We start from the raw sequence: 51,495 nt of genomic DNA, 5'->3' as shown, positions 1-51,495 counted from the left end.
TCAAAACTTATTAGATGGTTTAATAGCTTAAACTGAAATGGGATTAGTGTCAACACATTCCGAGGAGCTTAGTAGCACCCGTGGCTCGTGTAAAACCCTCAAAACTTTCCTCGATGTGCATTCGATAAGAAAAATCTAAAGCAAATGAGATCATTTACTGAAACAGAAGCCACACCGTGATTGTGAATACTACATGTTTCCTTTACCCTGAGCTCAGTTTCTCAAATGACCTCTCGGCTCTGCGTTCATAGCGTGGCGATCATATGGCTCTGATTCCAGACTTCTGAGGTCATGTTCTGGATGTGAAGGTCAGGAGCGTGACTGACAGCTTTCTACTTTGAGCTGTTAAAGAAGATAGGCAAACTTTCAACACACACGCACTTGTAACTCCATTAATTTATTTTGAGTGGCATCGACGTTAGTTCCTAATCGAGCAGCGGCACTGTTGTACCAAACGTGATGTCTCATGTTTCTGAGCCCTAACGTGCATGAAAACGTGCTTTGATCCAAGTGAGAAGATGCCTGCCATGGCACATGCTGAATGAAGGATAAGTTTGGCACACAAGTCTTACTGTAGTAGCTGTCAAACAGCCTGCCAAGTAGAAATCAGTGCATTTGTTATTAGTAAATTTTGTCTCAGGATAGAATATGATCTTGGGCTATTACCAATTGAACAGTCTGTGAGATGTTCCAACAGAATGATGGCATGTTTTTATTATAGGGACAGTTCCCATGGAGAAACTTGAGGTTAAGTGCCTCGTCAAGGACACAGTGGTGATAGCTTTTGGCTCACTACTTGCAGCGAATGAACCACAGAAGTCTTTAAAACACATAGAAAGTTATCCGATAGCAGAGAGGAAGTCTTTAAAACACATAGAAAGTTATCCGATAGCATTCCCATTCATCTCAGTTGCAGTCGCTCTGCTTCTGTAGCACATAACCCCCTTGAAGTATGCAGCCTAGAGGATGCCATCTATATGTATAACATATAATATTTGCTTGATGGTCGCATTAATAATAAAAGGAGTTTCAGAAACGTGACTGAACACTTGCCAAAAGCAAAAAAATAATCATTTATGCAAACTTAAGGTTGGTTTGAGAAAGCCTAACCTGAAGCAGTTGTAAAACATTTAAGTTTAAAAATTTTAATTAGATTGCTCCTAGCATTATGTATCACATTGACAACATCATTTAACAAGCTGTTAGCATGTTGCTAGCATGTTTTAGCACGATTTGCATGACACTAGCATGTTTCTAGTATGATTAGCTAGATTAGCATGTTGCTAACAGCTTTCTAGTGTGATTAGCATGTAGTTAGCATGTTCCTTGCATGTTTTCGGCATTGTTGTTGTTAACATGTGGCTAGTAGAAAATAGTCTTGTTATTAAAAAAAATTAAAATCTGACCAAACCCAAACTTTTGAAAAAAGTAAAAATAAGAGATAAAAGATTATATCATTTGCAATGCATAATAAGAGTTTGACTTTCAAATTTTCTATTAATATTTATGGGTTATGGTATTCACCTAAAGTTTGTCTGCTTAGTATGCCTTTTTGCGTGATGTTGAAATTGCACTGCCTGATTGCTTCAACAGAAGCATATATGTATACTCCAAGCTCATGGTACATCTGTCTGTAAAGGTTTATACAATCAATTTCTCTATGAAGAAAATGAATGGCATTTTTATTTCCAGAAACCAGCCCAGGAATGTTTCAGTTACAGACCCTACCCCACCGCATTACTGGCTATCTGTTAAACTGTGTATAAGGAGTGCATACATTATGCATGGATTCACAGTTTCCAAGATAAGTGCGCGTGCCGAGGAATTGTCGACTCTGTGCACTCCAGCTCTTCGCAGACAGTGTGCAGAGTTCGTTATAATATCAAAATCATCCTGACTATGCCGATCGTGATGTTAGCCACAGGATAAATGCGGTGTAACTGCTTTCCAGCCCTACTCCCACATTTCTTCTCTTTCCCACAGCACTGCTTACTCTTGCTTAGCGTGCTCAGATCGGCCGCAGCTGTTCGCGTGGGTCTCCACCCTCTCCAGCAGAGCTCCATTACATAACGTTACAGAGTGATTGATGAGCTCTCAGATTTCTCTCTCTCTCTCTCTCTCTCTCTCTCTCTCTCTCTCTCTCTCTCCCTCCCTGTCCAGTCTTCTGCATAAACTTTCCCATCTCCCGTCACTCTCTTACCTCAATCTATTCTTCTTCAGAATAGGACAACGAGAAGGCAAAGCAAATCCTGCAGAAATAGAAATGATAAGACCGTCTGTTGGCGGGGCACAAGTGCAAATCTGAGTCATCCAGTTTTATGAGCTTAATCTCATTCATGTCATAACACGCACCGAGCTGATGAAATGACATGTATTGCACTTGCAGCACTCTTAGCAAACAGAAAGGTCTCCCGAGGAGACTTTTTTTCCAAGCAATTTTATATTTCTTGCATTGCTGCTCCCTCACTACTGGGTTTTCTGCAATATCCCAGAGTGTTACTCAATTCTGATATGTGGCCAGACCATTAAACATCTGTTATCAGCTTTTTTCCACTCTTATCAGATCAAATGTTTGGACATTACTGTGCAGCAGAAAAAAAATATACGAACAGACTTTGCAAGCGAAGGGAGAAAGGGGGAAAACTTCTGTAATGGGTTTCATGGGGATAGTGAGCCGTTCTTTCTTTGACGTCACGTCATTAAACAGAAGACTCACAGAACAAGCTTTAGTGCTTTTTAGGGACTGTTACGGCACACAAAGGTGTGGAGAGACATGCTCACTCTTAATCAAACTTTCAGAAGATTGTCATAATTTACCCTGAGAGGTGACAGCTGCTAATTAATATTCAGTAGTGTGTGCGTAGGCGGCATTACTATTGCTTTAGCTCATATATAGAGGTAAGGATTTGAATCTTAAATCAAAGCACATTTCATCTGAGCACATAACTCATCCTGCACTGTATTATATGCACATGAGGACTAGTTCAATTACCCGGATAGTAATTATATACATATTCATGATCAGAAAACTTCTCACCCAACAGATCGTAAAATGGGCAACAAAAAAATCTCATTATCTGAGCATGAAGGGTCCAGAATATCCTATTATATAAGGTTTCTTACACTGCCACAGAGTAGATATGACATAAAGTGAAAAATAATACACAGTACTTGGTAGTAACTGATTAAACATGGATTATATAATAACATAACAAAGACAAAGTACTTTTTATTATCTTATTATCTTACTAATATCTACAATTTTAAAATAGTCAAACTAGACTTACTATTTATTAAATAAATGACTACATATTCAAACATTTAACAGCTAATGTGCAAGAAAGCAACATTTTTTATTGATTTAATTGATGTAAATTGATAATGAAAAATAATAATTGTACTTTTTTATTATAGATAAAAACTACATTTTTAGTTATGTCATTTTTAGTGAATAAAGAAAATCAGTATTGAGTAATACTGAGCACTAAAATAATCAGTTGTGAGATATAAAGTCAGTCTGTAAGTTACTGGTATCAATATTTTAATCAATATTTATTTACTCATTTATTTTACTTAAAGGCATAGTCTTTGTTTTGGAAGTATTGGGTAGTGTTTTTATGGATTTAAAAAGAAATTCTGTTACACTAGATGATCTCCACAATTACTTTCAGATATAGTGATGATGGCACACGAGGAAAAGCTTACTCCAAGCCTCGCTCTAAAACTTCCTGCTTGAGGTTATAGAACACCACCGCAAAACCTGGATAAAAAAGAGGAAAGTCATCTGGAACATCTTTGAGTTGCAAAACAGCTCAGAGGACTCTGGATGTGAGACTCATCCTGCACTTCATTTATAGACGAATCTTTGAAGTCACTTTGTTTTAAATATCTAAAAATGGCTGGCTGTTCAATATTTAGTTTCTGTTGGTCTGTCAAGAACAAGCATTACAATATCATCTGTATTTTTGTTGAGCGAAAGCAGATAAAATCATAAGAACCTCTTCCATCTGCAAATGGTTCTTGGCTATCATGTCATTTTTTCTAGATCAGCATGCAGCAGCAAACAGAATTAGAATTAAAAAAAAAAGGTTTTCAAACACTCCCTCATCTTTCATTGTCGATAAACAGGTCACGCCATTTTGTCCATCCCAGTGGGGCCACCCAAATAAACACATTTTAATTGGTGCTGCTCATTTGGTGCAGAAATGACAGACTCCACATACAAACTTGACATTTTTCCTAATTTGCCAAAAATGTCATGTAGTGTTAATGAGGTTCGCCAGAGAAAGATGTGCTGATTCCAGTTCGCTAGAAATACTTTTTCATTATTGTAATGTTGGCATCAGCACAGCTTTCGACAGCTCAGACCAGCTTTGTCATCTAGTCGAAGAATACCTGTTTCTATATTAGTACAGTATTGATATAATTTAATTCATCTGTTGCTTTCATGATCTTTATCTGCTGCATTAGTGGCAGTTGTAACAGTTACAGTCCCTTTGAATGTCTTCAAGAGTCACCATGGTAGCAGGAAAACCTGTTCTTCATTTGATAAACAAACAGGCTCAGACTAGCCAAAAAACATCCGACCATATCATCCAATCAATGGTGAAAAATTAAAGATTAAAAGCAAACAATGTACATAACACAACAGAAAATGTGTTACTTACTTTTTCAATGTATATTTGCTAAAAGCTAATGGTAGTCAAAAACAAGTAGCAAGTAGCAAAAACAATTGTAATAAATCAATTGTAATTCAATTTATTATATATATATATATATATATATATATATATATATATATATATATATATATATATATATATGTATATAAAATGTAAAAGTGTAAAAAGTGTATATAGTAAATATGTAAAACATTAAATATTAAATGTGTATATATAAATACATAGACATTACATACAGTATATATTTCTATTCATATAATTTATATGATATATAAATATGTTAATATAAAAATATGACATATTTTCTTAAATATATACATACCATAGGTGTGTACATAATAAATATACACTGTACGCACACATGTACTGTGTAAACAAAACCTGTTATTTTAGATGCAATTATTTGTTATTAATTGTTTGACATCACAAACAATTTTAAAATAAAATCTGATCTTACCACTTTATATACATATAATGCAACATCAGTAACACAAAAGGGACCTGAAGAACTCATTACAGACAAAAATCATTCTCGATAGGAAAAAAATTCTTTGCTGAACTCGATAACCTGCAAAAAGCCATTGATGAACCTTTATTTTTAAGAATGTACAGCCAATTGCGTGCACAGTCATTCATAGAAGAAACAGGCAAATGGCAGAGCGCCTCTATCTTCTGGTTGTGATTTACAGTCATTATGACATTAAAGCAGGCTGGAGGGTTGGCCACAGCCTTTCTTGGAACAGGAACATCAGCCTCCTCACACTCTTAAAATGGAGGGGAAACACAGAGAGGAATATTCAGCACACGGAAGGGTAACATTACCCATGATATGCAAGATGATGTTGGCCTCTAGAACAGTATTTCTGTCTCCATCCAACAGCTATTACATAAGTTACGCTGAATGCTGTTGTACCTTCTTCCTGAACATTACTGTACTGTTCTGCAAATGCTCTTGGGATCAAATCAATTGACTCTTAGTCCTTGACCTTCATCCATTATGGCTGTATTTGTTCAGAATCCGTAGGATCAACAGCCAGCAATCAGACTCATTTGAATCAGTCCCAGTATCGCTCCAAACCATCAGTGTTGGACAACAAAATTACATACAATCTGGTGTAGTTTCAATCCAAAAGCAGCTAATGCTGGCTCTCCTCATACATACACATCTGGGCTCCATCACGCTTCTCTTCTAGCCATGTGGGAGTGTTTAATTTCTCTCTCTTTCTCTGAAAGCAAAAGTAGTGAGAAGGTCTTACTAGATCAACTGGTTCCAACCATACAGTAAGATGATCTCGCTGTGACCGATGCAGACACAGACTATGGACAATGTGGCTAATTTGCCTGAATCTTTTCCCCCAAATGTTCAGGTTAGGGTGAACCTTCATGCTTACTGCTTTTTATGATCTATGTTGAATGGAATTTACGAAAGAAAAAAAATCTACTAAACTGGACAGTTTTTAATAAAGTGGAATCTACAACTTAAGCTATTTAATTTTACAATTTAAAGTAAAATAATTAAATAAATAGGGTAATTGTGTAGGTAAGGTAAATGTATATTAGAAGATAAAGTCACACTGTGAGATAAAAAGTCCCGTTGCGAGCCCTGAGATATAACATCTCATTATAAAAAATGAAGTTACCTTTTATTTATATTATTTATTTATTTATGTCCGAGTTATAAAGTCGCATTGTGAATATATAGTTACATTGTGTGATATAAAGTAACATTGTGAGGTATGAAGTTATATTACGAGAAACACATTTAAATTATGAGATCAAAAGTCCCAGTATGAGATATAAATTAACGTTGTAAAATCACATTATAAGATATAATGAGATATGAAGTTACATTTTAAGTCCCATTATGAGATATAAAGTTTTATTGTAAGATTTAGTTACATTATGAGATATAAAGTTACGCTGTAAGATATAAAATCACATTATGTGACATAAAGTTACACTGTAAGATACAGTATAGCCACATTATCATATATAGTTACATGTGAGATATAAAGTTTTTGTATATATACTGTAAAGTCACAACTATAAGAAACAAAGTTGTAAGTTGCAAGCTAAAGCCACATTGTGAGATATAATTATAAAATAATAAAATAATAATTATATCTTTGTAAAATACAAAGTCACATTATGGGATATAGAGTTACTTTGTAAGATATAAAGTGACCTTATGAGATATAAAACTACTGTATGACATATAATTTCACATTGTGAAATATAGTTGTATTGTGTGATATAAAATTACACTGTGTCTCATTATAAAATATAAAGTTACAATTTGGCTCACAACTCAACTTACTGTATATCAATGGTTAGATTGTGCTGATACCACATGCAAAAATAGAATTCCCTGAAATATATGAGACAAAGCTGTCAAATATGTTGTCTAATAATTTTACAAAGCATAAATTTAAAGGCATCCTGTAAAAGTTGACAGACTTTTTGCAGTTATTTTGTCAAAACCTTGTTGCTCGATGCAAAGGTCATATACACAATCACTGATACTTTGTTTTGCCCATCACCCAACGGTTGTCTCAGTGGGTGCTGGGAACAACACGGCCCTCCGTTAGCTGAATGTGATCGCTGTGCTTGAAAATGAAACGTCACTGACGTTTCACATGAATCAGGCTACACAGCTGGCGCTTTTGGTTCTGTGACTTGAGTCTCTGATAGCATTTCCCAAGAGCCAAACCTGCAGAGTGAGCAGGAAAAAAGAGCCTTTAACCGGAGGACTGATCTCTTCTGTGAAAAAGTCAAGCTCACTGGAGTGATATCAGAGCAGAAAGCACACCCACGTCCCACTCCAACCTAAACAAACCTATGAAATAATGAGGTACACAAGCCAAAAAAACGCTGACGCTCAGTGAAAAAGGGAAGAGAGAAAAGATGCAGGAGACAGATAAAAAGCAAAACTCAAGAGGGCAATTTGCCAAACCTCTCGAAGCCAAAAGTTTAACGCTTCTGGAAGCTTAATAATGTCACCTTTCAGAAAACTGTGAACAACAACTGTTCTCAATCAGCGGGGCAGTGAGGCAGAATTTGAATTAACTTTAATTGAAATAGCTCTCGCATTTGGGTTGACCCGCAAAAGACCAGTAAATGGTGTGGCAGAGGAGGAAAACACTGTACTTTGCAACAGTTCAAAAACAAGATGAGCCGATGCCAAGAGTAATGAAGCGAACGTGTTAGAGTCCAGAGTGCTTCTGAGATTTAAGCAGCAAAGGTGTGTTTGAAGAGGTGCTTCAGAAACAAGACTCCTGCAGTGCGCTGATACCTATTCATTAAAAAAAAAAAAAAAACGATGTTCAGATACATTTAGAATGAAAATACATTTAATGAGTGATCGTTACAGAAACACTGCATAAAGAACTGATTGTCGAAATGTTGAAACTAGTTTAAACGTATGCTGCAAATGACTTTATAGTTATTATTTTAAAAGACTTTAAAAATGAATTTTACTACAGATTCTAGGTTGCATGCGAAATTATTGCAATATAAAAGTATATTTAAAAACTTAGGTGGGATTAATCATATAACTTTTATAATTTAATATCTTACTTGTCTTACGTCATATCATTTTTTAGCAAATAATTGAAGCCTTGTTGAACATTTAAAAAATGGTAGTGGCCTTACACAGTAGTGTAAGTGTGTGTAGTTTTATTGCCTTGGTAGTTTGAACAAAAAAAGAAGAAAGAAAAGAAATCTGCCAGTGCAGTGAGACATAATATGACACTAATATGTAATATGTGATCTATAAAAAAAAACAAGACTGTATATATTTTGTTGCTTTAGTGCTTTAGATATTTAAACTGGTCAAATAGAGTAAAATACAATTTTTGAAGTGTACACCAAAATATATTTTCATTTAAAAAAAGAGCAAATCTTGTGAAGACGTTTATTCTTCACTGAGCTCAAATGCTATTTAGTGAGCTTTTGTAAAGTTTTATGTGATAATATTGTTTGTGCTTGATTGAACAGGTCCACATTCCATACCATTGTCTTATCTCCGTTCTTAGAAAACACTTACCAGGAAGTGCTTACCCGTATTTGAATTACTGCCAGAGTGTGGCTTCATTCTTGGGGGCTTAATGGGGAAATAAACTTCAGCTTTTACTACTGTATGTGATTCAGGTATAGTAATCATATTATGTTATATAACACTGTATCATAGTGGCGTGATAAAAGATTGAATCATCTGGGAAGTCATTTAATACATCCATTAAAAGCTGGAAACCATGTAATGTGGGTCTTTAGGACCAGGCATCGATCATGTATTCGTTTACCATCTTTTTGAAATTTGATATGGATTCTTGCTGATAGATGAAAAAGGTCTTAAGAGTGATATTTCAATGGTATGTAGAGTAAATCACCTGGTCTATAATATGAGTGACTCTGAAGATTTGTTTCTCCTCTGAGATCCTCTTTTTGGGTTTCTTGATCTCCACACTGAAGCCTGATGAGATTTCACTGCCTGCAGTCCCATCATCTGAAACACAATCGGTCATAGCAGATATTACTGACAGCATTTACTTGAAAATAGGATCTTTTCAGCCCACTAAAATATTTTCTACATCCCTACTTACTCTAACCGAAATGCCAACGCAAGCGAAGCGCAAACGCAGTGAAGGAGAAAATTCTATGCAAAATGTTGGACATTCATGTTTTTCGTGTTTTCACGTTTTTATTAGCTGTTTGAATAGCAATGAAAAGGAATGCTATATAATAATTTTATTAGCATACATGATCTTGTTCTTGCATTAAAAAAAATGGTTTATATTTAATACATTAATACATACAATTTATAGCTGTATCGTGGAGTTTGTTCACCCACTGTCTATGGTTTCTGCCTTGGTGTGTTGTACATGTACATGATTTTAAGGCATGGTAGCACCAAGGTTTTTCAACCAGTACAAACAATGCCATGTTTTTGGACATGCACATACACTATGATAATACCATGCTGTGCAGAACATGTAAACAGCAATACCATGTTTTCAAACATATAAAGCTATTTTTTAGGTCATAGTAACACCATATGCTTTATGACATTATCTATGATAATACAATGTTTTCAATATGTACTAATATCATGATATTTAGGACGTAGGATCACCATTCTTTAGGTCATGCTGCAAAAATTATTTTTGGACATGTGCTACATTAATACCATGTGTTTAGGGTATGTTCCTACCTTGAGTTGTTGAATTTGTTGGACAAGTTCTACATTAATGTTTGTAGGACTTGGTATACCAGTCTGTTTTTTGATATATGCACAATAGGTACAGTAATGCGTTGTTGTTGTTTTATAGTGGCTACAGACCATGTGTTCAGGGCATAGTATTTTGTTTGAACATACTGTGGTAATACACTTTTTTCAGCTGTGTACTATAGTTATACCATGCTGTGCAGATAATGTGTTTTCAACATGGTATCAACACAGTTTTTTGAACATTTAATATTGGAACGTCATGTGGTGCAGAATACTTTATTATCAGAATCATTCACGCTAAATACATAGCATGTCTTTAAACTGTAGTATGGTAGTATCAAGTTATATTCAGCTGACATAATTTTATCATCTTTGTGTATTCCAAAGTATCATAATATTACACTCTCATATCGTCATGGTACTAACCTAGCACTTGTTTGGGAAGTCTTTGGACATGCTAAAACTATTCCTGAAGTGCTTTAGAGCTTGTGTAAATGCAATGGTATGCGAATATAAGTAAAAGACTTTCACTTAAGAAGAAACCTCTAAACCCACACCAGCTAAAATTATTCTTCTCCCCACACCACAAAGTTTCCCCAGCCGCTTCTGTTGTTCTCCTCGGTCAGTCTCTCACCATCTCAGGTGTCATTAGCTGCTTGCTCTATTGTACTTTTCTTTCACTGTAAGTCTGTTTACAAAACTTCCAAAGCCACAATTGTTAGGAGACCCATTGTCAAGATTCCATTGTAAATTATATGTTGAGGTACAAAAAATCTTCTCCTGAAACCCAAGCGTGTGTGTGTGTGTGTGTGTGTGTGTGTGTGTTTGTTTCACCCTCAGACATTCTTATGGAAGTCTCTGGCAGAATATAGACCTCGCTTTGCCAGCTCTTGTTCTTTTAGCTTTTTTTTCACAGCAGATGATTCTCTCTGTTCACAATCTGTCTCTCCGTCCCTGCAATGGTCATTAGGATCAGTATTACAAAATACAGTATGAGGATTCAAAAGCGATGGGTGGAAATCAGTTTAAGCGCAGTGTTGCGTGACTGCAGAGAAAAGCAAACACATGCGTATATGGACCAATAGAGGCACATGGTGGGTATCTGGCCTGGATCGCTCTTTGTTGACTGGCCTGACATATGATGTTCAGTATTAATGTTTTTTGATCAATTAATTGTAAACAGCTCGACTGAATTTGTGGAATTTCTTGCGACAGCGAACAGCAGCGCATTTGCGGAGTAATGAAACGCATCTCTCAGAAGTTAAATCGTGTGCGTGTGTGCGTGTCTGCTAGTTGATCAAAGATGACTGGACACCATCTTATTCTGCTTTACCCAAAAAAAAAAAAAACACTTTATAAATGATGTTGTGGCAACGATGCAGACAGAATAATGCGTCCTTTGTCTTAATGACGCATGAAAATACACGTTCATCTCTCATTTGCAGGATGATGAATAGAGTGTGTCCTGTTAAATTCTGTCATTCAGCCCAGTACGCACTACAGAGGTTAGAACTATTCACAATTACGAGCACGAACACAGAGGCAAAAATGTATAGCCCTTACGAAAACCACAAACGCTTCGGCTGCTGGAATTAATCTTTCATGACCAGATTTCATTTGGAACCGTGGAATATAATCATGGCATACGTTCAGATTTCTCTCCTTTATATAATGAATACACACAGAATAATAATGACAAACCACTGGTGCATTACATTCCATGCTCCTTTGCTATATGTGAAGTGTCACCCACAAAGATTTGTACAATTTAGACATATTGTATGACACATAATCTGTCGAGAGGGCTGATATATTAGTAGACATAGAACATTTATGAAAACGAGACGCGAGTCTTTCATCATTAAAAACCAACATAATGTAATTAACCTTTCAATGGAAGAGGGTTCTTTTAAAACTGTTTAGGAGAATGCTTCTAATTAGAACCTTTATTATTTCAAACATAGACAAGTGTTTTTAAAGTGTTTCTCGCATTTTTGCATGTGTGCTTAGACACTAAAATGTATAATTTTCCTTGAGTTCATTCACCTGCGGGAGACCCTTGCAAATGATTATCATCCATACAGTCATTAGAATGCCTTTTGTAATCTGTAGGTTGTCGGACATGTGAAAGTGCTGACATGATATTGTCAATACGCTGATATTGTATGATTCAGTGTTTAAGCATACAAAAATGTACACTAAAAGTTTGGAGTACTATCTGATAGATTTCAGCAAGGACACACCAAACGGATCAGTAAAGACAGCTATAAAAGATATTTATTTTATTTGAATGCTATTCTCCTGAACTATAATCAAAAATTGTGAAAAACCAATGTTAAGCAGCACAACCTAATAATAAGTGTTGCTTGAGCAAGAAATCAGCATATTAACTGCTCCTCATATAACAATATTAAAAACAGTTATTTCCTAATACATTTTTTCATTTATTTTATTTCACAGTGTTATTATATTTTTATTAAAGAAATGCAGATGGAATGAGTGCCTTTTTCAAAATAATATATATTTCAAAAATGTATGCGAAACGTTATGTAAGAAATATTTGAAGGTATTGATGTCCAAACCATGATTGCATTAACATATGACCACCTAACCGCCTACCCGCCTACATATCAACACTATTCTGTAACTTGGGTCTCCACAAGAAGGTCTGTAATACCTATACAAAGCTATCTATTAGATTTCCATTCCATTTATTATTTCCCTGCAAATGTGGGACCTAAATACCGCCGTCTTTGCTCACAGGCACAGATGCAGGTTTGTTTTTGCCAGCAGCACCACAAGAACGTGTGTTTGTGCGGCTTATTTTGATCCCTACTTCAATCTTGGAAGAGCACGTATCAGATCCACGCTGAGAGCTTATAATAGCGTGTGGTAGGAGTTCAATTTAGTTTCATTTACACCAACTCCAATAAGTCAAATTGAAACGCTTGCCTGCCATTTCCCCCGTGCTGTATATTCAACCACATACAGTGAATATAAGTGGGCAGGGGGTCTCGCATGATTGTGGGGGCTCAGGAAACAGCACCTCTGCCTTGGGGCATGCTGTGCTAAGCAAACACGTAATGAAGTTATGCAGCCTTAATGTTTTTTAGGACTGCAAGCTTTCAAACCACAGCTCTGTTACTGCGCCTGGCGGCTCAGATCCAGATGGATACAGTAAAAACAGAGAACTCATGCACCGCAAATCAGAATTTAAAACCCTATCAAGATAAATGACCATGTTTACAAGGTAAGATAATCCCAGGGTACAGAAAGAGTCCTCTTTTTCTCTTTATTAACCAGGTCCAGAGATGTTTAATTTAGCTCTATGGACAAAACAATGCCATTCACTTTCATTGAGAATGCCGTGAAACTTATCAAGAGCCCTTCACCAAAGTTAAGAAACTCAAATGAGTTGCTTTTCAACTAATAAGCTGTTTTTCATACAAGCAAGAGTGTTGCTTTACAAAACATATGCAGGCGTTGGAAAGCTTGATTCAATGAATCAGTTAAATAAACCAAAGAAGAAAAACAAGAAGTCACAAATTTGAGTCCCTGGATTTAAATGCAGCTGTTCATTGATTTGTTATTTATGTAGTTCCGTGAATTAGGATGTATTCAATTCATTTCATTTACTTCCTATATTTTTTTTTTCCTCCCAAAATTAGATATTTCAGATCACAATTTAGTTCATTCATTTAAAAACCCTCATTGCTTTAGTGCTAAGGAAATGCGCTTTTAATTTAAATCAAAGCATTTAGCTCATATAGCTAGATAAAATATAGAAAGATATTTAAGTATCTTCAGTGTAATTAGTACATTTTTGTTAGTGGTATGAACAATGTCTTACTAATAGCTATAGTTCACCCAAAAATAGAAGTTCATCTTATGAAACCTTTAATTAATATATATATATATATATATATATATATATATATATATATATATATATATATATATATATATATATATATATATATATATATATATGACTTTGGAACATATTTGTAATAGCTAACAATAAATTGTATGGAACAAAATGATAAAAAATCATATTTTGTACATTTGTTTGTAAATGTTTAATATGCATTGCAAAGGACTTTGGATAACTTTAAAGGGTTTTTTTACCCTCAGATATATATATATATATATATATATATATATATATATATATGTGTGTGTGTGTGTGTGTGTGTGTGTGTGTGTGTATACATTCACATTTCAAATATTACAATTTCGATATTTTAAACAGGTATGCAGTTAAACAGTATGAAAGCCTTATCAGTTTGACTCATTGATATATCATTTAGACTGTATTTTAGTTCAACTGATTCACTAAAAAGATTAGACTCACATGAGTTTGTTAATGAATTGTCACTTTTGTCACGTTTGGATTGTGAATAAATAATGAAAGAATTTCATTTCTGAGTGAACGCCATTAATGTTAAAAAGGAAGGAAAATTCAGATCAGTGACATGCAATATGTTGGTACTTTGATCATACCTATTGCAAAAGTGCATGAGGGACTGCGTTCCTCCTGACTTTGCATGTCTAATGTAAACCATGAAGTATCACCGTTACACCATAATCACATGCTTTTTATATTAAACACACTCTCTTTCATTTCTGACGCGGGGTAGCAGCCACACTCCCTCATATTAAGGGCCTTAGCATAAATACATAAAGGCTCTGCACGTGACTGCAACACTGCAAAATCAGCAGAATTAGCTCGTGTCTCAATTGTAGAAATGACGCCAACTCTGTCAGTCAGGTTTCAAAGCACCAGCCTGAGGCTTGCCAGTTCGGACTGAGTCCCTGTGATCCTGGCATAGGGTCAGAAAGCTTGTGGAAACTGTGGAGGGGGGGGGAGCCAAAAGAATGCCCGCTGCCCAGAATGCCGCTCTGGTATCCAGCCACTCTTATCAGCTGACTGTCACACCACTGTGACTCAGCTGTGTGTGTCCTTACATACTGTACATTGGTCAGGTACTAGACACATGTGACTGTGCTCTGTCACATTCACAGGTATCATCACTCTTGCATGGAAAAACAAACACTCTGGTTTCACACTTCGATTGCTTGGTTTAAACCCAAGTTCGATTACACTACTCACTCTGTCTCTGCAGCTCTTTTTTTTTTTAAACACAAAACAGGCTGCAAAAATAGAAAGTGCTATTTGTTTGAGTTTTTCCTCATGTTTCTGGCTCTTACATTTTACTAGAAAAAGTGCAAAGCAGAAATGAATTTATTCACCTCATGGTTTACCTTTTCAAATTGGATGGTTGATTTAATACTCATTGCAGACTTCTGTAGGAATTTTCGATTCCTAAAGAAAAAAAAAGACAAAAGAAATGTGAGTTTTAACTGTTTTTGAAATTGTAAAGTCTGGCTTAGCAAGTCTAAATTTATTTGAACAAAAATACAGTAAAAACAATAGTATCATAAAATATTATTCTAATTTAAAATAGCTGTTTTCTAGTTTAGTATATTTAAAAATGTTGTAATTTATTCCAGTGATACAGAGCTAAATTACTAGCAGCAATTACTTACATTCCTCAATGTTACATGATCCATTAGAAATAAGATTCACAAGACATATGTATTTGCATAAATATATTAATACATATGAAGTGTTCATTTTTAAAAACAGATAACTCGATTTTTAACAATTTTCAAAATCAAGTTTTTTAATTGACAATTCTAATCAATCTCAATCAAATTGCCATTGGGTTATTTAAATTAGGTAAGAAAAAGTACTAGCTAACTAATATAATAAAAACATGATAACATATTATATATATATATATATATATATATATATATATATATATATATATATATATATATATATATATATATATATATATATATATATATAATATATATAATCATTAATTTTTAGACTGATGAGCATCTTTTGAGTCATTTGTGAATCAAACTGTACTGACTGTATCGTAAGTTTGTTGTTTGTTAAGAGTGTCTATTGGCAAAATAGTCCCTTCATCATAAAACAGATTAACAAACTTCAAAAGCATTTGGTTACAGTGTTGTTGTTGTTTTAAACAGAACCGGTTGAGATTAAGAACGGCGTAGGCCGGGCTCAACCACAAGAAGCCAGCTACTTTTGTAACACTACCCATTCGTAAGACTGAACACTGGGAAACGCCCCACGTTTCTAGTGAACAGGACGTGCGGAAGTCCAGCCTTCCGTAGGAGGTCTCGGAACGAATACGCATATGGACAGTATTTCAGTTTGCATATGGAAAATTGGAGGTGATTGAACCTCTTAGACTGGCAGAAAGGTTCTGCCGGGAAACACGGGCTCTAAGGCTATGGCACGTGGAAATACACACATAAAGTCCTCTTGGGGTACTTTACATGGCTCCCAGCCCCCACCGGTTCTCACGGATTCATCGAGGGCCTGGCGCCGATGCTCCGCAACATCTGGCTGCCGAGGGGAATGGAGGAGCACCGACAGGGTCTACTGTATGGACGCTCTGGAGCGGTTAACAAGCCGACCAAACCGGCCTCTCAGTGCTTCTACCAGTTTGAGGTGAGAACACAGGAGGATACACCGGTTCCACACGCAGGCTATAGAATCTAGCAATCGTGGCTGGGGTCGCCCCAGCCCGCAGCTCTACAATCTGTCAGCGAGGTGCCACAAGCCACCGCTTCAGGACGATGCAACACTTGCTGAGTGTGCCCGCAACCTGAAGGGGGGCAGGGCATACCCTGTGCTTGGTATGCTAGGGTAATGGCGCCCACTATCCAGTGAGCCATCCTCTGCTTGGAGGCGGCACTCCCCTTCTGCCGGCCTCTGTGACAAACGAGCTGACTGAGGTCCTGAAGCTTTGTGTCCGGTCAACGAGCATCGAGTGCTCGACGGGACAAGCAACGTCAGGGCTGGGTCTGCCTCTCCAGGGGCAGCGCTAGAAGGTTCACCACCTGGTCTCTGAAGGGTGGGTAGTGGGAACCTGGGCACGAGTCGGGCCGTGGCCTCCCAGTGGTACCTGGAATCCGAGCCCAAACTGTAGGCAAGAATGTAATCGCCGATCAAAAGCCTGCAGGTCCCCTACCTCTTGATGGAGGCCACGCGAGCAGGGAGAAATGTCTTCATAGATAAAAAGAACTTTTAGCACAACTGCTGGCAAAGGGTTCAACGAGGCCTACTGCAGTGCTGTCAGCACTACAGACAGGTCCCAAGAGGGTACTGCTGGGGAGCCGTGGAGGATTCTAACCTGGCTTCCCCTCAGGAACCTGATAATCCGCCATGCTTACCCACAGACCTCCCCATCTATGGGGTCATGATTTGCAGCGATTGCAGCCACGTGAGACTTTAAGGGTGGAGGGAGACAGCCTTCGCCCAACCCTTGCTGCAAGATGATAAGGCACGACTGATAGCAATTCGGGTCTTCACCCTGAGAAGAATCACCACTGACCTAACAGGGCTCCTTACTCTCAAGGCATAGGCCTGTCTCGTGACGGCACTCTAGCCGAAGAAATGGTGTCGACTACCTCTTGAGGTAGGGTCACCCAGAGCCCTCCGTGATCCCATCCAGGGACCAGACATGGAGTTTCCAGAGGTCTGGACGCTGGTGCCAAGTGCCCCATCTCTGAGTCAGAAGATCCTTCCTCAGAGGGATCGGCCAAGGAGGGGCTGTCACAGGGAGCACAAGTTCTGGGAACCAAGTCTTCACCAGTAGGGTGCTACTAGCAAGACCTGCTCCTAGTCCTCCTGACCTTGCACAGTGTCTGTGCAAGAAGGCTCACTGGGGAAATACATATTTCTGCAAAGGCCCCATGAAGCCAGCCGTGTGCCAGTGGGCAATGGGAAGTCTCTGGAGAGGCAAACAGGTCTACCTGAGTGGCTCGAAACGCTCCCAATCAGCTGAACCGCTCGGGATGGAGTCTCCATTCTCCGGGTAGTGCAGTCTCGCGACAGCTCGCCGGCTGCCTGGTTGCACACACTCCTGGAATGTGAATGGCGAGAAGCGACCTCAGAACTTCCGACTCCAGGAGGAGGAGGTGGTGGGCTAGTTTGCGACATACGACGGAGCGTAGACCACCTTGTTGGTTGATGCACGCAACGGTCAGTATGTTGTCTCTGTGCAGACTAGTACATGTGCTGGCCTCAAGGCAGTTCTCGAGACTGCCTAGGCGAGATGTACTGCCAGCAACTTTAGGCAGTTGATGCCATTGCAGTTGAGGGCCCGCCCAAACCCTGACACTGCATGCCCGTTATGCCGTGGCCCCTCGGTGTGGCAGGTGGAGGCATCCGTGGAAACCACAGCATACCTGGAGACCTTCTCCAGGGGCACTCCGGCCCGAAGGAACGAGAGGTCTGACCACGGGTGAAGGTTTGGCGGCAGGTCGGGGTGTTATTTGAACCCGTGAGTGCCACTTTGCCACGCCCACCTCGGGACTCGATCGCAGCCAATGTCGAAGCGGTCTCATATGGATTAGTCCCAGCGGCATCACTGTGGCCGCGGCTGCCATATGCCCCAGGAGCTCTGAAATATTTTCAGTGGGACCGCCATCCTGCTCTTGAACATATTGAAGCAGTTCAACACCGAATTGGCACGCTTCCTCTGTGAGGTGTGCCATCTGATCGACGTAATCAGCTCCATCCCAAGAAAAAGAGATCCTTCATGCTTGGACAGAGTTTGCTCTTCTCCTGGTTGACCTGAAACCCCAACTGGCTGAGGTGCTGTAGCACCAGATCCTGTGTTCGCACAACTGAGCCAGTCATCCAGTTGGTTGAGAATGCGAACGCCTTACTCTCAGTGGAGCAAGGGCTGCTTCCGCGACTTGCATGAAGACGCTGCGGCGACAGGGAGAGCCGGCGGGCAGGGACTTGTACTGATATGCTCGACCTCCTTCGAACGCCAACCTCAGGAATGGCCTGTGGCATGGAAGAATCGACACACGAAAGTACGCGGTCCTTCAGGTCGATCGCTGCAACCAATCCTGGGACGGACGCACTGAATAGGCGCTTTCTGTGTCAACATCCTGAACGGGGAGTGCTCGATTCAGGACTCACAGATCCAAGATTGGTCATAACCCACCGCTTTCTTGGGTACTCATGAAGTATGGGCTGCAAGCCCCGACCTCATATCGCTGGAGGAAGCGGCTTTATCGCGGCTCTTCACTAGAAGGACAGCAATCTCCGCCCACAAGACAGGCACACGCATTGTTCACTGACATATAGCGGATCCCACTGAACTTGGGGGGACGCCGGATGAACTGAATCATATAGCCGGAAGTGAAGGGTTCGCAGGAGCCACCGGGATAGCCTGGGGAAGATTCAACCAGGCATCCAGAGACCGAACTAGCGGCTCGAGCGGAACCCACCGACGCGTGGCAGGCGATGGGGGCAGCGAGGGGGAGTGCAGGGACCGGCTCGGGCGCCTCGTGGTCGGGTCCGAAGCGGGTCTGAGTGTGTGCAACTTCTTTACCTGCATCCCGCAGAAGTGCGAGGCGGGTAGGCTGTTGGTTCGCCTCCCAGTCTTCCCACTGCTGCACATATTAGCCCAAGGAGAGCTGGTGAGTGCGCGGGAACTTGGCCCGCCAACTCCTCGCCTCTCCTGGGGACCCAGAGACAGAGGAAACCGCTCTTGTCGAGGTTTTAGGTAGCGGCAACATTCTCTCTGCCCGGCAGAGCAGCTCTCCATCCTCGGATCTGAGGGCCTCTTGCACCTGGGGCGCTTTCCTCCAGGTTTGGCAGGAGCCTGGACAGGCTGGGTGGCTGCCTCTGCTGCCAGCTCCACGGTGCTGCCTAGATGGGGCTGCTGGCGTACGACTGCACGGAGCGGTGGCGGCAGCAGGGGCACCTCGGCACGAGCTGGCTGAGGTGGGCCGCCGGCGGCTGGGTGAAGGCAGCAGCTGCACGCCGAGGCAGGATGTTTCTTACCTCAGTCTGTCTTCTGGGCAGCGGAGAACTGCTGGGCAAAGTTCTCCACTGCGTCCAGGCGGCCGGGTCTCGGGACATGGGGGGCATTCAAGCGAACGTTGTCTTGTCTACTCTCGCATGTCGATCAGACACAGCCACAGATGGCGCTTTCTGGACCACCGTAGTGGCCATCGCACAACCCAGAGACCGCTGCTTAGACTCTCGCCGCCGTGGGCGAGGTCCATCACTTATTACAGAGTTCTTTCAGAACTTCCAGGTCATGACCACCCTGTGCAGATCCTTCAGTGCCTTGGCCTGATGAACCTGCAACAACGCTAAAGGCGCGTACTGCAGACGCAGCTTGTCCACAGGCCGCACAAGGCACCGCCGCTCAGAGCCGACGAGTACCTGCAGGCCCGGGAGGAGTACAGGATCACCGCACTGCCGAAACGGCATTGGGACACAGCTGCATCCCAACTGACCGCTTCCACTGGGGGCGATCACCAGAATCTCCCTGGCTGTGCCACTGTCTGGCGGTGGTGAAGGAGGAGGAGCCACTGGGGCAGTTTCTGGCAGTGAAAGGTGCTTTCCACATCCCAGTAAGCTCTCATGCACTTCCGGGAAGAAAGGTACCAGGTCAGGGCCCTGAGAACCAGCGCAAGCCACCCTTAAATACCATATTATTCTAATTTAAAATAGCTGTTTTCTAGTTTAGTATATTTAAAAATGTTGTAATTTATTCCAGTGATACAGAGCTAAATTACTAGCAGCAATTACTTACATTCCTCAATGTTACATGATCCATTAGAAATAAGATTCACAAGACATATGTATTTGCATAAATATATTAATACATATGAAGTGTTCATTTTTAAAAACAGATAACTCGATTTTTAACAATTTTCAAAATCAAGTTTTTTAATTGACAATTCTAATCAATCTCAATCAAATTGCCATTGGGTTATTTAAATTAGGTAAGAAAAAGTACTAGCTAACTAATATAATAAAAACATGATAACATATTAAATATATAAATATATATATATATATATATATATATATATATATATATATATATATATATATATATATATATATGGAGGCAACAGGGGGTATATATTAAACTATAATCATTAATTTTTAGACTGATGAGCATCTTTTGAGTCATTTGTGAATCAAACTGTACTGACTGTATCGTAAGTTTGTTGTTTGTTAAGAGTGTCTATTGGCAAAATAGTCCCTTCATCATAAAACAGATTAACAAACTTCAAAAGCATTTGGTTACAGTGTTGTTGTTGTTTTAAACAGAACCGGTTGAGATTAAGAACCGGTTTTTGATTTCCTAACTCTACCCCAGACCCCAGTTTTCAAGTGACCTCAGGTGCAGTTCCTGGGCGCTCACCTAATTAAACTAAACTCTGACGTCAATGGACTGTGAAGAGCTTGAAACACTCTCAAAAGTACACACGCACATTCGCAGAAACACACGTGGTAGTTTTCTAGTTAGTCTTTAACCATCAGAATAGTAATGATGATTACTATGATCCATACAGTAAGCCTCATTCCTGCTTAATTGGCCCCATACCCACCGGTGGGGCTTATGAGCTGTTTTACCTAAACACACTGCTGTCAGCCAAGAGCAATTACTGCTGGGACAGTTTAGGCCGCAGGGACCCAGTGGGGAATGGTACAACACTAGAAAATCCCTCAGCTTCAATTTAAGCTACACAAATGTTCAGAGAAACTGAGATGCTGTGCACTGTAGGAAGCAGAGGCTTAGTTTCAGAGTGATTATTTGAACCACACTGAGTTGCTATAAATCAAGTGTTTTCGAACAGATTTAAATTAGCTGTTTTTCGATTCCTGTAGTAATCATACATGGTATTAACAACATGAAATAAAAAATGTCGAATTTAAGTAAGCATCTAACTAAGCATCGCAATGCTAAAGATATAAAAATGGCAGTTATAGTCCACTTTATACATTCTACTAACTCTACTGTAAATAACACTGTAACTACATGTTAACTAATTCTCATTAGTTTGCAGCTACATGTCCACTAACTCTCAGAGTTGACTGTTATGGTAGGTTTAGGGTTAGCAGAATGAGTTGTCATATACTTGCTAAGTTTCTCATAGTATGTGGACCCATCAGAATAAAGTGTTAGAAGATATTAAGCAGACAGTCTACTGATATTTTTACTGCTAGTTACTTTCTGTTAGAACAGTGGTTCCCAACCAGTGTGCCGCGGCACTAAGGGGTGCCGTGAGATCTTTTGAGGGTGCCGCCAAAATTTCGGGGAAAAAATTCCAAGGGTGCCTCAAACAAGAAAAGGTTGGGAACCACTGGTGTAAACAGTATTCTCATATCATCTAGGACTAGGTATAAGGTGTTGTTGCATGCAAACTCTCGAAATGAAACAAATAAATAAATAATAATAAAAAAGCTACGGAGATTTTAAATATCTATTTCCTTATAAGAGTGCCGGGAACTTTTGAAAGGCTTTCCAAGGGTGCCTCAAACAAGAAAAGGTTGGGAACCACTGTGTTAGAAGAATGAACTGTTGAAGTAAAGTGTTACCAAAATAGTATTCTGAAATATTCCAGTGGGATTCTGGGCGAAACTATTGGTTATGACTGACCATTGATTGGGAAACCTGTTTGAAAATAATCATTGTTTTGCAATTCCAAGACTGTGGTGGCAGACTTAACTTTTTAATTGGATATAGAGTACTGCATGGATGACATTTTTTGTAGGCCATTTTAGCAGTTTGGGTTCCAGTCGTCCTGAAATCAATGTTGTTGTTGTTTTTGGATTACATTTTTGGTAAAATTCCTTTTTTTATAAAGTCAAAAATAATTGTCAGAAGTCTATAGTGTGACCAAAGTGTAGTTTGTTTATATTCTGTTTGTAATACACCTGTGAAGGGTTAAACTACTACAGGTACAGTGTGTCACAAAAAAGTGCTCTGCTTTGTTTGACAATTAAGGCATCAGATTAGATTAGTTCTGCTAGATCTTCCAGACCAAATAACTGCTGTGGTATCTTCAGATGAAGCTGTTTGGAGAAAAAAGGAATCTTGAATAGGTTATAAAATGATTGGTGAAACTTGACTTCTTCCTATGGGCCGTGGCTTTTTCCATTATAAAAAAATGGAAAAAACATGCCACAATCCACACTGAAACTGAACAAGAAGGGGCAATTGTCAGAAAAGTGTCCAAGCAGCCAGAACTCTTTGGATGAAATGGAAGAAACTGTGGATGTCTGGACAATCTCTCAGTGTGTCACAGATTTGGCCTTTATGTGTGAGTGGCTATAAGGAAGCCACTATTGAAGAAGGCCAACATGAAGTCACTCAGTTTACCAGAAGAAATATGACTCTACATTTTAGCTCTTTGTCTCAAGAAAAAAGCTCAATGTTTGGCATTCAATCTTTTCAAACAAAATCATGTCCAAAAATTCTTACTATTCTGGAATTGGCTGAATATTTAACTGAATCCAGTTAGAATATGTGGCCTGATATCTGGATGCTAATAATGAGCTTACTCAAGTACATATGTATTGGGAAGAATTGGAAAAAATTCTAAACATTCAAGATGTTAGAGGACCATATTAAAAGTTATGAAAAGTACATAATTCAGGAAATGAGAAAAGTTTCCAAACTAATATTTCAAATAATCAAAATAATTGGTACAATAAAACAAAAATAAATGTGTTAAAACATTTGTTTTAAACAAAGCGTATGAATTAAAAATAATAAAAATGGGTGAAACTCTTCTCAACGCACTATAAATCATTTTTAGTAACATTTATATTGTCTTGTAGTTATTTCATGTAAAATTACAGGTTCCAGTTTTAATATTATAACAGACAATATTTCCATTAAAATCCAAATAAACCTTGGTCATCAGAGGTTAATAAGTCTGAGGTTTCAGTGGTTTTAAATGACTCAAAGGCATCGCCCTTGTTCTGTGATTCAGACACCCGAACATTTTACGACAACTCGAAGTATTTTTTAAATGAGGTATAATGTAATGTACCTGGTGTTGACGTCAAGCCAGAAGTCCCTGATGGAAATTTCGCACTGTCTGCCCTGTCCCAGACCTCCAGACCTGCATTTCCTCTCTAAGCTGCTGATGATGGGTGCGGCCGGTGCTTTACAGAGACCTGCCTGAGGTGTAAAAGAGCTGCACTCGCTCACACACACACCGTTCTATAGCGTTAACACTCCAGCAATGTATCACCCTCAATCTCAAAAAACTCTTTCATGATTCAATGCTCTTTCTATTAAGCGAGTGTAAAATTAAACCCCATCATCACTGAGATACAAACGGTCAAGTCACAGAAGTACCTCAGATATTTCCAGTCCCTCCGACCCTCTCGTGCTTGTGCGTAAACAACCCAGAGCGGCGTGTAAGCATGCCACATACCTCTGCTATAAGCGGTAAGCGCACCTGTGTACCCCTGAGCACGTTGCGTCCCGCAGAGGAGAAAGTGCATGTAAACTCTTATGGTTGCTTATGAACGTTTGCCATATCTGAGTTAGTGTAAGACTTGCCTAAAGTTACATAAACTCTTGTGGCTGTTTTTTGGCCTTTTTTGTGTTTACCTAATTTCAGATAACCTCAAGGTCTGTTCCAAATGCAAACGCTGAGTAAGCGCCTTTAAAGTCAAAATCAACAATACCGGCAATATTGTGAGGAAAGGCCACACTGTGTACAACCACATCGATAGTTACGAATTCAAACAGCAAATCCTAGAAATGAAAGATTTTTATTTATTTATTATTCTTTGTTAAACTACTATGACAGTGATATTTCTACAGATAATGTTAAACGCTTTGCGGGATCCTGACCAGGCTGACACATCAACAACAGCAGACCAGTGTTATGCGGGAAACCTGTTTGAACATAATCAAACCAGATTCTACAGATGTATTTTTAGGCATAACTAATCTATGTAAAGTTGCTATGGCTAATAAATTCTACATTCACATAATTGTCATTGCTTGTAAAAACTATCCACATCTTTGTCAGTCTCAATCAGTAAACTAAAAAAGAAAAAACACCTCAAACGACAATCAAAATGAGCCAAAATGACCGCAAGGTGAAGAAAACCTTTTTAATGTAAATTTGTATTTTTTAATGTTACCTGTTGAGTCATTTTTTATCAACTGTTGAAACACTGACTAAGCGATTATTTGAGATGTTCATTAACTTTTATTTCACGTTAAAACTACTAGTGATGAGCGCACTCTTTCGACTAAAGCCTAGAGAACTTTGAACAAAGGTTCCATTAACCTTACTACAAGAACATTTGAACAAGCCCTGTTAATTGAGTTGTATGGCAATAATATTAATAAAAAAAAAGAATGCAGCATGAGGCAAGCTAATCAAAGTATTCTGGCTTATACAACAGATAATAAAAATAAACACAAAAATGTGTACAGTACTTTTTATTAGCTCTCAGGGGGGTGTTTGGAACCAGATGGGTATCTCTCTCTCTCCGATCGACTGCTCAAACACACACGTACACAGATGCGCACAAACACACATGCACACGGTAAAGACGCGGTGAAAGAGCTCACTGTTTCCACTTTTATTTTCCACTGAATAAACAAACCTGTTAAGGGTAAACATGAGCCTCACCTTCAGAAAAGCACAGCATGAGGCTCTTGCATTCATGAGGTGAAAACAAGTAAAAAACTCATTTCATACCAATTCCAGCCAAGGCAATCGAATTTTAGCTTGATATGCATTAATAAACTGATAATTAATGAAAAAGATGCACGCTTGATTTCTTCGGAAATACATTACAATATACAAACATCCACAATCTGCTTTACATTTGCAACCAGTATGCCTCAAAAAGCTATAAAGCTGGCTTTGCATTCGTTTAAGCGCTCCCCGTTGAGCGTATGTGCGTGTGTGTGTGATCGAAAAGCTGCCATCGTGCAAAATGTTCCTCTGTACAAACTGCACACAGTGGGGTCCATACATTCATAAAAGTTCTCTGAGAGGGCAGAGAGCACGCACAACTTTACCCGCCCGACATACAGCATGCGTTTTTATAAAGCTTCACCTTTGGCTCGTGATGCGAGCTGTTTTGCAAAAATAAATGAAAAGTGAATGTAAATAACATAACACAGGCCTCATGTCCCTGAGCTCATAAATTACTGTGAAAAGCAGCGCTTTATGGGCATTCTTTTGGCCTATACAAAACGGGCCCCCATCCACCCTCACTCTCACAGATCGGGCCTCTCTCTCGCTCTCTTTCCAACTGTTATGTAAGCAGGATCATTATCACCTATCTTTGAAGTGAAGGGAGGGAGGGGCGGAGCTTCTGCAACCCCTCGGTTTCGTTCTTGTTTATAGTTACTGTTGTCACAGTGATAGTAGAATCCCTCTGTCTGGGTCTTTCTTCGCTTTGCTCTGTTTTTTTCGGACTAGTTCTCTAGGGATATTGGGTTTCTACGTTGTTGTTTTCTTTTTTCCTCTCAGTTCACCACTGTAGCTGACAAACTTTCTCTTTTCCACCACACGTTTTTTTTTTCCTGTTTCTTGCACTTCGTATTTCCATTTCACACTTCACAGTCTTTTTCCTAATCAAAATTTAATGAGTTACTGAAAGAAATGAAAAACTGTGTGGAAATGCGTCCTGGGGCACTGACAAAATTTTTAATTAAAATAGATATTTTTTATTTACTGCATGTATTGTGTCTCTGTATATTTATTGATGTAGTTCCCTACCCAAAGTCACAATTCTAAAGTGTTGCAGATGTTGCTATCAAAGTCTCTTTTAGACAAGTTGTGTCACTCGGCGGCCATCTTTGAAACACATCTCGGGCATCCAAGTGCAGCTCCTATCTCTTCTTACTGGAAAACATCAAATTCTCCCAAACTGTTTACTAAGAATACCTTAAAATTTCTGATTTGAAATCACCAATAAAATCTAACAATAATTGTACAATAATTGATTCTTTTTCTCAAATATTATAAAAAGATTATTCATCAGGTGAGATCAGGCGCACATCTCAGAATGCTGACTGTTTCTATAGCAACCGGAACTTCTAACGACACGTGCAGTGATGCGCGGACTTCACAGATCAGTGATTGGATACTTTATTAACAAGTGATTGTGATTCTTCTTGATTTTTCTTGTGATTGATCGTCCATTTTAAGCTTTGCATTTTTGCAAGTGACACATCTTGAGTATTCTATAGTTTTTGGTTGCTATGCAGTAACCAGGGCATTCTGAAAGGTTTTTAGTTTGTTGCTATGTGATTACTGGGTCTTCTGGGTGTTTTGACATGGTCTATGCAGTTGCTAGGGTGTTCTGAAATTTTTTGTGCGTAGCTGACTTGTTGTGGCATTTTGAACGATTTTTAATGTGTTGCTATATGGTTACAAGGATGTTACTGTAGTGTTGCTAGGGTATTTTGAAAGGTTGCAATGTAGTTGCTAGCGTGTTCCGAATGGTTGCTGCGTATTTGTTTGGCATTTGAAGAGTTCGGTAGAGCATTGTGATGTTAGAGCAAGGGTTTACTGAAAGGTTGCTATGCTGTTGCTAGGGTGTTCTAAGCAATTGTTAAGTAGCTTATGGTAGGGCAAGGCTGACTGTTGTTGTTGTTGTTGTATCGTTAGGGTGTTGGGAGGTTTTTCTAGGTGTTTCCAGGGCATTCCAATGTTGTTGATAAGGTGTTCTGGATGTTTGCTTGGATGATTATAAGGTTGCTATTGTACATGGTAGCTAGGATTTTCTAATGGTTGATAGGGTGTTCTAAAAGGTTTTTAGTGTGTTGATGTACAGTTGTTCTTAGGTTATGTTTTTCTGGGTGTTTTCCAGGGCATTTCTACACAACTGGTATTGGTGTCCTGAGTGGTTTCTATGGTGTTTTGTAAGGTTAAGTAGTTGTTAAGGTTTTCTGAAAGGTTTGATCATGTTCTGGATATTTGTCAATACTATGATGTTCTGAGATGTTATTATGTTGCTCTACAAGATTGCTATGCTGTTGCCAGGGTGTTCTGATGTTTTTTTAAGGCTAATGTGTTTTAGCATGTTGTTATGCAGTTGCTAGGGTGTTCTGAGAGGGTTTTGCATATTCTAAAGGGGTTCTATGATTGTAGGGCATCTTGGCTTGTGGATACTAATGTGATCTGGATTGCTGCTATGTGGTTGCTAGGCTGATCTAAATGGTTGCTATGCAGTTGTGTTCTGAGAGTTTCTGAGAGTGTTCTGGGTGTTCCAGGGCATTTCTATGTCTTTGCTAGGGTGTCAATTTGATTGCACAGATACTATTTAAACTAAACTGAGCAAGAGTGACATCTCTGAATTCAACAGCTGAAAATTGAGTGTTTAATCTTGTCACTATACATTATTGAAACTCTGTTCTCCAGCTTGATACCGTGAAGTGCTTTGACACAATTTGTATTGTTAAAAGCGCTATATAAATAAAGGTGACATGACTAGACTAGACTTGACTAGGGTGTTCTGAGTGGTTTCTATACAGTTATTCCATTGTACCCAAATCTGACGCTTAGAGAAGCACTCGCACACATCTTCTCAAAAAGCTATACATTTTGAGGTATCATTCACATATGTTGCAAAAACACTGCGGTTGCAAGACCTTAAATTTATATACTTATGGTTAGGAGTTTGTTCAGATCAGTAAACTACAGCATAAGCAACAGTCATAGTATCGCTTGCCTCAACAAACACCTCTAAAAATGTAGGTCATCCATAACAGGGATCATTCATGAAGATAGAAATACACTGTGTTTACTCTACAGGCGAGCAGATCTTTTTTAGGGGTTTGTGGTGACACAAGTGAGTTTATTTATGGAGCAAGTTTATTTGCAGTCTGAATTTGATTTGAATCCTTGTGGTGCCTCTTGTGTGATTTTCACCACACCTGAACAACTTCTAGGCAACGCTTCGCCGAGCCTCCGCTATCAGATGTAGCAGGCGAGTCTATTAGGATCCCGTGATAATAATGCAATTAGGGAAAATTCAAACTGTTGTTTTGTTAATTAATGCAAGACGCCTTGTACTCAAAGTCTTCCGAGGACATGATGAGACCAGACCATAAAGCATGTTTACAGATACTAGCACAGCTTTTAGTCAGACAACGGGCCTCACAGTACAAGCACTGTGTCTACTGAGAGAGAGGGAGGGAGAGAGGGAGGGAAATACAGAAAGGGAAAAATTAGAGAGACACAGAGAGAAAGCATCGAGGACATACAGAAAAAGCTGCATGTGGGAATCAGTGAAATGGCAGAACAGGATCTTGTTGTCAAGAGGTTTGGCAAAGTGCCGAAAGCCCCAGTGGCCACAGATTGAGGCATACTGAAGTGACGAGTTCACAGTGAAGGATTTATAGAGTCCTTCATTGTGTGATTTAAATTCCACTATTAAATTTATTGACTTTATAGACTTTACTATTAGTAAGCTGGGGCAGGACATATCAAAGGGCTTTTAGTTAAGTCACAGCTGTGAGCAACTTTATATTGTATGTGGTATAAAGAGGAGGGACATTCTCATTCTAGAAAGAATTTAATCAGACATAAAGCTGTGTAATTTAATTAATAAGGAAAAAAGAAAAAGATGGCATTTATATAAAGCATGCATTATTTCAAAGACATTCTCATTGTTGTATGAGTCAGCAAAATCTTCCAAAAAACAAATCTTTAATTGTCTGATGAATTTTTGCTAAACTGACACAAAATATGTGTTACCACATATACATATAAACTAAACAGTTTGAGTAATCAAATTGTTTAGATCACTCTGAAAACCGATACATAAAATGAAATAAATAGAAATGGTCATGGCAAAGAAAGAAATATACAAAAGTATATTTGTCATGTTTTTCATTGTAAGAAATCCCTAAAATATCCTAAACATGAGAAATTTACTTGAGAAGCACAAATGCATTTGATACTAAGACCTGTTTTTATCCTTTCATGCAAGACTCCGTTTGCTGGGTTTTTTTCCAGCATAGCAATTTGAAAGAAAAAAGGCTGTAATCTTCTTCCTTTCATTTCATTCATCTCACTGGGGCCAGACTGAGGCTTAGGGTAGTTTTCAAGGCACGGTTTTTCAGAGCATGCCTTGCCAGTCCTGTATTGGAGAGCGAGCTTTTGCACGGTCCCTAACTGAGCCAGAACGTGCTTGTTTTGAAATGTGCCGAGTGAAAGACTTGTGGAGCGTGTTTGGGCATGGGGATACAGGGGCCCCACAACACCCCTCCAAGCGATGAAGGGCCCCAGCAACACCCCCAACCCCCTCCCGTTCCTGAGGAGAGACGATCTTTCGTAGTGAGCCGTGCTGTATTGTGCTAAGGAAATGTGACTAACCGCTCCACCCCTTGTTTTCTCTCTCTACGACCCCCTCTGCGATAAGAATAATATAATTTGATCACGAGAGACGGCTCCTCGGCTCTCGATTGGTCCAGTGCGATGACATCACGTTCATAACAGCATGTTAAAGGGGGCTTAAATATATTGAGAAGAGAGATAAACAACCTTGCTTTGTACCTTTTTGTCCCCAAGAGTTGCACAAAATGTCCCATGCAGCATACACTTTGTATTTACTACGCGGACACTGTGTGCCACATTCAAAACGGAACGTTTAGATACATTTCAAAGGCCACTAATTCCTATATTTGATCTGTATAATGGCTTGTTTTATTTTTAAAAGCATTGGAGCGGACAAATGTGAAAAACGGGAGTAGGAAGGAACCACAAAAGGCCTTCTGGTGCCCGTTCGTAGCCAAAGACACAACAACACTGATCTAATTTGATGTGTTTGGCAGTGACGGGACTGTGGAGGGCACAAAATGTACCAGTGTTCTCTCTCACTCTCAAAAACACATGAAGACAGACGCACATACGTATACCGTAATTTTAATCATTAACTTGTCCAAGAAATGTTTTTAGGACTGCATTCACATCAACATCAATCACAACTCCACAAATATGATTAGAGAGATTATGATCATTAGCAAAACTATGCACAAAAGCACAAGTGTTACGAGCCATGTGAGCTATATAAAATATATATATAAATGTTTATATCTGTTCAAAAGTTTGGGATACTTTATTATTTGTTCTCTTGAAACTCAAGAAGACTGGATTTACTGGGAAATGTTATTACTGTTTAACAAAAGTTTTAATATATTTTAAAATGAAATATGCTGCTTTGATGCAAAGTGTCACAGAGTTCCAATATCGTTCCAATTTATTTGGTGCATATTTATCATCAATTATTAATCTCAGTTATTTATATTGGCTTTTATTATTCTGGTCTAAATATTAGTGTAGATACTGTGAAACTTTTTTCAGCATGTTTTTGATGAATACAGAAAGTGTTTATTTGGAAATTGTGCAATATTACTGTTTTTAATACATTTTTGATTAAATAAACGCAGCCTTTTTAATGAAAAAACAAGAAAACAAAACAGAATTCTTGACCAGTAACGCAGCCAGTAGCAGATACTGTTTTTCTAACTAATATTTATCCTGATAATGTACTAGACTGATGGAGCCCAGACGCCCCTAACAAGAGAAAAACACTCATTGTTCCAGTTCTGACCCAGTGTGCCAGCAAGACACAAACACACACACAAACAGAAGCCTGTGGCCTACTTCATCATTCTTTGAAATCAGCTTGTTAGAAGCTGATGAGGTCGTCTGTTTCTGATGGGTTCTGACAGAGTGAATTAAACAGGATGCAATCAAAGTCTACCATTATCTATTCAGTGTTTTCTCTGGCTCATATTCTATTTTGGGCACAAAGACTGATATCCAGAATGCATTTCTTTTGAAGCAGCACAAAAGCATGTCGACAATACTTCAGGATAAGACAGATAGTTCAAACAGGGACTCATTAACAAAATGCAGTAACAAGCATAAAATAGTCATTTACAAAATTGTGTAAGTGATGGGAAGTGTGCCCCCAGATATAAAGCCTACCAGGAGTCTAATCTTCTTTGCAAATTGCACAATGAAAATGTAATATAACACAATATGAAAAGTTATTATAAAGAAATTAGAAAAATCTAGAAAAAAAATGTAATATAATGAACTAACGGGATTTATTGTTAAGACGTGGGTTGCTTTTAATCGTATTATCCCTTTAAGAAATGCTCATTGCAAAGAATGTATATGTACTTCCGAGAAATATGATTGGTATTATTTCACTTAAGATGAAAAACTAGTCCTATTAGTGGCCTAGAGATAACTTTGGCCTTTTAACAGACAATGCCATGTTGAGGTCACGTTATAACCTGTTTTCTTCATGTAGGACTTTCAGCCAGTGCACAAGCCACGTTGCAAAGCATAAAGATGAAAATTGTTAGGCTGAATTAAAAAAATGTCACTTTCAAATCAAAGGATATCAACCTACAGTGTACCAGTAGCAGTTATTAAATACATTCCATGCATCCACACTGACAGGTGTCAGTATAAAGTTTAAACAACTGACACATTTTAAAAAAGAAGCAGCTTAATGTAAATATACATTTTTAAAGTTGTTTTAAGCCAAAGCTTGCAGTAAAATTACATTAATGTGAGGATTCTCCAGACCTGACGGAGGCAGCAGAGAGGATAATGCTGCTTCAGACAACACTGAAAGAAGTCCCTCTGTCTTCACCCAATAAGCCCCCATGTTTCCAAAGACTGAAATCTGAAAATAAAGCAGATATAAAGTGGTGTTTAAGCATTCTGCAAAACAAATTTATGAAAGAATGATGGCATGAACTTTGCAAATTTAATCTAGCAAATTATATATTAAAATAGTTTCCTTAAAAGCACTCATTAAAAGCCTGCCAACCTCTAAATAAACCTAAACTCACTGGAACGAAACCGGCATCGGTATCCACCTTATTTGGCATCATGGAAATAGCCTAAGCTGTTTTCTGTGAACATGCGTGACTTTCAATTCATTAACCATCATAGTGGAAGAATAACAAAAGTGCAGAAAGCAGTTTGAAAGTGTTAAAAAAAAAAACTTGTAAGAATGCAAACACAAGACCTCTGATACTGTCTAAAATGCGAGAAGTTGTAACTCATTTAGTGAGTACTTTTTATAATTCAATTCTTTTCAACAAGGTCGAATTTCATAACATCATACTGCAATATTTAATCAAGAGATGAGTCCATGTGCATCCACTGAGGTCTGGCTAAGCTCTGAATATCCACTGACCCTACAGCCGTCTGTGCTCTGTTCAATGGGCCTGTAAAGCTATTCAAGATGTTGCCCATCTGTTCTTTGGACCATTGATCACAGATCACTAGTTCACAGCGTGGAATAAATTCAGCAATCGCCTCGATTAAGGCCTGCAGATATGACTCAGCATTCATGCTATTGAAGGAGCATGAATGCGTCACAAGAGCCTTCAGCAGAGAGTGACATACAGCTGCGGCTTTTATGAGATCAGCAAAAAAAAATTGGCAACCACAAACTCTGAAGTGAAGCAAATGAGAAAAGCTCGTATTGGACGTAAGAGCGTTGTTCCACTGCATTTAGAAAGAGCTTTATTTAAAGTTTGTAGTAGAAGAGAGCCCATTGTATAATGTTACACAACACTGAGTAATTCTCCACAGGCTCGTTGGCACAATTGCTCCGTTTCTTTCTAAATTGTGTCTCTGTGTTGGTGGTTCAAGACCTGATTATACGATCAGCAGTTTGTCTTAAGGGAATACGCTTTACTACTAAGTGCCGTGTTGATTTTGGCTTGTTTCTACCCATGGGCAAGCAGAGCTATTGTATACACGCTTAGATTAGAGTATTCCATCTTTGAGCGAAGATTAATGAGATAGATTTATGCTTTTTTGGTTTTTTGCCAAGTGAGTGTTGGCAGATCATAAGCTGGGTGAAATTAACTTCGCATTACCGTAGTGTTTGAGGTACATGTGCACATGCAGATTCTTATCAAGTTTAGATCTAGATTTGTGTAAGGAAACCATTACAGAAATGTTTGAAGCTGTAGTGGGTCTGTTTTCACAGCTAATGAAAATACAATTGGCTAACATTCCTATTAAGTTATGAATCACGTTTTCTGAAGCGTTAAAAATGTCCCGTTTTTTAATGTTTTAAAAACATTGCTTCCAACTAAAATGTTTCATTAAAAAAGTTCCATAAACAATGCATGAACAATGTTTTGTGCTAATGTTTTGAGAACATACCTCTGAATATATTTTTTTTAGGAAATGTTTGGGTAACACTATATTTTAGGGTCTCTTAACAAGTTGGTTAATAGCATGCATATTACTAGAATATTAGACATTTATAGTAGTAATTCAGCACATATTAATGCCTTATACTACACCCCTAACCCTACCCAATAACTAAACTTAACAACTATGACTTTTCCCTCAATAAATGAATAGTTGGTAAAGTTACTAAAGTGTTACCTATGTTTGTTCGTAATTTTGAGAGAACTTTGCCAGAACAACATTCCCTGGTTTCATGCATTTTATCATTCACTAAGTGAAAAATGCAATTCTAATAATCAGTTATAAAAGTGTGCAGTTTGATGTTGCATTTAGGTCTTTCTCAGTCTTAAAAAAAAAAACCCAGTTTGCATTCCTCGAAGAGCATTTCAAGAACCATTTTCTTCTTAGTGTGATGAATAATTGAATAATCTGGAGATTCTTTTTTTTAAAGGTTGTTTGTGGAACCATTGATGCCAATAAAGTACCCTTTTTATGTGTTGCTCGCTGAAGTTCAACTTTACTTTTCCTTAGCACTAAAATGCATTTACGAACATTTTTTTGAAGTCTAGTATTGTACAGTATTGTATCTATGCTGATAATTACAGAGCTTTCAAATCTTCAACAGAAACAGATAAACCTTCAAAAGGCAGAGTCTCATTTAGCTTGCAAGTTCTCAGTCCGTTTCTGAGCTGGGATTGCCGTTCCACCTCAATGCGATCCACATGGCTTTTCTCCCGCCAGGCCACGGTCACCTTACATCAGTTAGAGATGCATTTAATGACCCAAAAATACTGACGTCATAAATAACAGCAGCAGCGAAGTGGGGTCAGGAAACATTGACATGTTCACGGAATACTATACACTGCCATATGCATATAGTGTATATATATGGCCATTTTATTGTGACCAAATAAAAAACCTGTTCTGGTGGAGAAAAGTAGTGTTTCCTGAATAGTTGAAGCCATTGCTTGCTCATCTCTGGTTGTTCTAAACCTGTACGAATTTCTTTTTAATTTTAAACACAAAAGAAGATATTTTGAAGAATGCTGGTGACCAAAAAGGGTAGCCATTCATTTCTATAGTATGGAAGAAAATGTAATATTTTAGATATAGTGTACCATCAACTTTTTTTAGGCGAACTATACCATTAAAATAATTTAATGCAATATTTGCTTTAAATATTGTAAAGTATTTTTTAATATAAAACAAAATATATAATATTTATGAAATATTTTAAATGTCGTTTAAAAAGGGGAAATTAGTTTTTTTGGAAACCTGCTTGAAAACAGTCATTGTACAGCATTAGCAATTCTTGAAACAATAAATGTTAAAAAATCATCAGCTTCTAATCAAAGAGCAAAAAATGGTCCTCATGTGACACTTTGTGACAAAAATCTTTATCAAACTCAATTGTGTCATCTGCATCCAGCGAGGTAAAAACGTCCCTATGAACCATTTATCTGCCAGAAAGGAGACTGTTTGGAAATCATTTACGTCACCACTACCTGAACACCAAAGGTTCACGGAGACAAATATTGATTGAATCTGAGCTTTTACCGTCACTGTAAACACATGATCGATAACGCAGAGGACTGAGAGAAAGTTGTGTCTGGTCAAGCTGAACGAAGCTGCGTCAGAAAGCGTCAGAGGTTTCTGTTTGTTTAAATTACATACTTGGTCACATTTTTTTATTTTTTAAAACTGATATGCCTTACCAAACAGTCTCGATGCATAAATTCAATGCATATACAAGTTTTCGCCTATTAATTTTTTTAAGTTTTAATAATAAATTAGATTTAAAACTGCATTAACATTCTTTAATGCAAGAAAATATTTCAATAATATTAGTAAATTAAGAAAAAAATATAAAACATGGCTTATTAGTTGCTCTGTACTGGATCAAAGTCTTTTTTTATGTGTACAAACTCAGCTAAATCCATATAAAGTTATGTCTGTGTGTAAACCGAACCACAGATAATATTGTTTTCTAGAGCTTAGGGTTTGTTATTCTAGTATAGACTTTGATTCGTCAACCGTCAAATTATGGCCACTATGTAAGTTGTTGTAAATTGCTTGAGCTCTACATGGAGAAATGCTCACAGAGACCTGTCTGTCTGAATACAGGTCCTTAAAAGTTCAGGAGAACGCTCTGTGATCAAATTCATTTGCATTTCTTCCACATATCGGGAAGATACTTGGCATGCATCACAGTGCTGAAAGTATAATAAAAGACAAATCGCATCTGCTTGCAGACATCCGGATATGAATACTTGAAGACAAAATGTGGTCAAATGGAGCATCTGGAGTTATTGCTTTATTTGATATTGATTACTCAGTTCAAGTGTTGAAACCGCACTGTTCCCAGGGGCAGAGCCAATATACTTTCAGACACGCAACGGTCTCATACGCGTGTGATGAGCAAACATTTTTCATCAGAGTATTTCTGAAGTTCCACAAGAGGCCAGCGGGTTTGGAAATCTTCTGACACATAGAAAACTGCTTTCTGAGATGAAAACTTGTCTGAGATCTGAGATTTTTTTGTCATCCCAAACCTGTATGACCAGCTTTCTTCTGTGAAACAGAACGATATCTCTATATAAATGAAAGGCAATCTTGTTTGTGAAACCTGTTCGAAAACAATCAGTACTCTTTTTTTTTAGCTCATTTATGCGTTTTGCCTTTAAACAGTAACGCATTCAAAACACTAATATATACACAACACACATCCACGGATCAGCCGAGACAGACTAAAGGTGCATGTATCAGCGATTCAAACGTTGCACAGCTGTGTGAAATGAGGCCATCACGTTATGCAATATTAAACAATCTTCAGAATCCCTCCAATTTCTCTCTCTCTTACACACACACACTGGGGCTGTAAGCCAATAACCTTCAGCAGAGTGAAATGTGTGTGTGTGTGTGCCTCTTCTCTCTGTTCTTGTAACACCATATTGTCTAATGATAACCCCTGTTCATGCCAGCCTCAGTCAGCTGGTAATATATTTCTCAATCTGTATCGAAGTGGAACAGAGGCACCCAGGGGTTTATGAGTTAGTTATTCTTTCTTAGTGTGAAAAAGAAATATTTATTCTGTGCAGTAAAAATATCACAGCATTATATGCAGTTTGTCTAAATACGAAGTTATAGGAATTCCTCCTGAATTTATATGATTCATTCGATTTCATTTTTTTTATATATATATATATATATATATATATATATATATATATATATATTAGTCCTTAAATTGATAAATCGCAATTAATCACAATACATACATCCATATACACATACTGTACATACTGTATATATTTTTCAAATATTTAAAAGTATAATTTATATTATAAATAAATAAATTCAATGTATAAACATAAACATACATGTGAATGTATTTAAAAAATACACAGTACACATACATTAAAAAAACAACAACATTAATTAATGGTTTGACAGCACTAGTTTATGTATCATTTATTTTTGCGATGGCAAAGGTGGGTTGTTTTAGCATAATTTCTCCTCAGTGTCACATGATCCTTTAGAAATCATTAAAATGTCGCTGCTAAAGAAATACAATCATCAGTGTTGAAAACAGTGTTGCGTTGCTTAATATTTTTCCGATTTTGATAAACGGAAAAGAAAAGTGTTTATTTAAATTAGAAATATTTTGCACATCTAACGGTCTTTAGATATACTGTCGCTTTTTTGACGTTGACTGAAAAAATACAAATATATCAGAATCATACTGACCTCAGGCTCCCGAAGAGTAGTGTATACAGCACTGATGTAAGACATTAGACAGGGCTTCCCATGCTGTTTGACATCTTCTATTGTGTTGCTGTCCTTTCCCTTCAGCAATCAATTGCCTTTCCTTTGAACTGTGAAGAAAAAAAGGCTTCAGAGTTAACAAATGCACTTTTGTTATCAGACTTGTACTCGCCAGGGAAAGAAACGGCTGCCAAGGATTGAGGCCTGACTAAATTTTTGAAGCTCAATGGTTTTGTTCTTTAAACTTAGCGTGTTTTACCCTGTGTACGAAATCTGCGGGTGCTAAACTACCAGTGAGTGTGTTTCTGATTTTGCTACGGCAGGAAAAAAATGACTGGGAAATGTCCCAAGTTATAAAATCATATACATTTAGATAATGGTTCTTTTTATGCTTTGTTTTTCGTTTTATGTGCAAAGGCCTGTATGTGAATCTTGTGCACAAGAAAACATGAGCGCAACCACCAAACCAGGCTTTAACAGTAAATTAGAGGCATGGACAGTTTTACTTCCAGAAGAAAAGAATGTGTCTCAGGTTGGAAACGGAGGCGAGACGAGCTGCCAACATCTCCTCCATTCCTTCAAGATGTTTCTAGACCGAGATCTTGATGAAGAGATCAAGTTTGAACACATTTATATCCTTTGGACTATAGGATCTCAAATCCTGAGTCCTCCTGCAAGACAAAATGAATCCCGCTCGCATGAAGTTTGGATATGACAACATGAAAATGAAATAACTGAGAGCCTTCAGAAAACTGACCGCAGCAACAATGTTTAAATCTGGGTTTTATTATCTGAGATGAATCCGATGGTAATGCTGCGGTCAGAGGTTCGATTGAGAATCCTACAAACGTTCACCGCAAAGCTGTGAGCTATAATGAAATCCTGTGCAGAGGGAACAAAAGCAAGGCAATATGTGCAGGAATATTCATAAATCATCTCACACATGTACGCCAGTAAGTTGTTTTTCAAACTAAAGCTGTCAGCTTCTAATGAGAATAAAACATGCACTGCTTTCTCCTTGTCAGTGCAGTCATTCCTTTCAAAGACAACGGTTAAAAAAACATTTAATAACATTTTAAAATTCCTTTAAATAATTTTCATATGATGAAGCACTTTCTAATACAGAGTACTTAAACAGAGTATTTGTTATATTATAGATTATTATGATTATTATTATCAATTAAATATTTACTATTTGATATACTAATTGAAACATATACATATATAAATAACTATGTTAACGCTGTTAATTAATAAATATTTTTATATTAATATTACACTGTTATATATAACAGTGTGTGTGTATATATATTTTTTTACATGTACATTCATCAGTTGTTGCTTCTGAATATATTATATAAATTTTTATACAAATATTATTAAAATGTTTTATATGTTTTAGAAATATTAATATTTTATATATTATTCAAAACGTATTATATACCTATATTTAAAAAGTATTAGTTATAATATTACTGTCATGGAGTACTTTTTGATAAATATATATGAGTGTTTACATTTGTCTATAGACACTCATAGAAATTATTATATACATTTTCTTACAGATTTTGTTATATTTTAGAAATGTATTATTAATTATTATTATTATTAGCTGGTTAATATGAATAATTAATGAACAATAAATACTTTATTTTAAAACAATTTTACAGTCAGTGAAATGCTGTTGCTGAATATTACATTTTAGACATTATGCTATATAAATATTATATATATATATTGTACAGAACAGACGATTTGATTTGAAATGCTCCACCTTGTCCCAACATAATCATTTTGCACAATGCAATTCATTAACTCTTCAAATACATTTACGGTCGAACAAAACACAGAAACGGACCAAATGGAAAAAGCAGCTCATCCAGGTTTTATAGAATGCCTCATTTATAAACAGCTGCATTTAATCGTTAATAGAATAAGTCACCGCATCATTTCCTGTGACCTGTTATTCGCTTGACCTAAAGTTACCTTGGTGTCACGACAGATGGATCTACTCTTTCCAACAACGCAAATGCTCCAAAAATAAATCTGTCAAATGGCTGGAAGACCATTGCTTTTCCCTGAGCACAGCAAGAGCCGGAGAGCCGAGGAAATATAGTTCCCTAAACAACAGCGAGTGTCGAAGCCACACGGGAAGACTGATTGATAGCTTTAAACTGAAACGAAATCATAAAACACGTTTATTTAATAAGTTGCCAGGACAGTGTAATAAATCAAGCTGCCTAAAGAACCCACTGACATTACATGAATGAAACAGAACTGCGTTATTCATTACCGCAAATGATACACTGAAAGTCAATCCCTTACTATGACTCTGAACATGGCAGTAAACAACCGACCCTTTTCAAGGACCTCTAATGTTTTCTCCTAGTCCATCTGAGCTGCGTGATACGCAGCGAGGAGAAAACAAAGATAAAATGGTGAGCAAATCTGGAGTCGTCCAGACAGGACAGACGTTTATGGTCAAGCAGGTCCAAGATCATGTTAGCTAACGTCTGGAGATCTTGGCAGTAGACTGAGGATCTCCTTCACATCAGTGAGCCTGTCCAACAGATGGCCATAAAAAGAACATCACTTCACTGCATTCTTCTCTTCCTGACTCCCTCCTCTCATCTTTAGGAGTGCCACATGTGCTCGGGGGCTTGTGAAGGGAGCAACATAAATTGGGGTTGTCAGCCATAAACATCGGGGCCCTTCACAAGCATCATGCTCAATATGTCCTTATCCAGGGTGACTCAGCATAAACAACAAGTGTTTTGAGCTGGACTCCTGCACTATTGGTTGTTGTTCCTGTTGGAGCTGCTGTTTGGATCTGATTGTGCACATCAAGTCAATAAACACTGTGAAATTACATGTAAGTTATTACAATATATTATTTGACATGTTTATGAAAAATAAATTCAGGAAATATATTCGTTTCACATGTTAGGGGTTTTCATGGGGTTTGTTGTTATATACAAAATAACATACATGCTATATAACGTTTTACGTGCTACTGATAATATTTGTATCCAAAATGTATAATATAGATAAAAAAAAAACTGTCAAAAATACTGTCATATAATCAATAGCTATTAATCACATCTAAAGTGAAAGGTTTTGTTTACAATAGTATGTATGTGTGTTGTGTATATTTATCATGAACATATAAATGCATAGGCATATATTTAAAAACACATGCATATATAAGAAAAGCTTAATAGTATATATATATATATATATATATATATATATATATATATATATATATATATATATATATATATATATATATATAAGAATATAAATCTATAAGTGTGTATATATATATAGAGCTATAAAAATTGGGAGTACATTTTAACTTTTATGTATTATAATATGGACAGCATGAGTTATAAGTGTTTTATAGGAATTAGCGTATACAAACTATATTACAATGCTGTTGTTTTTAAATGATGAATTAAACAAGGTTCTTTTATTAGTATCACTATATGCAAGGTTTATCTGTAAACAATTTAAAACACATACTAAAGCTCTTTTATGACATCTTAACCTTCACTGTTTGGCTGACTTATACTCTGTTAAAGAGAGGCACATGTGTGCTTCATTGCATTCTTTCTTCAGGAAGTGAGTGGTTTTAAAGTAGGATTTGGAATTATAAGGCACATTTTCTCTCTCAACCCCTTGCATAGTTTTTTATTTTTATTTTTTTAAATTGGGACGACTATAATTAGACGACTGGTATGAGACCGTCAATCATTTTAAGGCGTATAAACTGAATGCATGAATGACGCATTGCAAGCACAACTATTGAATTAAACTGTTCTGCAAAGTCTCACTTGTGGAATTCAAAATAGAAATGAAAACTTTGCGCTGATGCAGTGCATTCATATGGAATCAATGTAACTGTAGAAGCATCTATTAAATACACATAAACACAAACAAGACAACACAAAAACAAAAAAGTTCTTATTTTCAATTTATTTGTAAATGCATCTGATGTATATCAAGAAAAATATATAATATTTTATATATATATATTTATATATTGAATTGTTATTATGTACATTGGTTTACATTTTACAGGGGACATTTATACAATCAAAGACGCGAGTACGTCAGTAGAAGAATATCCGGTACTCTCTGATCCAACGACATTTTGTACAAAGTCTGTACATACAGTATACATACATTCAATGTTGGCCATAAGCACCAATTTCACCAAAAATTTCATGTATAGACGGCAAGGAATGCAACGCTAACAGTACGCAACCTCCGCCTGGGTGTACTCGTGACGTACATTTACTACATTTAGATGTTCGGGGCTTTAAAACAAACAATTGTATGTGGTTACCTCTTTCAGTGAGCAACAATAACGTAATTGGAGAGATATTTATCCTCCATGGCACTGGTTTGTATGTTAAACAGGCACAAACAGCAGCAAAAAATCCCTATACTGTAGGCAGACAAATGTCTTTCCTTCATTCCTACAGGACTCTTCTGGTCTTCGAGAGGTCTGAGTGGTTCTGGTTTCTTCCCGCTCTGCGATATCTGATCCGAGATCGGATTTCCTGACCACAACAGTTGCTAAATATTATAAGCAGAGCAGCAAAACGATACCATAATCATTTTTATGCATTCCTCCGAAGCACATGTCAACTCGTAGAGCAAGTAAGAGAACTAGAAGAGATAAGTATATACTTGAGTGTATGTGTATATACGTGAACACATCTATAGGTGCCTGTTGTGCCTGTTGGCGCAGTACAAAGAGCAACGAGTTGATTCATCACCTGAGGCACTCTGGGTAACTTTGTAGTTGTTTCCATTTGGGTTTTTGTTTTGGCAAAAACAGACTGCATAATACAGATTGCATTGTCAAGGTTGTTACAAAGCTCTCATTACAATCCAATTCAATTGTATAATTTTGTTAAATATTAGCATTAACTATCAGCACCCCACTGGATATTACGACGCATTCTTTCGCGAACACATGGTCAGCGAGCTCTATCAGTAGTCAAGCTGTGTCCATGACTACAGTTCCCATGAAGAATGTCCTCTTTGAACTCCAAATGCGTCTCAGACTACGTTTCCCAAGCAGGAGGATTTGACCTGCAAGCGTCCCCTGTGCGGGAGCTCGCGGTTGAGACCGGTTAGCACCTTGCAATTCCAGTTTCTGTCATTCAAGCTCATCTCGCAGAGACGTTTTGGCAGATAGTCCCAGGTCAAAAGGACTCTTTGAGGCAGGTTAGAAAGGGTTGATCGTCTGTATTGACCTAGCTTAGCTATCAACTTACTGACTCGGATCGTTGGATTTTTCAGATATGAAATGTGTTACATTGCTGTCGAAAATAACTTCTAACCGCAAACACTTAACCACGAATGCCTTGGCCCCGGCTGCAAACATTAAGATTAGAGAAAGGCCAAGAAGGTATCTTGTTTTAATTTTTTAAAAGCAACCAATGACAAAGACGACGATTGAAATGAAAAAGTTTTGTGATATAACTAAAACGTAAGGGAAAAAAATTCAATACTGATCAGAAGGCCCATTCACATACGTCAAATGTGCGTGTTTTGACTACCGTCAATTCGCTCTATGGTCTGTCCGGAGGCGTTTCACAGTTTGCTAGCATACAACTGAAAGTCAAGAGGAAAAGCCTCTGTTTGCCAATAGCTTATAATGGCACAGTCCTACCATTGATCAGTAGTTCAAATGAACCCGAGTTTTTTTGGTTTAGAGGAGCTAAACACGTTATGTTGGCAAAAAGAAGTGACTTTATCGTGATTTTGAACAAGGAATGTTGATGACTGGCAGATACATCAACAATTCATACCTCAAAAGTACAACAAAAAATGCTTTGAACGTTACATGTTGCAAACAAATTTGTTCTTGAAACATAGAAAACAATCATGAACGCTACAAAAATACAATCTACGAAGCTTACGACATCCGTGAGGCAGATGAGTCAAGTAACAGTTTCAGAACAAACTCTTCTTCAGTTCATCCAAGCCTCATATAATAAATTATCACAGTACCACAAATGAATCGGAATTCTGAATGAATTCTCTCACTTTCTTTCATCCATTCGTTCGGTCTTTTTATCTCTCTCTCCATGGCGGGGGGTTGTGTGGGGTCAGTGTGCAGTGCGCGCTGTCCTGCTGCTTCGTGGAAAGCGATGGACTTTGATGTGTTTGGACAGGTGATCGCTGCGGGCAAATTTCTTCTCGCAGACGGGGCACTGGTAGGGCTTAACTCCAGAGTGAGACCGACGATGCCGTGACAGCTCGTCCGACCGGGAGAATCTGCAAGAAGAATCCAGAGATAAAGCCAAATATGAATGGTTGTGCACTGATCCAGTTCATTTTTTTTTTTTACTGTAAAGCTTTGGTTGTAGAAAATGCACTATATGGCTTTTTGCTTTCGTTGGTATTTTTCATGTCTAAAAAAAGCAGAGGGCCTAAATGCTTCAGTTACAGTTGTTTTGAAGTCAACATGGTCCTTATTTAGTCTGTATATTCCTTGTGTTGGTCTTCATGATCATTCATCTACTTGCGCTGCCTTTAAAACCACCTTTAAAGTATCCTTTACTTTTCTTCACTACTCTGCTATCTTAGCCCAGCGTTTCTCTTGTCGAATATCTTATTTCATGAAGTAATGCATCAGATTATTGAAGAAAAAGGCCAAAAACAACATTTATCATTGACTTAATCAAGACAGCAGTGCCTAAATTAGTTAATCACTGGACAAACATAATGGAAATATAGAATATTAAGCAAAACAGATCATAAATCTAAGCTTATTTGGACAAGACAGCTCATTACTCACAATAATAAACCCTACAGCACATTTTTTGTTCTCTTATATTTGTGATTTGGTAAGAGCAACCGTCTCTGTGAAATCAGACAAAAGGTGAAAAGAGTGCTGGAGTTACTGAGTAACAAAATGAAAAGCACAGAATCAGTGACAGTGAAATCTCTTTCACAGGCTTTGAGGTGAATACCCTGACACAGAGCGCATGCAACGTCAAATAAAACTGTCAAACAATTGCTCAGTGTCTTCACTACTGAGCAGCAAATGGTTTGAGCTTGGAGCAGATCTAATGAGCAACTATATTTAACCCAGCGCTTAACCCGGTGCTCAAGTTCCAAAAGAAGATTTGCACCACATTCATGCCTGTTAATGTTTTCTGAAAGCAAGACCCAGAAGAGGGAAAACTCACAGGTTCTTTTTAGAAAATATGGAAGCATTTTCCATAACTCAATTTGCAGTTCTCTCTTGCTCAAGTTATGCCATACACCCTGCACAGAAAGTAAAAGAGACTCCTGGGAAATCAGTTGTATTACATCTCTGGTGTAAAAATAACTGTCAACTTTACACCTTTATACTACCAAATAGACATTGTACTCGATAATAAGCACCTGAAGATAGTGTTCACTTCTGTTTGAAATGAAAAAACCAGGACAACAAACTCTTGCTCAACCCCATGCCATGGTTTCATATGAAGCCATAGGCAGTATCTGTTTCTAATGTCCCAGGAACATGTGTAGAGTATTTGCAAGGCTATAAAAACCAGTGTCTCTCTCTCCTGCTTGACTTTTCTTCAATTTTTACAACAAGCTTAGACAGGAACGGTAGAGTTGTAACTATGCTAACAGTAATGCACTAACTTTGTGCTGGATCCAAAAATAAACCCCCTGCAGCGATAGCACGACTAACAAAACTAACAAGAAAATTCTCATTTCATAATCAAAAGAGAAGACAAATAAGTCATGTAACATATGCTAACTGTAATGCTAATTAAACCATAATGCCTTTTTTGACTGAAAATGTATCGTACATTCTAAAATGCCACATGTATGGTATGCGAGCAAGTCTTTGAAGTGTGTTGGGATAGGATGGTGGTGGACTAATTGCTGCCCTGTGGGATGGGATGGGATGGGATGCCCCTCCTTGTTCGACGTCAGAGCTCACAAGCAGAGCTGTTCCAGCATGCTCCACAGCACATGCTTTTAACTTCTATTCAAATACCTACATTTTTGCATTGTGGTCGAAAAGCTATTCCTTTGTAACCAACTATAAGTACTCTCTTAATTTGATTCCACCTTGCAAATCTGTATTTTCCATTTTAAAACAAAAAGAGTTATGCTAAAGCATTTGGTCTGCTCAAGCATACTCGCATGTTGATACTGCAAACTATTAGTTGAAATAAAGCTTTTCATGCAGGTTTTGTCCTCTATTAACCTTTGTGTGCAAGCTGTATAAAAAAAGTACTTCCTTGTTTGTTTCCAGCTGCATGGGGGAATAGCAAAGAACAGGACGTGTGTGCAAAGATGTTATCATCTAGCCAACTGCTGTGTTTTCTAGTCAAGTATCATGTTTAAAGCCATTGTGTGTGCTTTTAGGTCTAAGAAATTTTTAGTCTAAGTGTGAGTATGGTTTTGTGTGTTTGTGTCACTAGGACAATTTTATTTGCGGAGTACCATAGGAATGCTAAAAATGCTGGCAAAGCATTGCCGCAGCCAGGCTTGAGGCAGCCAATGGGGCATTCTTCTGTTGCTTTCTTCCCTACATCCATTCCCTGACAGTGTCCCGGAGACCTCAGTCAGACTCGCAGACTGCTGAAGGCCAGTCACTGCCAACTGCTATCCAGAAGCAAGGCTAGCCAAGGTCACTGATAACAACAGACCTCTTGAAACACTAAGTCTTATCATACTTAGCTAGAAGCTCTCTCTTGACGGTTCTAACTAGCCAATCCAATTTTGGATTTTTTTAAATAATCAGCATCTTCTGGGAAGGGTCTGATCTGGGAATCAGGGGTACCAAGTGCTTGAGGAATGTAGTTATTTAAACTTGGTAACCCATGCAGTCAATTCAAGCTTACACTTTAAGAGTTAGCACCCCCAAGAATGAAAAAAATACAAGAACCAAATTATTCACTTTAAGCTTTATCTATACTGTCAATCCTGACCTCACTACAACTGCTGGTGCACTTTAAACAGTGTCCAGGCCTTGTTCAGAGATTGAAGCTGGACATAGACTAAGAGTAAACAAATGAAGCAGCGAATAGGGCAAAGTCTGCCTCTTCAAAGACTTTATCTAATCTCCAAACAGCAGAGATAACACAAAACAAGACCCAAAATCTAAGGACAAATTGTGAATGAAATTTTACAGCTGCAATACAAAGTCATTATCAAGCAGTGTTGGGGAGTAACTACCTAAAAGTAACAGAGCTACTAACTAGACTACATTTATCAATAATGCGATCGGCTTTTATATTATTATTTATTATATATTTATTATATATTTGTTTACAGTAACAAGCTAAAGTTTACAATGAGTAGTGGTACAGAATAACCACTTGCATGCTTAATTGCATTCTATTTAGCTTTTTGCAACTTTGCAGCATAAGAGAGTTGAGGTAATAATCAAACTCGTTCTATTTCTCTATTAAAATGTTAGTTTTTTCAACACCCTAGAGGGCCAATATCATGCAGAGTTTACACCAGATCGTAATTAAACACACCAGAACCAGCTAATTTTCAGGATTACTAGAAACTTCTAAACTAAACTTGATGTTACATGAAACAAAATGCCTGTCCAAAATGGATAGTCCACATGCTAGAGCTTTACTTAGTCTCTGTTTGAAGTCCATTAATGGATGGTCAACAAAGATAATGATGTACTATACTCATTTCGCAATAACTACAAATTGCTGGAGTGAAAGCCCTTCATACACATGCAGACCTTGACATCTAACCTCACAAAAAACACAACTGTACTGAACAGAACAGAACTCTCACCTCCAGCCACAGCCAGGCCAAGTGCAGGCAAATGGTTTCTCGCCAGTGTGTCTCCTCAGGTGTGCCTTTAGGTGGCTGCTCTTGGTGTACATCTTGGCACAGCCAGGGAAAGTACACTTGTGCATTTTAATAAGATCAGCTACCGAGCTCTTCTGGAATTTGTGACCTCCAACTACAAGCCCTGTTCCCTGGCCATCAACTGTTCCATTCTCCCCTAGACCTAAGGGTTTAGCGGCAATGGGAACTGGGGCAATACGGACAAACTTGGAGGAAGAGCTGTTAAGGCTTGCCGGTGGGATCACCTGAGGAACCAGGGCGAACGTTTGACCCTGGATGTTGACAAGGAGCTGGGTTATTTTGATGTCTGAGGCAGGTTGTGGTGTTGGTGGTGAGGGGGCAGTTTTAGGGCTCAATTCCTGTTTCATTTGAATGGGCTGGAGCTGTAAGATCACAGGCATACTAGGACTATCCACCATCACTACCTTCCCAGAAGAGTCCTCCTTTTTCAACATGTCCTGAGGATTTGTGGCGGCCCCTCCTGTGAATTGTGCACTTTTGGGATCAGAGTTGGCGTCGACTATGTTACTTGAGACAGGCACTGTTTGGTCTAAGCTTTGAGCCCAAGGTTCTGATGCAGGTCCTTGGATGCTCTCACAGGACACTAGACCCTCTCCAGCTTCCTCTTTCAAGGCTACCACTTCCATGTTCTCCTCCAGGAACTCCTCAATCTCCTCCAGAGTGGGCTGAAACAGTAGCCCTGCATGGTCCTCCAAATCTCCAGGAAAAACAGGGAACTCAAAGCACTCCTCTTTGGTGGTGCGGTCCCGTCGTGACTCCCAAGCCAGACCCATGGGAAGAACAGGAGGGACCATGGGAGACACGGTGGTGGAGGATGGTGAGTTTTGGCTCAGTGTTAGGGACTGAGAGTGAAGGAAGTCAAGGAGGCCATCTTGACTTTCTCCACTTGAGTTACTCCCACAACTAGAGCCCAACACCTGTGACTCAGGGCTGGAACAGGAACGTGGGCTAGATGAGTCACTCAGGTTATCCTCTGAGAATGGTGATGGAAGCATATGGTACACCCCCTCGTCTGTCACCATATCCGATGGGTTGTGGGCTGGCAGCAAACAAGTGTAAGGAAAGAAAGTCTCTTCATCAAGCAGCAGGTGATCCACCATTCCTGGCTACTGCCTGTCCAAAGTGCAGTGACCACTTTTGCAGTTCCCTGCTTTGAATGATTCAGGTTTTCAGTCTATAAGAAACCCCAAAAAAACACAATCAGGATTAGAAAAATGTGACATTTCATAGATGCGTAACATTCAAAGTAAAGCAATCCTGAGAACACTTTTGATGAAAACAATAATTTGTAAAAGGGTTTGGTCCTACTGAATTCATTGTAGTCCAGCTTTGCAAAAGGGACTAACAGACCTAGAGTAAATTGCTTGAATTCATTCAGCATGTCCTGTATACATGGTAGCCAGACTACAATTACCCTTGGCAATTTATACACACACCAAAGACAGAGGGAATGTGCAATGTGCATTTAATCCTTTAAATATTCAATGACATTGCAAAAACCAGCTGTAGAGTATTACTATGCATGTAAACAAACTCAGTGTTAGGCTGAATTATGTTTCAATGACTCTTTTCCACTCCACAAGAACATTTAAAACCCAAGAAGCAGCTAAAGGCTAAGCTATTATCATCCCCTGCCTTGTGGATGTGTGAGACACTGGAAACAATTTAGTGTAATAGCTGTATACATCAACTCTAAAATAAGGATGTGAACATGTTACTCCCTCACTACAAGTCTTGCTATAAGCTAAACCATTTAGACAAGATAGCATTGTCTGCACACAACGAGTCTCAAATTATTGTTCGATTGGAAACAGATGATAATTGGAAACCAAGACTCTTGCCAAAGGAGCACATAAAATGACGTTGCTATATGTGAGACAACTCACAATTTAATCAATAAACTATGTTCAATAACTTATTGAACATTCAGTAAATGTTTTCTCCTTTTTTGGCATGTGGTGTACTTGATGCATAAAAAATATGTGTGGTTTCTCTCTGAGGTGTTTTTCTTGTTAGCGTGAAAGACTTACTGTAATGCTGCTATCTGCACATCAACTGTAAGATATTCAAGAAGGCAACATTGTTCATTTCTGGGAATTTGACCGCCAAAGCCTAACTTCAATACTGCAGCTAGTAATTTCATTATAACATTCCTTGGCCCATGCACTAAAAAGAAAAAAAAAAGAATTTGCAGCTACAGCAATGTAATAGCCACTCCAACAGAGGCTTTACACATATTATCATTTAAGAAGTAAAATAAGTATATAGAAGGTTGACTGGGGTTAGTTGTCAAACTTTTGATCCCAGTGAATACTTTTGAACAGACACAAACATTTGTATTTGCGATGAAGCTCAATAAACACATGACATGTTGAGCCAATAGTGTGCCATGTTGTCACACTATATGGAGTAGACAAATGTAAATGTAAATGGTAGTGCACAAAAATATAAAATCACTGAGCGTCAACTAGACCCAGTCTTTCTCTTAGCATAAAATAAAAGCCTATAACAACCTTAAAACCTACACTAGAGTTCTAAGTCTGCAGAACTTCCATTAGGCTTCTTCACGCTTGGATTAAGTAGTTCATTAATCAATACTGGAAACTTTTATAGGAGTTTAATCGAGGGGGTGATTCTAGCGCCCCCTGTCTGTTGCAGAATGACCGATAATAACCCTGACATCTACAGGCAGTGTCAACACCCACATGTGTCAACTGCAAACTCAGGAGACAGTGTTTCTTCAAATACCCTTAGACACCTTAAAATCTGTTTAAATCTCCATTTAATTGCTTATTATTAAACTTCATATCTGTTTCCCCATCTAATTTGTTCTAATCACGTACTGACATTTCTGCCAAAGTTTTCAAAATCAAACACATTTTCTTCATCAGTTGTAAAAAGTGCTCGAAACATGCAATGAACGAACTTCAGGCAGTTTTAACATAAAAGTTTTTATTTTATTTTATTTGTTGTTTTTTTTCAAATGTGCAATGTTATAAAAGTAAGATTAAATTCTATAATCATCATTGTACTAAATTATTACCAAAGCATTAAATATATAAAATATGCACAATACGACGTGCTTGCTTTATGCGATAACCTACTACTGCATAAAGCTTGAATATATTTTTTGATCACCCGGCCCTGTTTACCCACTAAAGCTGTTAATCTCCCTGCCTTTATATAGTTAGACTGCATAAATGCACAGTTGCTCCAAGCTATCGTGCATTTTTATTATTATTATTGTTGTTATTCTGCATTATGCGCCCCGCGTTTCGACGTTGCGCGCAGTTTCCGCGCATGCCACGCGACTACTCGACGCGCAAGTGAAAAAAATAAAAACAAGCAAACTTACCTTTCTAAATCGCTCGCATTAATCCGTGCTGCTTAAAGTTCTAGTACGATCCGTTTCTCTTTGCTGAAGAATGCTTCATTAGCCGTTAAATGTGCCCTTGAGACATGAAGCGTCTCATGGCAGATCATGCTCTCGTCTCTGTAGTATTACGCCGCTGTCACACGATCTTGTCTTGTGGGCTTTAAGAGTAGATTTGGGGAAGGCTACTGAAGGCTCGTCTGCTCCACGCGCTGGGATTGGCGGAGCCGTCGATGGAGGCAGGACTATTGCCTTTTGTCGTCAATGAACAGCTTTTACTGAAGCACACGGTTGCTTCTGTCAACTGAGGGAACTTTAACTCTTGCAGCGGTGCTGTAATCACAGCGCATCTGGCAAAAGAAAGTTGATTTAGAAAGTGAGCTGCAAAAGCAAGATCATTAACGAAATGTTTTTTTTGCTTCACATTTTAATAACAGCACTATAATACAATAAATTGATTAAATTGAAAA

General features: G+C 38.2%; 1 protein-coding gene and 1 long non-coding RNA gene across 3 annotated transcripts; both read right to left on the bottom strand.

The window, feature by feature from the left end:
- Positions 1–32,224: 32,224 nt before the first annotated feature.
- Positions 32,225–39,932, bottom strand: LOC122329216. 2 transcript variants are annotated; one of them, XR_006247885.1, is made up of 4 exons: positions 39,766–39,932; positions 38,537–38,661; positions 37,762–38,450; positions 32,225–32,482 (listed from the first exon to the last, which is right to left on the bottom strand). It is a non-coding gene; the product is annotated as an uncharacterized LOC122329216 (long non-coding RNA). The 2 variants fall into 2 exon arrangements; XR_006247886.1 differs by lacking the exon at positions 32,225–32,482 and adding an exon at positions 37,473–37,573.
- Positions 39,933–41,738: 1,806 nt separating this feature from the next.
- klf15 (Kruppel-like factor 15) lies at positions 41,739–51,195 on the bottom strand. The gene is made up of 3 exons (XM_043224184.1): positions 51,008–51,195; positions 47,575–48,826; positions 41,739–44,076 (listed from the first exon to the last, which is right to left on the bottom strand). The coding sequence occupies exons 2-3, from the start codon at positions 48,750–48,752 to the stop codon at positions 43,908–43,910; spliced, it is 1,347 nt and encodes a 448-aa protein (XP_043080119.1). The 5' UTR covers positions 48,753–48,826; positions 51,008–51,195; the 3' UTR covers positions 41,739–43,907.
- Between the last annotated feature and the right edge of the window lie 300 nt (positions 51,196–51,495).

Source organism: Puntigrus tetrazona, chromosome 23, assembly GCF_018831695.1.
Source record: "Puntigrus tetrazona isolate hp1 chromosome 23, ASM1883169v1, whole genome shotgun sequence".
Lineage (NCBI taxonomy): Eukaryota > Metazoa > Chordata > Actinopteri > Cypriniformes > Cyprinidae > Puntigrus > Puntigrus tetrazona.
Note: the sequence above shows the minus strand (reverse complement) of the source record. Positions and strands in the feature narration are given on the sequence as shown.

Bases quoted from the DNA above. Each gene is read 5' to 3' on its own strand.
- klf15 (XM_043224184.1), bottom strand. From the start codon at position 48,752: ATGGTGGATCACCTGCTGCTTGATGAAGAGACTTTCTTTCCTTACACT. The intron at 44,077-47,574 runs GTGAGAGTTCTG...TTCTTCTTGCAG, and splicing joins TGGCCTGGCTGTGGCTGGAG to ATTCTCCCGGTCGGACGAGC.